The sequence below is a fragment of the Agelaius tricolor genome, unplaced genomic scaffold (genome assembly GCF_023055355.1).
Source record: "Agelaius tricolor isolate 1412-34295 unplaced genomic scaffold, bAgeTri1.0.p SCAF_2, whole genome shotgun sequence".
Taxonomy (NCBI): domain Eukaryota; kingdom Metazoa; phylum Chordata; class Aves; order Passeriformes; family Icteridae; genus Agelaius; species Agelaius tricolor.
Window position 1 is genome coordinate 57966891 of NW_027269262.1, and position 72089 is coordinate 58038979.

Here is a 72089-nt window from a genome sequence, read left to right on the forward strand (position 1 = left end):
TCTTACTGTGCTGTATGCCTTTGCAAATAGCCACAGCTAAGGACTGTCAGGAGCCCAGACTGGGGACAGCTGCTGCAGTGTTCAAAGCAGGATTTACAATCACATGCATCTCCACTAAGAAGAAATGTTGACTGCACATGACAGAGAGCATAAAGCTCCACACACCCTAAAAGGCTTAAATTAAGAATGCAAATGCTTCTTCTTTCAAAGTAGTTCCAACAGCAAGCTATGATACATTCCATGTAAATCCAACAATGACTGCAAGTTATGAGCTCTTTAATTACAGAAAAATAAGTCTTTTATTTCATATCATTTTACACAAGCAATTTCAATATGATAGTCCATGAAAAACAAATGCATACTCTATGGAAGTTAAGAGCTCTCAGTGAAGTCAACATAACATAGAAAGTTGTGGTTGAACAAAGCTTCCTATCTGGTTGAACTTCAGCAGCCATCATTGCACAGATTTAAGTTCCTTTAAAAGGTTTGGTTTAAAATTAGAGTTCATTTAAATGACTGGAGGGAAAGGCACTTAATATTGCAGTTTCCAGAACATGATTTGTTTGTCTTCCCCTCCTGTAATAACACTGTTGCACTGTTCATTCATCCACATGGACATTACAGCACCTGGGAAACAAAATCACAAACAAGTAAATCCAAATGCAAGTAAGTGTGGTACTTGAGATGACAGAACAGATCTTTCTTTGAGAGAGTTTATCATAGTCTGAGCATTGGATTACACTGACACCATATATGCTAAGAGGAATTTTAGTCAGGTCCTAGGTAGCTGCTCTTATTCATAGTAAGGATCTCATGCTCCATTGCCTCAGCTGACTTTTGGTACTAGAGGGACATCATTGCTATGTAGAATGCAGATGGCAACTATGGAAAGCATTAATGGAGAATGAGCTTTTTCACTGACATTTGGAATTTTCATGGTAAAAGTGTATTCACATCTTGTAGCATATGCTTCAGAAGCCCACTTCTGAAAAATCCCCAACTACAGAATGATCTTTCCACAGGTCAAGTTCCAGTGTAAAACTTAGAGTAGGGAAGTTTGAAACAACTGTTCTTAGTTAAATAGCCTTAAAAACTTGACTTAGTAAAACTTATGTAGTTTTTCCCCACACATCCTGGTTGCTGATATACTGAGACTATATAGATACATTTAATCTGCCTATAAATCCCCATCCAAAACAAGTTTACTAGAGAACTTTACCTAATGTTGTTAGACTCAGCCTGGACAGACTGTGGCAAAGAATACAGTACAGTCTATACTATATTTCAGGGCCAAGAGGTAGAAAAATGTTGACTTTTGCAATGTTGTGGTAATTAGAAAAATTGAAAGTAATTTCCCTTTGGCCAGTCTTCTACAAAGCAATATTCCTCCATTCTTACTTGATTTCCTAGAAGGCTTACATGGACCTACTTCTAATTCTGGTGTTTCAGGTAAAGCTGACATCAGGAACAGCAAGCTGGGCGAGCAGATGACTCTCAAACTTTTCAGTACTAGAAGAGCTGGAAAATAGGAATCTCACATTCAGTTTGAGAATAGGAATAGTTCAGGCATACCTGTATGTCCTTTGATTCTTTCAGTAACTTTTCCTCCAAGAAGGTCCCAAACCAGTAATTCACCAGATTGAGATCCTGATAAGATGGTATTTCCATCCCATTTGAAGCACCTGCAAGTAAATCTGAAATTAGTTCATGTCAGGCTTTTGCATGATGACAGCCAGACATTTCCAAACTAGGTCAAAAAAGAACTGGAAATAAATTATGAAACCAAAGGAAACTACTTTTTAACACAGTCTTTCTGGAAAGATTATTCCCAAATTATTTTAAAGATCCATGGCCCAGACTTGGTTCTGTGACTGCCCTAGACCCAGCCAGGCCTTCCCCTGGCAGAGTGTGAAACAATCCCATAACAGAAGAGGGCCCAGTCAGCTATGCACGTGTGTGATATCCCAGTGCTCTCATGAGCCACCACTTTCACTTCTGCCACTTCATATTCCTGAAACCATCACTTAAAATGCAAAGATGACTTTCAGGTAAATAACTAGTGAAAATATATGTGAACATGCATATATAATTATGTATACCCACTAAAAAAATGAAGTGTATTCCATGTATACCTGCTATATTTTTACTCCAGTAACTGAGTAAGCATTCCATCTGTTTATCTGATAAACCATAAATAACTGTATACTTTTCAGTTGGTGGAAAAAGGTGATTGGTCTTTGATTTTAAAAGCCAGTCTTTTTTTAAGACTATCAAAAAAAGAAAACATTGAAACAAAACCTCCACAACAAACCCAAAAAAATCAGTATTAGTGACAGAGATTATTTAAATAAGAAAACTCAACTCATTAGACATTTCAGTAGCTCAGCTGCTGGAAGAGCTGGTTAGCTACAGCTGTCATCATCTTTAAGGGACATGACAGTTGTTGAAAAGTTGTTTACTTCAAGAGCTGTTTGATTTTGCCCCAGTTTGGAAAGCTTGATCGGAATGCTAGAATGCTAGAATGTCAGTCTTTTCACTCTAAAAAGTGATTCAATAAAACAAAGTTCCCAGTAGTCCGGCCCTTCCCACTCTGCTGTCACCAGCCATCTCCACCCAGCTCCATAACCTGCATATTCTCAGCATTACCTCTGTGGCTCTTCAGTGGTCACAGAAGATACAAGCATTCCAGTTTGTACATCTATTACTTTAAAACAACAGTCCTCCCCTGTGCTCAGTAGATGTCTGCTGTCTGTACAAAAGAAGGAAGCAAATAAAAGAAACAACAAGAAAAATCATGTTCAGACATTCAGTTCCAGTTGTCAAAGCACTCTGTGATCAGCATCTTGGATGTGACATTACCTGACCTACGTATCTATAAATAATTTACTGGAAATTATGTCTCTAAGCAAGCAAAGATAAACAAGATTGGTTTAGAGTCTACATCGCTGGTCTACAGCCTAGCATGGCCTTGTGTACAATTAAATTCTTTACAGAGGAGATGTGTGACAATCCAAAACATCTCACCATCCCCCTTAAAGCAGTAATTCCAATCAGAAAGATATATTATATGGTATTAAGAATAAGATTCCCTCTGAAACTCCCAACAGTGCACATTAAAAACTGAAATCCAACGTACCAGGACTAAAAGCAGCATGAAATACAGTCCCAGAATGATGTGGCAACTGGTGCAACACTGTTGCTGTAGTAACATCCCAAACACTAATGGTACCCTCTTTGGTTCCAGATGCCAGGATGGTATTTGCAGCATTAAGGTCCATTGTATTTACCTAGGAAGTTAAACATCCCATGACTCCTCCTCTTCTTTCATGTGAGCCATCTTGAGACAGGTTTTAAACATACACAAAACAAGCCCATTATCCCTAAGAGGACATTTTATTTATGAAAAGCTTGGAATTTAATTCTCAACATCCTTTATTAGGTACAAGTATGAAAAATCCAAACTATAAGAGGAAAAAATAGGTCACTTTAAAGACCTTTTAAAAAGCTTTTGCTTTGCAGAATCAGAAATGCTAAGTGACATTTCAGATTGCTTTTAGTACCAATACTCTCCATCTAACTGCTAGACTCTACCCTTAAGGGTAAAATTTTTAACTTATAAAAAACTTCCTACCCATCAGCTGTTTCCAGTTCTCTTGGGTACAGTTCTTAAATGTTATCAGAATCATTTCAGTATTTGCCAACGTTGTGATCTATTAAAAAACTAACTCTTAGGAAGGTTTAGAACATAGTAATTTTAAATATCTTCACAGACTGATGTTAGAGGCCATAAACAAAGGTATGCAGTTACACATTTCTGATGCATTGCACACAATGTGTTTGTATATTTACAGTGAAATTCACTTAGATATTTACCATGACAGCATGGTAAACAATTCAGGATTTCTTTTTCATTTGCTTGCCTTACATTAAGAGGAAACTGTAACAATCAAAACACTTGAAAAAAGATTAATCTGTTTTTAAAAGCAAAGAGGCAAACATAACCACCCAATCCTTCCTGCCCCCCACAGGAATTCTGTGCATTCAAGCTGAGCAAGACAAGTTAAGAAACCTCTGTTTACACTGGTGCTTCAGTCCCAAGAAATGGACCTTTCAACCCAGGAAGCCTGGGAACACTGGTGCAGAACCATCAGACAGTGAAAACGCCAAAACAAAACAAAAAGGCCCTACACACATTTCCCAAAATACAACCCTCAGCCCCTAACCCAATCTTTGTGCTTTACCACTAGATCATGATTTAAATCATCAATTAATTTTCTTGTTCTCAGACACTGCATCAACATACTTACACTGACATCATGTTCTAAGTGTGCAAGCAGTTCAAAGTGGTGTTTTTTATTGCTCAAGGTCTCTCCAGGAACACAGTGCCACACCTACAACACAGATAGTTAAGTTTGTTCAAGGAAGCAGTAATATAACCCCAGATGAGTTCCTTCAGTGCTGAACTCTCACATTACAAGGGGGGGCTGCTTGTGTTCACTGTGGGCCTCGCCTACGTGGCAGAGTACAGCAATGGCACCTGAACTCCTTCACCCTAAGCACAGCCACATGGTGAACACAAGTCTGCTCTCTCCACATGGCCTACAGAGCCTACCTAAGAGTGGGTATATCACTGCACTAAATGTGTACTTACCAAAACAATCATACACACCAGGCTTCAGGAAAGTTTTTCCTGTCTCTAGCTTCCAAATTATCTTTCCACCTAACTGTAGGCATGCTCTTTAGATTAGCAAGTTTCTGCTTCTCTTAGCTGAAGAATGTAAACTACAAAATTATTAAAAACATTTTAGAAATCTATTCCACCCAAGAAACAGAATTGCCAAAGTCACAAAACATTCCAGTTTCTCCAACAAATACAATTTGTCTTCAGAATCCTCATTTTTTACAGTAGGTTATAATGAATGAAATTTCCTGAAAACAACACTTTAGCTTTGAAACAGTTGAGCTAAAGCTAAATGAAGAATAAGCTCTGGAAATAAACTTACTGTGATACTAGCCAGGTTATTCCTCTAGTACAACAGGTACAAACATCTCAAAGCATTTGGCAGGCTGAATATTACAAAGTGCTGGCTATAAATAGTCATGCAACTCTAACAGTCCCATCTACAAACCTTCACAGTGGAATCCCAAGATGCAGAAAATAAGCGCCCATCACGCCAACAGATCTTGCTGACTGCATCATCATGGCCCAATAGGACATCTTGCTGTCTTCCAAATGCAATTGAATAAAAATATCTAACAGAGAAAGGTTATAAAAGCATTACATTTTGTAAAACTTAAGGGTTTTTCTTTTAAATAAAGTAACTTTGTTTCTGTGGTTTCTAACAGAAATCTAGTGGGAAAAGCCAGAAATGCAGACACTGTGTTTTTAAAATGTGATGGTTTTCTGTATCATTATCTAAAACCATAAACATAGCAACCAAGGCGCTCCATGAAATTCAGTAAGGTCAACAGGAAGTAAATACACACATATGATTGTCCCATGAAGAACTTATGACAGTGGTATCTCCTGGTAAGATTAAACAAGATGATAAAGCCTGCAAGAAAGAAAAAAAAATATTCAATTTCTTACCCCAAATCCAGTTCAAGTACATTAACATGCTTTTGGAGAACAAGAAGCATTTTAATCTTCTATAAAAATAACATGCAGATGTTATATGAACACTGATCAAGAAAAACCTTAGAGGCTGGACACTGAACATCAAGAATACTTAATCTCTATTAAATAAAGGTAGCAAAAACATTCAGAAATACATGCAGAACTGATAAAACTTTTCAAATAAACTGGTATTTCAAGTACATGGTATGTAATTCCTCACTCAGAAGTAAGTGGGTCAGCTCTTCATCTTGTAAGCTGCTCTAAATTCTAGACACAAATCGCTAACAGAAACTAAAAATGCAGATTCTTCTGATGTTTGTTCTCCATCACAGGTACTTATCAGCTCAGGTCTTTCAAAGAAGAAATACAACTGTCTGATTCCTACTACTCTCAACAAGAAACATTATTTACAGGTACCTGCTCAGTTACATTACTGTCACTAGGAATGGCAAGGAAAAAACCAACAATCAGCCCAGTGCTTCTACCTGCTGTCATTACTGGTCATGTTTTAGGTCTGTTTGAAAAACAATAAGCTGCTGGACTGTAACACCACTCCTTTTAGCATTGCTTGAAGTGTTTAGGTCAGCACTAAAACTACAGGGGAAAAGAATAAGAGTATACAAAGCCTCCTCATGAAAAACAGACTTTTGGCTTAGGAGTCAAAGAGCTCCCTTTTCACAGTGCCAAGAGGCAATGTTCCCAAATTTCCCTTTGCTGAAGATTAGGAATTGATGTATCTAGATTCACCTGCTCATGTGCCCCAAGGCAGACCATAGGGTCTTGATCCTGCAACTTACTTGGGGACCAGTCAGAGCATGTTATGGCTTCTGTCTGGGCAACACATTTGCCATTCTTGTTCCCCCTAGAGATGGTGATAGAGAGAAAACTGATGTATCTTGGTGTCTTGCACCAATAAAAGACTGAATATGGCAACTGGGAGTGTATTTTTATAACCCAGGTCTGGCCTCAGTGCTCAAGCACAGAAAATCAAATTCAGAATCCCTTTCCCAGCTCTTTAAGGGGAAAGTGTTGTTCACAAGTTGCTGAGATCATTGCTCATGGAAGAAGGATGGCTCATTTTCACCCAGCATATTCCACTCCCTGTGCTTGGTTTTTCTCTGCTGGCTGACTCATAGGCTTCAAACACTTGGGTGCAGTAAGGCAATGCTGGTGTGAGCATGTGGTGGAATTTCAACTTTGAAATTCTGGTCCCAATGGCAGTTCAAGGTTGCTCAGGAAGATATCCCTGCTCATGCCAGACTGTCTACCACAAGCTCTTCCCTGGATAGCAGGGCAACTCAGAACAGAGACAGTGTAACCATTTAATGCTTCTTCCCCATATTTGCAGAATGTGCTCTGTCTCTCTGGTGGCCTGAGAGAGTCTCAATTCACTCTGCTAAATTATTCACACACAATACAACTGAGTAGGCAGGGGAAAGAAAAGATGCATTGATGGATGCTAAGAGCCATCTAACTGAGCAGCTTTCAGAAGATTCCCAATCATCTCATTCTTATTTTGACAGCAGCTTACCATGTTTGAAAAGGACACACTTCTCTGGATGGTTTTTGAGTCTCTGGAAAACATCTTCAAAGTTGAATCTGGGGATAAGGCACAAAATAGAAAATAAAAAGACTATTTTATATTCTAGAAGCTAATAATTTTGCTCCTGCTTGAATATCTTAGTATGAAAAGCAGACACAGGTTTCTCATAGTCTCTGAGAAACTCTTTATAAGGCTTTGACTTGGGCCTGGAACTACCCAGTTTTGTACCAGTTACAGATGGACTATCACATGCTCATCAAACTCTAAGAGAACTCTGGTATGTAAATGGACAAACTTCCATTATTATTATCACTGAAATTATCTCCCTAGCCTAGATAATATTGAAATGCTTGACTCAAAATCATCTAAAACTGAGCAAATTCATATAGTTAAGCTATTTAATTACATCAGATATATATTTCAGTTTCATGCCATTTTGTTAAAAAAAAACAACATTAACCTGCATTTACCCTGCAGGTTGTGGTAAATACCTGTGCAATACTTACCCTGGGATGTAGTGAAAACAGAAGACCCATTGCAAGTGACTGCTATTCCAGTAATTGCCCTGTTTAATACAAGTAAGCTTGTGGGTGACTTCATAGATTTTGAAACTGAACCACCATACTGTAAATAGACTACAGCTGAAATCTGTTATTTGAGCTCTGTAAGAGCTAAGACATTCAAGGAGATTAAAAACACTACAGTGGTGTGTTATCTACCTAGAGACAAAAATATACCTTGACATAAAATGTGAAACACCAGGACAGGATCCCTATAGTGTTCTGTAAGAACTCCATCTTCATCAGAAGGGACTTGCCCGTGTGAGAAGATAAATGGTTTCACATTTAGTTTTTCCAGTTCTGGATTAGCTACAAATAATCAGGAAGCTGCCTACAAGCAGATACTGAAAACCTCAAGTGTCGGGAATTGGAACTTGCACATTTTTTTCTCTTTTAATTTGACACTGGCAAAGTCACTATAGGAAGAAATTTAGACAAAGCTTATGTCAGGGAATTAGGAAGCACAGAGCATACTGCACAGCCAAAGTTCTGTTACACAGCTCTGCGTCTCATTATTTCTCAGCAGTCTTCAGGAAAAAAAAGTAATAAAAATAATCTGAAGCTGAAATTTGAGTCTCTTTTCAGGATCAAGATTTTTTTAATGCTAACCATCTGGTAACAGATTTCTCACTACAAATATTACCTTGTTTTAGGGACAGGATAATGTTTTCCTAGATTCGATTACAAGTCAACAAGAAAGTAGCTGGATTCAAGGTAGTAAGAAATCCTCCTAACCAGCCCAGTTACTAGGACAAGAGATGGGTGCAAAGGAAAACCTGCTCTTTAACACATAGCTGACGTTGTTCATTATTACGTATTTTCAAAGTTCACCTGAAAAGAGCCCCTAATGACCCTTGAATCCCTAGGAATCCACCAGAACAGCAGTTTGGTACCCAGATAAACTAAAAACCTATAGCTGGAGACTTGGCAAACTGCTCATGCAGCAACAGCTTGAGGTGTATAGTGGAACAACTTAAGTGTTTAACCTTTCAAATCTGATGGGATGAAGTTGTGTGCTCCTGACATTATAAAAAAAATAAATTGGAGTCTTTATCTGGCTGCTGTTATCAGTTTTAGAGAAGAGTAATCAATATCTGCTTCAGGTACTAAAATGATAATGAACTTATATAGATCTAGAGCTAAGGAAAAACAATAGCAAAAATCAAGCTGACAAATACCTTCTCTGGATTCATAACCCATCATATACTCAAGTTCATCTTGCATAATCAAATCACTAAGTCATCTCCAAAAGAAAAGTATTTACCTTAAACCCTAACCCATCATTCAGATTGACACACAGATTCCCCCCCCCCCCAATTCAGTGGAAGAATTTTGACTGGAAAGAATAGTACCTACTCTTTGTGAATTTTACACTGCGTATCTAATTTTAGTTTGGCAATATTGTTCCAGGCAAGTGTTATACTTTCTTCTGTCAAATCTTCAAATGATTCTTCATTTGGAGAAACTGCAATAAAATGCCACAATAAAGTTCCATCACAAATAGAAAATAAAAAGACATATTTCAAATACCTAGGTAGCTGACATAAATATGAAATTACAGAAATCATGCAGAGCTTCAGGAGTAAGATTGTTAGACTAATCCAAAGGAAATGGAAAACAAACAAACAAAAAATGGAAACCTAAAAACTCTGCAGCAATGTTTTGATGTCCTTTGAAATGTCAAGGCCTTTCCAGATGGAAAAAGCTAGAGAAGCCATTTGCTGCTACAATGAAGTATATGCTTTTATTATTCTATTGCATTATGTTAAGAGCGTCACAACTTCATTTCACTGTTGCAAAAGTTAAGGGATTAAAGATGCAACGAAATTGAGATAATTAGATGTCAATTATAAAATGGTCAAACTCAAGAGAAAACATTGATGAATGAAATAATGACTTAGGCAGCAAATCTATTTAATACATGACCATTACTATCACCACATACAACTCTCAAAGCTTCTCTTGCCATTGGATGCTACAGGTTGCCATGCTAAGTAGCACTCATTGTCACTCCTTTGCTTCAAAGTGAAGGCCATCAAATGGTAAGTGAATTGAAGACAATCAAATGAGAAAGATCTTTCCAAGTGATACCTGGGCTGAATCTTCAGCCCAATTTATAGTTAAATCACTATATAATTTATGAAGACAATAGCATCTTAGGTTTGGAGAAGTGGTTTAAGTCCTGCCTTGAATGGCAACTGTAATGCCTGTGAGGGCATTGCAATCCTTTTTTAGAAGAAAGTTACTCAATCAACTCCGTCCCTACAGTATAGGGGGAACATATGGGGAAAAATATGTCCTTTCAGATTTTCATTCAAGTCATGGAAAAGGAGAAAAAATTCAGATGCTTAATTTAATTTCTTAAGGTTTACTTTGATCAAGCTAATTAACTAATTACCCTCCTAAGACATTCCTGTTAAAAAACCAAACAGATCTTTGCATCATTTAGAATGCCTGCAGATATGGCCATTGAAACTGCTGTCACATCAGCTTGAATTTAAAGTGCCAGGAAAGGCCAGGGATGATCGCCCTCCCACAGCTTCAGAAGCAGAGGTGCAACAGTTCCAGAGGAGACCACTGGAACAGAAGGCAAAATAAGGGCAACAGCTGTATATTGAAATTTGAAACTGGTCTGGTTTTGTTTTTCTTTTAAGATTTAGTTCACGGATTTATCTTGAGTTGGCTTACAGGGAAAGTAGCCAAGAGAGTTGTATAATGAGATCCTGGGGGAGAAAGAAACTACTCAAAATTACAAATCCTTCACATTGTTAGTTTATCTATTAAACATTTACCTGGAGACTCAGCTATGGAAGTGCTGTGACTAGATGTTCGAGACAAGCTTTTCAGTTTCTGAATTTTCCTTTGAGGATGAGGGGTTGTAAACAACTGTTTTGGCGTCTGTCCAAACTCCAGGATTTGTGTCAGCAGAGCTACTTTTTCATTGGGGTCCATAATACTTTACAAAGCAAGATATATAATTAAGCCATGGAGGCAAGTACTTTTTTCCCCTCCCCTTCCCCAAAAGCATGGAACTGTGTGTGCAGTTACTACAGCACTACAGGCCATCACATATTCTTACAGAACTGACTTACTGAAGATTTACAATCACAACAGCTTCATAACTTTGTTTATGTAAAATAACAATATTCTCAATGACTGAAAAAGTGAAGCACTTCCAGAAAAGTCAGACTGAAGAAATGCTTAAGAAACAGTCTTTCAAATGCAAGCTAAAACTGAGAATATGGTGCTGGTTCTCTGCATATTTGGGAGTATAAAATGGAAGAGCAACACCATTCATGTACAGAGCCCTTTTACAGCTGGCAGAGAACCTGGAGAGATACTGAGAAACTTAGTTAACTGCTTTAACAAAAACATTCAGATTCTTGTTAATTACCTGTTTAAATCCACTCCTCCTTCATAAGTTAATGGATGAAACACTGGAAAAAAAAGTTTATTTGTACAATGTAGATATACAAGGCTCATTTTGTTTGTCTTCCTACAAACAGAGCTGCATTTTTACTCACAAATAAGTTATTTCAGCAGGCATTAGTTTGAGGTCTTACATTTTAATCCTGTTTTTTTACCTGAAAAAACTTAGGACTTCCAAGAGATTTTCAGAAAGTTTCAGAAAAAATTAGTACTTTCATAGAGGAAGGATTGCTTACTCAAGCTTCATTAAATACCTACCCCCAGTAAATAAATATATAAACAGATAAATAAGAAAGCAAGCACAGTTACATAACTGGATCTTTGGTTAATTTTCAGACAGGGAACAGAAAGTAATAAAGAATGATCAGAAAGATCAGTGTATTCACCTTTCCAGGTGAATTGCCGTGACGCAAATGACTTTGAGGCCTCTGCTTAAGAATATTTACTTTGACCGAAGTTCATTCATACCCAGATCCCTTCTGACTCTCTTATCTACTTAAAAGTCTGCAATTCATTATGCTAATAAAAATCCATACTGCATCAGAAGCAGCACATTATGCATAAAAAGTGCTCTCATTAGTGGTCTCTTTTGAGAGGTAAAAATATAGATGCCATAATTTATATGCTGATTTACTGTATTTAAAGTCTGTGGTACATTGTAATTGACACTTATCCTCACAGTATGACTGAATGCCAAACCCTACAGCTCTAAAATATAGCCAATCATATGTTAAGGACATGTAGAGAAAGTATATTGGAAAGAAATTAACAGCAGGAAAACAACCCAATCCGCCCCCAACCAAACAGCAAAAAAACCCCAAAACCAAACAAACCCCAGCAAAACAATCCTTGCTATCTCAACTATCTTTCCCTGGAATTAGAAACTATCTTTCCCTGGAATTAGTGCCAAGTATCAAAATGTTGCTTATTCCTACTCTCACCACTGTTGTAGGAAGGTGTTCTTTCTAAACTTATTATATCTTTAAATGCAAACTATCTCAACATTTTCTGTTGCTAGAAGTCCTTCAAAATGATCAGGGCTTTTGGAATAAACACCCTAAAAATCTGATCTGCTACTCTTGTTTTAAAGAGGGCACTTTCTTATTGGGTAGTAACATACACAGCTAAAATACCAGACTGATGAATAAGTTAATCATTGGTAATACTATTAGGTGTAAATAAACACATTTACACAGCAGTAACATAACATCCCCCTTTGTAAGGGCCCATAGTGGCTAGATACATGTTCAGAGTAAGGTTGCAAACAGTGAAATGTCTCACATGCAGTTATGTGTATGTGTACAAGGATGAACTAACACACACTTTTTCCTTCATTCTTGCCCCAAAGACCTGGAGCCCATCAGCCCATTCTTTCCCTTGCCAATTCTCTCAGGAGGAGGGGGACATTGTATTGAAATTCTCCCACTGAAATTACAGTGGAGGAAGGCTAAATACATGTTTATCTGGAGACCCTGCAGGCTTCTATTTTTAATTGGGAAACACTAATTCCATAATATATTGCCACACCATGATGTGCAAGCAATTCCCAGCAATGCTACAGAATCATCTTGTCCACCCTCTGAAGCACATCTTCAAAGATGCAAATCACCATGAAGGCAATACTGCCAGATAAGAATCAAGCATTCAAAGCACTGTTATGAACACTCAAAACAAAATAAGCATTACAGATATGTTGTGATTTACCATTCCTGCCTAATTGAAGCATCCCCTATTTTTGCTAGTTCTATAAATGTGTATTTACCATTGTGAGCTGCAACTGCTTCACTTCCTTTCTGCTTGTAGCCAAATATGATGTCAATCCATTCATGAAGATGTTCTGATACATATGGACTTTCTAAAGCCTCTTGGCACTTCTGAAGAAAGTCATCAGGACCTGACGAGATAAAGGTTAATTAAAGGAGAAAATATCCCTTTCAGTATTGGCATCCATCTCTCTTCCTCCTCATTCTTAAAAAGCCAACAAAACAAAACACCCCACACTAAATGTCAATTTTCTTATAAAAAATTAAAAGCACCTATTAATTATGTTGTGCTTTATAGAAAGAGTTCACTTAGAAGAAACCAGAATGAACATTTTTGAGGAAGAACAATGATTCCAGCAATCTTGAATTAGTTAATAATATAAGAAGTTTGACTATTATTACCTGATGCCCAGGGTGGAAGCTCTACATCTTCAACCATCTTTCCACCTTGCCTTTTTCCCAAGTCCAACTTCAAACTATTTACTAGAAAACTAGAATCATTTTCATAAAATTCTGGAATCAACTGGAATTTTAAAAAACAAACAAAAAAACTGACTAAGTTTTGATATTAGTTTAGCTTTCATCACTTAAACATATCATTCAGTGGAAAGAAAGTTATTAAAGTTCATATGTCAAGCCCTAAGGCTGGGCAGGCTTTCCAGGTTTTACCTACAAGACAGTTCTCTGAGCCAAACTGCTAAATTCAGAGTGGCACACATTTTAACAAGTAATGTGTGACATATGAATCCATAACATCTATGAGTATCTTCAGAACTCTTATTGCATAGCTACATTCTCATTTTTAAGACATCAAGTAAGAGTCAAGACTAAAATCTAGAATAAAACTAAAATTATGACAAATTTCAGAGGTTAAATCAATTACTTAAATATCACCATATCTAACCATTAACTCTAGATTATTTTTTTAAAAGCATCACTGTATTAATGTTTCTTTGATAAAGGAGTTTAACAGTATTTACTATGTGACAGTTTATTCTTCTCAACACATGCTACAAGTTAGGGTTTCTCAGGGCTCAAAACCCCAAGATACTACTTCTATAATTTCTTCCACAGTTTCTTCATTCTCTGGATGAAGCATTGCAATATAGCCAATCCTTACAACATTCCAGCAGACAATATATAAAACTGTCTTTTCAGCCTTAATCTACGCTCTGGTAATTCCCATGTATTTCCATTAACATTCACATTCATACTTCTGTTGAACTAAAAGCCAGAAATCAGGCACAGATGAGCAAACATGGAGTTGATATGGGATTAATATACAGTTAATAAAGGACTCATAAAATGCAGTCAACCAGCCTTACAAAAAAACCAAAAAACCAAACCCATACAACTGAAAAGCAGAAACAACAATGAAAAACAACCTAACACACTCCAACCAAACACTCTCAAATCAACAGTACATGAGAAAGCTAAGCACAGATGAGAACACTTGAATAATTTTCCAGCCATTTATTTACCTCTTTGAAATCTGTTGCACCATCCAAACAGTTTTTCCAGGTTTCTGCAATGCTAGATAAGACAGATCAATCACACATTTGTTAAAAAAAAAAAAAATTTAAGGCTTTGCACTCCCCATTGATGCATATTTGAAAACAAAACCAGCCTAGTTATAGACAAAATGTAAACAAACCTGTTGAACATTCTGTCAGCATGATCAAACTTTCCATTCTGCAGACAGAGCATGTATTCTGGAGCTAAGGAGAAGGAAAAACAGCATCAGCTTGCTCCAAACCTTGTCTGCTTTGGAGGTGTCTGCTCAGAGAGCATATAAAGGTGCCTTACCAACTCTAACGAGATAAAACAAAACATAACCCGGAGAAGAATAATGGCTTCCATACATGAACTTGGGCTCTGGCATTTCCTGGTAACGTTTCTGCAGCATAGAAAGAAGAAAGAAATGTCTGTTTCAAATCAGCACTGCTGCTTTGCCTCAATTCTGAATATACATATACACTGTTTCTTTTTAAAGGCACAGATTAGGACCACCCACCCTCAATTTTTCTTCCAATGATAAAATAAACATTTAAGTTCTAATATCCATGCAGCTTTAATCAGAGCAGTAAATCAATATGGCAAAATAGTTGTCATAACTGATCATCCAGAACTATAGTGTTTTTTTCCTCTCTCACTTTAGCACATAACTGCAGTGACTAAAATTCAAAGAAGTGCAAACAAAGAAGTGCTTCCTTTTTGTCTTTCACATAAAGGTTCATGAGAGTATGGAAGAACATAGTGACTTCCATCAACCTGGGAGATTCCTTCCTGTCTGAAGCTCCTATGCATTACTCTAAAATGTAACATAATACAAACAGAATGACTTTTACTGCAGTAAGCATGAAGCTAATAACAGTTTGAGGGAAGTCAGATCTTAGAAAGGAGACTTTATTTACTGTTACTGTATTTACTGTATTACTGTATTGTGTAAACACAATATTGTTCATATTCTCTTGCCTTCCACAATCTTAGGAAACTATATGATTTTGAAATATTTTTATCTTTTTTTTTATAAACATAATGGAGTTATTCTGGCAGTATTTTTTTCTAATGTTCCATAAATTATTTTGCAATAATTAACTTTCCATAGAAGACAATAATTTTACACAAATAATTAAAAGCCAAATAACTGACGACTTCTAAGTCTCTAAGTATGTGTTTGACAGCTTATGAAAGGAAAGCCTGCCTACCTTGAGAAATAGAAAAACTATTATAAGTATATAGAATTTTCAAGTTAGTGCTCTGACCTCCATGGATCCAAATTTCCTCCCTTTAAAGTTCTCTCCCTCAAATTCAGTATTTTTCTTAAATGGAAATACTTAAGATTTCTACCATTTTTTCTTATTTCTTTCAAACATGTGTTTTACATTACATACTTAAATCCATGGGTTTTGAAGTTTCATAAATTCATGTATGTTTATAGCATCTCAGTGCCACCATATATACATTAACTGGATTTTGGGATATTATTTTAAAAGTAAGGCAAAACTTTCAAAAGTATATATGTATGAAAAGGTAGTAAGAGAGAGGAAATGGATTCAAATAATTTTAAATTAGTACTGACAAAACCAGTTCTGATTAAATTAAGCTGGAAAATAAATGTGGAATGATTATAGGTATGTTTGCTTCTGATAAAGTTTATAGCTAACTTCTGATAGAATAACTCCTGAGACATAATTCCCAAAGCTTGCTGGACAAAGCTCCTTTTATTGCCAATATGTACAAGGCACAAAATGTTCAGCATATGAATACCAAGATATACATACCACAAGTCTATCCAGCCTTTCCTTATTCAGGGCACCAATTGGTTTACTAAGGTCACGAAATGTTTCAGGCTTTGTCAGATCTTAAAAAAAAAACCCAAACCAAATGCTTGGTTATAGACTCCAAGCATTCTACTAGACTTTAATGTACTCTAATCAATATTTAAAAACAAACCAAAAACCCCCCAGCCTATTCAAGCAGCAACAAAGCAAACAAAAGCCAACCCAGAACCCCTCCAGTAGTTTTTTCCCTCCCTACTAACTGCAATCCCATAAAGTCTTACTGTAAATAGCTACTCATCTTCCTTCCAAGTATGTATAATCTCAAACCTCTTGCTGAAGAACTAATAGTTAATCTATGGGGCAGTTATTACAAGTAGTATCATCTAATCAAGGTACTGCTACCAAAGGCACAAAAGCAGCTGGTACCATCTTCTTCTACTCACTAACCACTCTGTCAGGCTACAGTTAAGTCCCACCATACAATCGGATTGAAGTGTTTGAGCAGGTGCTGATGAATACCACAAGATTCCCCTATTCTGGTTCTTGCAGAGGGACACAATCTTCAAAAGGACAAAATCCCAACACAAACTGCACTAAGACCCTTAATCAAGGAGCCTATTCAGGCACAAGCCTTGTCAGCCTCTTACATTCAATCTGCAATGCTAAGAATCATAAAAGAACACCTGGATTCTACACATCTCAGTGCATCTAACTTGTTAAAAAACAAAAAAGTAATTTTACTGCTTCTTTTCTATTTATAAGAATCACAGTGTCTTTGAATGCTCAGTACTGCTGATCTGCAAAGCAAGCAAGCAGATGTTTGGTACATACTCTGTATCTGAGGAGTGCAATACTTAACAGACAAAGGTGAGGTATTTTGTCCCCTAAGCTAAAGGGGAAGGGTAAGGCCACAAGAAAACACCCAAGACCACTAATGCCAGGTTCATTTTGATGCAACATGAAGTCTATACAATGTAAATGCCTTCCCCCACATTTCAGGTTGGTCATGATGCACTAACATGCTTTTTCATATGCACATACCTAACACTGAACTAGAGTAGTCTGCTATGATCCAAGGAAATACAGGATACTGGGAGAGATCGTTGCAGCTTCTATCAGCCAGATTGTTGAGATGGAGAAGATACTGGTAATTTGATATATGTCCTCGCTGCCACTGCAACACATAACTTTCAGCTGTGTGCTCTGCAATATGATTTTCTGAAATAAAATAAAACAAAACATTAAGAGTTGGGAGGTTTGGAGTTTAGCCCCCAAGTTATACTGCCATTAACATGATGCAAGATACTGTAAAACAATTAAGGGCACAGTTTCTTAAAAGAACAAGTCAGAATTAACTGGCAACTTCGTGTTGCCATAGCTACCATACTCCACGCATTTTTTAATATCTCTGCACAGGGGTCTCAATTGCATTTGGCCAAAAAAAAAAAAGTCATAAAGAAGGAGTGCTGAAACCAAACACAGTAAGAATGGATGAATATTTACATAGGAATGGAAAAATATTTGCAGACCATGAACATCTCTCAGCAAGCTGGTAACCTTTAGGATTTCAAATTTCTAGAAGCAGTTCTGCTTGAGTCAAGAAAAAAGTTAAATATATTTTCCTACTGCAACCAAGGACACCCACTATCAGTAACTTGTGGAAAGAAGTCATGTATGTACATGAACAGGATTTAATTTCACATCCACTGAAACAGAGTAGAGGAAAAGAAAATTGGCCCAAACTCAAAAAACTAAGAATTATGCACCTGGAGTTCTCTTTGAAGTATAGGCAGGAGCTCAGTACATTCAAACTGCACTACCCTGCTTATTAGCTGTAATGTCAAGGTATGCTGCTGGAAAACTGGGTTATTTATTTACTTTTAAACTTTCTTCCATTGATTCTGTATACAGCACCTGGGCAAGTGCCTGAAATAGAACTGAAGGACTGCATCCATGGCATGATGGAAAGAAAGAAACTTGGATTAGATTATGGCAAGCCTCTATTTTAGCCTCTATTTCAGCATAGGATGGAAAGACATTTTCCCATCTTTCCTTCACTGGAAAGACATAGTCCAATCTTTCCTTCACTTTAGGACTTTAAATTCTAGTAAAGTAAAAAACATTAGCACATTCAAAGAGAGGCTCTTCTGCTGCCAGAGAGATACCGAGGTGCTAAAAACGCTTCTAGGGAAAGGGCTCACCATTTTTTATTTCTAAGCTCCAACATCACCAGCATTTTCATCTACATCTTGAAATTTCACCTTAGAAAATTATCCAGAAAAAGTCTGAAGCAGGGTAACAGCATGCAGGTATTTTAACAACAGAGAAAATTATATCAGAATCTATTTCCTTTCCAAAGAAAAATAGAAAATACTAAAACAGTTCTAAAATAAAGTTATCATTCCTTTGTGGCCTTTCCATTTTTCTTTGTGAAGCAGGAGGGAAATGTCAACTGATATTTAGGTGAATTCATTGAAACAGAACCAGAGTCCTGGTACAATAATAAAATAGCACAAAATTTACAATATTGGCAGTAAATATGTATTTCAATATTTCAAATTACAGAAAAACTCAGCCTTTTTCTCCCTTTTTTTTCCAGAACACACATGTTTTAGGAAGTTTCTGTTTACAATCTGCAAAAAAATAACCATCACTTTCTAGGAATTAATGTATACAAGATTTAATAGAAATGAGAACTGAACTGTTTCAGAACTGTAATTTTTATCAACCACTCCTAAGACTGAGAAAATTTCAGGTACTTTTGCGTAGACTGGAAATCCACCAGGAAGTTTCTCAATAAGGTCTTAACTGAGTCCTAGGGGGATCCACACACAAGCTAGTCTATATTTTTTCAGCAAAACACAATTTAGCTGAGTGGATCTTATTTATCCCTTACTTTGAAGATAGTGTTTTGTGGGTTTGTTTCATTTGTTTGATTTTTGGTTTGGTTTTTTTTTTTTTTGAAGGGGGCAAAGGGGGCTGTTAAATGACAGTGTATATCAAGTTGCAAATTAAAAAAATTAGTTTTGCCTCAATAATGCCTCCTCAGCTTTCACACTCAGCTCTTCAAACACAACCAAACTGGTGCCATTTCACAACATTCATTCTGATCTTTGCTCACTTCTATTAAAACTTGTTACAGCCTATATATCTGTATATTTTTCTCATTCTTCCCACACACCAATAGAGCAAAATCCAGGCAAATTTCCCTTCCCAAGGTACTACACACTACATTAATAAATAAATACTCCAAACCTATATATTTTGCAATAAGGCGATAGACCTCATCTCGATCCTGACAGTTGTAGAATTTCAAGTAGATGTCAGAACATAGATCATTTTCTGTGCAAAATACTTCAAGTCCCTGAAATGTTAAAGGGGGGAGAAAAAAATGAGAGCAATTATTAACAAGCTGTAGTACTTGTAGTTTTTAACAGAATGTTCTATTTACTAATAAGCCTTATGACTCTATACTGGGTAGCAATTTTGCCCACAAAATCTAACATACTAAATTTTCTATTTCCAGTCACAAGAGCATTCAGTTTACACTGAGCCAGTAGGTTGTCTCTGTCTGGATTGATTAAGCCTAGTAATAGACATTTAATTCTTTGCATTATTCCATTCACTTAGGCAAAAAAAAATGTATATTTGGTTTAAATGTGTTTTGAGACAAAAAAATTCTACAAGATTGAAATTTCAGTGCTACCACTGAAAGCACACAACTGAGGCTTCACTGCAGAGCTCTTGACATTCCTCAGTCATGTACAGCAGGAATCATCATTCCACATTAGTCTCAATATGAAGCAGTGACAAAACTTCCTCCATGAATCAATCCAGAGAAAATACACCAAGAGAGAGAAATTCATTCTGTCCCGTGATAGGTGCTTGAGATAAGTGGAATTAATTGCTCCCTAACGGTACTCCCTTCTCCTATGCTGACTGCTTATGAAAGAAGTTTTTCATCCTTGTCAGAATTCATTCTGTTTTCATCTTTTTGACAGCACAGGAAAAGGAAACACTTAAAAAAACCGGAAAGGATCATTGAGTACTGTTCACTATTTAATACAGAAATTTTAAGAACACATGGCTTTTACCTAATGATGCAGACTGCTACAGCTGGTCTGTTTAAGAAACCATATATACAGCAAGACAATAAAATAAAATAAATCCTTGAGCTTACCAGTGGCATCAGCCCATGTCTTCTTTTATAGATGCGACGCACATTTTGCAGTGTAATTTGTACAACTGGTTTCTGTGGAGGGGGAAGAAAAGATGGAGACATTCTAGTAGGTTTATGTTCTTCTACCTAACCCTCCTCAGAAAATCTGAAGTTTTTCTTGACTACAGATATTAGCAATATGAAAATAATACCCATCCATGTTATTGTAGCAGTGGAATAGTGATGCTAAGCAGTTATGTTAGAAAGAGGAAGCTTGTCTTTGCTGTTGGTTTTTGCCTGAGCAGCAGAGCAGTTTAGGAATAGGTAAGCAGCAGCGTATTATCCCGGGTCAGTCCCCCCTAGCAGTGCTCATGCACCAGAGAAGCAGAACAGGACGAACTCTATCCAAGGGAAGCCACTGGGCTGCCGGGCAAACCGTGCCAAGGGTGCCACCTGGCGGGTGGAACCAGAATGGCACCGTTATCCCCCTGAAACTCCTTTGCTTGGACTTCCAGCACAGCCGAATCACAGAGTAATTCAGGTAGGAAGGGACCTTTAAAGGCTGCCTAGTCCAACCCCACTGCATTGAGCAGGGACATCTTTAACTAGACCAGGTTACTCTGAGTGTGGTCCCACCTGACCTTGAATATTTCCAGGGATGGGGCATCCACAACCTCTCTGGACAACCTGTGCCAGTGTTTTACCACCCCCATTGTAAAAACCTTTTTTTCCTCTACCTAGTTTAAATCTAGCCTGTTCTAGTTTAAAACTATTAACCTTGGCCTATAGCAAAAGGCCCTGCTATAAAGTCTGTCCCCCAAATTCCTACTCCTTTGTCAAACATGTTTTCTCCAATCCCCTTTTCCCTTCTCTGTACTAGCTCCAAACATTCCTTCCTCTTGTCACAGACATGATCTTTCTAATTCAGTGTTCCTTTCAGAACACTCAGAGCTTTCTCTTTATTTTCCCTGTGTCTGAGTCCCCAGACTCCACTGAATCTTCTGCTTGTCTTTTCCTTGTTCTTAGGGCACTCAAATCAGGCAGATTGCTTTCTTTCCCCACAGGGTACCATCGGATGAGAGCACTAGAGGAATGCTCCAGCCCTCAGCCCTGGGGAGGGAACTGGCAGTTCAGCATTGGGATTAGAGGATGGATCTAGCTTGGTACATCACCCCTGGCCAGACTGCGCTCCACCAGCCTGCAGGACCAGTCATAGCCAGCTGGAGCAGCACCAGGGCTGCTGATGTAATCTCACATGTTGACAAGCAAATTGGAAAAAAAAAATAAAAAATCTGAGAATTAAAGTTTTCTGGTGATTGTGCTACTGCCATGTCCACACTAAAGGTATTTCACAATATCATAGCTAAGTCAGTGGCCTGCTGAGACAATCACTTCTGTTTCTATGACAAAGTTCCAAAGCAATAATCCATGTGCAACACACACTCAGTTTTCCTCCAGAGAAAGAAATGGTCAGTTTAATAGAAAACCTAGCTAAGAGCTCCCAAAGTAAACTACATATATATAAAGCTCTCACTAAGTTGGAATGGTATCAGACTAAGATTGAGAAATTTATCTTAAATGAAATGTAACAAATAGTGATCTTCAAATATTAATAGAGAATGAGCAAAGGACATTTTGTGCTTTGTCAGTAGGAGGTAAACTTTAAGCAAGTTAGCACAGAATGAAGCCTCACAGAGAGAGATACACTGAATGCAGCAGAGATCAAAGGAAAACCAATGGCCTTCTAAAAATAATTGAAAATAGTTGCCTTGGAGATGTGCTCTATGTGCATTTGAGAGAAAAAGTACAGAGAATTAAAACTGTCTGCTAGCAGGGCAGCGTGCTCACATTGTAAGCAAGACCATCTATGAGGCACTTACAGGATATCCATTAAGAGGCTGGAAGTACAAGTTAGCATCACTAACGCACACATGCCCTGGATTAGTCACCAGTGGCGTCACCATTTCTGCTTTGCATTCCATATGCAGCGTTTCAGAAATGCTTTGAAATCTACAAGTGAAGAAAAGGAGTAAGTTTACCTCCAGTTCTTACTTTGGTAGAGGTATCCTTAAATTACTTAGAAAGGTTTCAGTCAGTTTATAGCCTTGGGACATCAGAATGGGGACTTCACTAAGCCTATTTTACACAGGAATAAAGTTCTTTTTTGGGACCACCACTTTTACAGACACTCCAGAAAGGAACACTGCTACATTCTGCTCCAGTCTCAGGGCAGTAAGTCAGTCGTCTTCTCTAGAACTGTAGTTTTATTTGGCATACGCTGATGCCCAATTGCAACAAATTCACAGAGAAATGAACATTTTTGAGACAAAGTAACACATTCATCTTCTCAACACAGAATTTCCTGCTCTACATTCCAGGAGCTTCAAAATACTAAGAAGCTAACTCTCTGAATTAGAGAACTTACACTAACTCAACTAGCCATCTAACTATCAGTGCAGTAGACTAATCAACCAACAAGATGAAAATTATTTCCCAGTAGAAAGTGATTAGAAAAGTACCTGTATTTATCAAATGAAGTTCTAGCCAAGCGTGATTGTAATATAGCAGTTATCTAATGTGGAAGGAAAGAAAAGTTAATATGGTATCTGATTCAAATGCAATGAGAAGTTAATTATTAAACACTGATATCACAATTTCATTATTAAGCAGGGATATTAGAAATAATCAGATACTCACCATGGCAGCTTGATCTCCCATCTTATCTAGACAAGAAGCCCTGTAAAGCTAAACAATGAGCTTTAAGTGAAATTGCACAGAGATGTCCCACACAGCTCAGAAGTCAACAAAACAGGAGGGGCTTTAGCATTCTTGGTGATGGCATACTAAAAGATCTATCACAATTTCTTTTTAAAGTAGGAAATATTTATTCACTTCTACTGCCACGTTACTACTTTGCTTAGCACGACCCTGCATACTGAGAGCTACTAGATGCTGACAGAATCTAGTAGCTGACAGAACTAGATGCTGTGTTCAAGTCCACATTTTAAAAACAGATAATCCAAGGTTTTCACCTTGAGTACAAATAAAACTCTACACTAAAAATCAAAAGATGCTGTCATGAACTATGCAGGGATATCAAATAACCACATACCTGATGTAGAGTTTGCACAACATCTCCTACTTTCCAAGCAACATCCAGTTGGAATAAGTGTTCTGTTCTACCCTAAAATTAAAAGTACATTTACTACGAATTAATTTCAAATAGAACTCAGTGGAAAAAATAAAATTAAAGTAAACAAAATGAAAGACCCCTAAATAATAAAACTCTAAAACCCAGTAAAACTATGCTATTAAAGATTGTGTTATATGCCAAAGATTGCAAAAGCAGATGTTGATCTTTTTTCTTTACAAATATATCTTCCCTGGGCAAAGCTCTTTGTGCAGCGTTGTTTAATACAATACAGCACAATAGCTCTGAAGTGAATAAGTTAATGTAGTGCAAACATCAATAAATGAAAAGTAGTACCTGTTCTGCCTATTTTAACATCTATTTTAAACACTTGCAAATATAGAACTAGCAAATGACATGTTACATTTTAAACAGCTACTCTATTTCTTATAGATGAAAGACACCAGCCCATCAAATCTTTAAAGACTAGGCAAAAAAAAGTTAGTCACTCTCATCTACATAAGTAGTTTTGCGCTGAAAAGATCCCAAATCCAGTCAACAGTCTATTTTGAATAGTCATTCACAAAAGCCTCACTAACAACATCAACCAGCTTATGTGGCACACTCATTTTTCTCCTACGAAGTTTTCCCAGCTTTCTTAAGAGTCATTTTATAGGAGACATTCCTGCTTTTACTTAAGTATATTAAAAGTATGTGTATGGATCAACTGGCACTAGCTTTACTCACAACTCATATTTAGCAAAGGTTGTTGAATACTTTCATGACCCCTGAATGCAGTATAAAACTGTATCAACGTGTTTCTGTAGCGTTTTGTGATTTCTCAGGCTAGACTTTAAAAAAAAGCAACAAAGTGATCAGTAGGACTAAAGCAAGACATCAGTCAGTAGATACAACTGGATTAATTTTAACTGAAGGAAGGAAGACATGAAAATCTAGATGATCTTCAGTGTAATGTATGTGATCTGAGCTGAACTGACAGCAATGCAAGAGGAAAGCATGCTTCGAAAAGCAAATGGAACTGGATTATAGGGAGACATTAAATTCAGCAGCAATTTAGATAAAAGCCCTGCAACATTTCACCCAGAGCATTGTTTTTCTTCAACACGAAAAAAACACAGCTCTAAGAAATCCTAGTGAATGGTCTACAAGTATTGCTTACAGCCAACAATGTGACAGTTTATGTGAGCAGTTTCTGTAGCTCTCCAGCCATATTCAAAGACAAGAGCTCAGTATTTTGTAATTGATCTGAAACAATCAAAGAAAGACATGGAAGATAAAAAGTATTACTCAATTCCAGCACTCAGTGACATATGGAACTGGCAACAATTCAAGTAGAAGATATCTAGCAGCAACAGAAAAAAAATCAGAAAAGATTGAAGGTGAATTAGATTTCTTGTTTCAAAATGCAGAGAAAAAGCTGCACTTCAGCAGAGTAAATTGTGATGGTTAACTGTCAGAAATGTTTTAGCTGTGGATGAACCATAACTTAGAAGAAAATGAAGTGAAGAGCTTTCCAAACAACCCTTCTGATTCTTTCCTTTTCCACTGTGTTGGCAATAGGGTATTTGTGTTGGAGATAAGGTATTTGTCTGATACTTAATAAATCTTGCACATGTCTGCAAAACAGATCATAGAAGGACTACAAGACAAAATAGGTTCAACACATGAAGAATTATCAGAATAAAAAAACAAAGAAAAAAACCTTTTAAGTCCTGGTTCAGAGGCAGATCTAATCACAAAACCAACCCAAAGCCCTTGTTGAGAGAACAGAGATCCTCTCTTGTCCCTTTGCTGTCCACTACAGTAATACGGATTTATAGACTCCATCTTCTTGAAGTTTTCTACTTAAAGAAAAACATTGAGAAATATAATTCTATCTTTTTCAACTCTTGGGCAAAAAGTGAATTAACTCTGAAAAATAAAAGTTTTGTGTTTGTGTCTTAACTAATCTCACAATTTAAGCAAAGAACCTTTACTTGTATGCCTTGAATCCTCCAGGCTCAGAATTGGAGCAGACCGACCCTCTCAGCAGAAAGCAGCCAGGAGCAAGCTCCAATTTCTGCTGTGAGCAGCCTTATCCACCATTTCTTTGAACTGAGAAACACTCAGCTGGGAAATATCAATTAGCAATCTTTCATCTGAGCAGAATCTCAGCAATCTCAGTCTGAGCAGAACTGAGGAGAAGACACTTAGCCAGGATGCAGTGTTCACTGTACATGAGCACTCAGCTGACAGCTCTGACTGTTGAGCCCATAGAGCTGCACATCAAGATAAATAGCAAGTGTCAAGTCTGCAGCATGTCCTCCAAGAAGTATCAGAAAGCCATCACAGAAGAATTCAGACATGCTTTTTCAATATTTTTTTAAAAATATTTTTTTAAAAATATTTTTTAAAAGCTTCACTGTGGTATTTCTCAAATGATAATTATCTTAACTCTTTCAGAAATGACAACATAAATCCTTACAAAACTCCAATTTGCTAAAAGCGGTGAAAAAATATATACTTACTCTTACTGTTTTATAGGGTGCAATAACATTTCTTTCTTTAATGAGAAAAACCTGAAAGAATAACAGACATTACAGATTCACACCTTAAAAAATAATATAATTAATCAGAAGTACTGGTAAATACTAAGAACACTGTTTAAGCAAGCAAAACACTGAGTTGTAATATTCTGCTTTAACTACCCCAGATAAACTGCAGAAAAACAATGAGCTTTTACATCAGCTAACTGCAAGGAGGGCAAAAGTCCAATTTTGTTCAGAGGCTTACTTATGCAGTTCATTAGTGAGCTTTTATCCTAATCATATGATCTTCAAGGAGCTACATTCAGAGGGGCAGATCCTTCCCCTCTTTTAGTGGCTCAAGGTTCTGCCCAAACAGGAATTACTCCAGACTGGCAACACGCAACACACCCTGTGCAAACTTTCTCAAATGAATGCCTTTCTTCTGCTGCTAAACATTTCACTTCCAGCTCCAACCACAACGAACACCAGATTTCCTCCCTCATCCAATACCATGTTTTTGAACAGTTTTATTTCTCTGGTGCTAGCCTCATCTCTGAGAATGTCTTTCCTCTCCAAAACCCACATAAAACTACTCTCCTTCTTCAGAACATTCTCACAATTCTTATAAAAAGACCTGACTGGTAACACACTAATTTGTACGCTGTGCCTTACTATCCACCATCTAAAAGGCAACAAGCCAGAAATAAGTTATGGTTTTGCTGCCTGTACAGAAGGCTCAAATTTGCTAAATCTCAGGCCTAAACTCAGGACTGGTTCTGAACTAAACAAAATACACTGGACTGCTGTCGTGGGGTGACAACTGCATAACATACTGTGTTCTACTCCTGGCCCAAGAAACTTGGATGATCACAGGTCCCTTCCCAGTGCCTCAGTTTCCTTCCTATAGGTAGCACACCTGCGGTTCTACACTCCCAGATTCATTCAGAATCCTTCTGGCTGCTACAGACAGCCTTCCCCATTCCCATCAGCTGACAACAGAGCCAACCTTCAGCCCATGACCGCTCCAAGAAACATCCAGCTAGAACAAAGCAAGTGGCAGGCTTGGAAGCCCATAGGTTCAGCATGCCTCTATAAGTGCTACATTAAAAACAATGGCAATTAGTGCCTTTCATCTGACATCATCATGTACAGACCTGAATCAGACCATGGGAGAATCAGAATGAGAAATCTGCTTCACATTCATTGCTCTTCTGCAGGATAACTATACTGAGTACTCTACATTACATAAGAAGTAGACATAATGGTTTGGTTTTCTTTACTTGTAAGCTGAGCAAAAACCTAAGCATACTGTATTAATTTCCTATCTCTGGAGGATTTCCCTCAGTTTTATCTCAAGAAAAAAATACTGAAATAATACCAAATTATTATTCCTGTTTACTATATTTTAAAGCCATTAGTTCTAAGTTGTCTGCTACATAAGGAAAAGCTGCTTATCCAGCTGTGTACTACCAATTTTTTCTGATTCTAAAAGGCAAAGATGTTTAAGATTTGCCAAGTACTCCCTATGTGTGGTTTCCTACAAGGCCAAAATTCTACTTAAAAACCCCATATTTTTAATTACATCATGATCCGTCATAATTACAACTAGTGACTACTTGACACTTGGAAGTCCATATGCCTTTTATACAAAATACCAGTATTTATGATGCCATTCAAATATTTCAGAACATTTCCTCAGAGACAGGAAGATGACCGGCAAGCTACAAATGGAGGAGTGGAGGGTGCTAACCACACTTGCCATCTTAAAACTTAATTCCTCTTTCCTATAAGATGTTTTTTATAATCCCTTGCTCTTCAAAACATAGAGTAATGATGTATGGTGGAAGCATTGCCTAGAGGAGTTAGAAATATGTTTTTAAAAATCACTCAGTACATAGAAATCTGCCAACTCAAAAAATAGATTACACAGTATTTTTCACAGAAGCAATTTCAAAATGAAATTAAATATACTGATTACTACAACACAAACCACAAGCTTCTCTGGCATAGACAGTATTAAATGCTTGAGTTTGTTTTTGACTGCAACAGCACATAACATAGCAAGGCTATCAATTTTGGGCATTGGTAAAGACAGATTTTAGAAATAAACAAGGATATTTAAAATTGTATTTCCTGCCTCAAGTCTGTTCTATCCTGAAAGAACACATGAACTTTTTTTTTTTTTCCTTTAACTTTTGCAGCTTTGGAACACTTATCAACTGAAATTTACCAAAATTTAAAGTGTATCCCCTTGCTTAACTCTAAGAATGAATACATCCACAACCACAACTCTTGACTTAAACTTTAAGACAATATTTCAGGACACCTTCTGAAAACTATTTGGTGGACTCACAGCACAGTCCAGAGTTTTCACAAAGCTGAACTGCGGGGACCGAGATGGCTTTGCCATTACCCCAAAATGCTGCAGAAAGTAGATGAAAGCAGTGCAAGAAAATCAAACTAAAGATGATCAATAAAGTTTTATTACAGTCTATTCTCCTTTTTCATTCAATTCCAAGGTTTCCCTAAGCTCCATTATAAAATGCACAGGGCAAAAATGTTCAGTTTATTGAATTAATGACTAAATTAAGTCATTAGAGTTTGCAATTTCCAGCATCAACAGTTTCACATTAATGCTAAGTTTTTGACACTAATTAGTTTTGTTTTCAGTTAACTTCCCACTCTTAGATTATAGCTTTGAGGAAAAATACCATTAAGGAACATAAGCTTGCTCATTTATGTAACCTCACCCATTTATACATCAAGAATCTATTATATGCATGTCTTACCTGGCTACATACAACAGAAATCCCTCCAGGTGTATTCCTGAAATGTAAATAAGATATTTGAAATTATGGGAATTTGGGCTTTAAAGGAAGTTAAATACATAGAGTATTCCAGATTTACCTACCTTGTGAAAGGGTTATTTGCTTCATTATCTTCTGGGGCTTTTATACTACTGCAATCCCGCAATGGTATCTGCAGCAAGTCATAAAAATACATGGCCTTTCTTAAAAGCTTTTTAAAGAGAATCTTTAGTTACCAAGAAATTTAAGTTTGCACTGCTTACCTTGATAATAGGCTGGATATTGTCATCTGGTTCAAAAATAATTGACTTAGAACAGATTTTTAGGGAGCCTCTGAATTTTCTAAAAGGAACAACAAAAACAAAAAAAAAGTTGTGCATATGTTCAAGATACATGAGCCTAGAATGACTCCAAAAGGTGAAAGTATGCAAGAGTTTTGTACCTTTCATCTTTGCAATCTTTATTTATAATATGATTAGCTGTGTGCTGCTCAAAGTAATATTCTTCCAGGTTCAGAAGAAGCAGCGAAAACCTACAAATTAAAAATAAAAATATTTTATTCTAAGAGAAAATACCATAACAGTTAGTACTCTTAATAAAACATTTCGGGTGTTCGGAAAGTTTTCTCTGATCTCTTTGCTGCACCCCACACCCCAATAATGAATTAATTTAACTTTTTAAAATAACAACCTATATGGAAATTTGTGTACATGTGAAGAAGATCAACAAATTCTCTTCCAACACATATAAGGTTAGATATTTGATTCTGATGTCTTAGCTGGAAACTATTCTAATATAACCAGGCTTTCTGCTTTAGCCCTGATCAATGTATGCCAGGCAAAATATGCAATGACACAAAAAGGAAGGGCAGGAATTAATCACTTAGAACAGATGGAATTAGATTGTTTTGAAGCAAAGCCAAATTAAACTGGTCTAAAATGTTAAGTGAAAACACTGGCACAGATTTTACAACACGAGTGCGTCACTCAATGGATGCCCTCTGAGGAAGCATTACCCTCCTCACCAACCACATTTTGTACTTCCTCCACACCTCTGTTCAGCCCCCAGGAAGCCTTTTTATGGACTAATGTGATTAACAACAAACCTCAACAACAAAAAAACAAAAATAGGAAACTGAAGTCTTTGAAAATATTTAATTGCAGGATCATAGTAATGCCAGCGTTGGTACCAAGCAAATGCAAATAGGCCAGATTAGGGGGAACATGGAAATGCTTTCTCTACCAACTTAAGTAAAACCACTGCAAGTGATCAAAACTCAATTTTCTAACAGGGTGAACACTCAGTCACTGAGTGTTTCAGCTGTAGAGAATGCCAGGGGATACTGGCACAGCAGGAGAAGCAAAACAACCTCAGTTGGAAGTACAACTTGTTTGTGTGCAGTGCTGATCTGATCTGCACAAGTACTTAGTATTTATTTACACCCATATTTTGAGCTTTTTGTACTTCATTCATGATGTGCTTCACTAGAAATGCCTGTGAAGACACTAATAAACACCAAGTATCCCCAGAGTAGTATTCAAACAGCAGTAAATATGTCAGGAGTTCACAAAATGAACTGAGTGAATCAAACAGCCTGTTCATTAAAAAAGCATATTTCACAATGGAAAAAATAACATTATTCAAAATATATCTTGTACACTTAAAGATTGTGTTGTGGTTGTTATCTTAAACAGAACATAACAATACAGGTTTTACTGCAACTACAAGTAACAGTGGCTCTATATACTCAAAACTGTGTTTCCAAGATACCTTGTCTTACTGCTCTGCTGCTTTTGTAAAATGGCCTTATCTTAACTTTCCTTTCTTGAAAACAGTTTTTTTATTATCCCATTTTGCTGGTCTTGGCTTGGTTTTCTTTGCAGCATCTACTATGGGGCTTTGTTTTGGATTTGTGCTGAAAACTGTTGATAATTCAATGATTTAAGCACTGAGTGTGCTTAAACAGAGTCAAGGCCTTTTCTGCTTCATCCCACTCTGCCAGCGAGGAAGGTGAAGGTGCACAAGGAGTTGGCAGGGGACACAGCCAGGACAGCTGACCCCAACTGACCAAGGGTTATTCTCTGCCATATGGAATTATACTCAGTAACTGTGGGGAAGCTACTATGTTTCATATCCTATTATATCCCATTTTCCAACATATTATCCAGTTGAAATCATCCAGGAGAAACTTAGAACTTCTAATTTTACAAACGCAGATCTTGCAAGTTCTATCACAGATGGATGTATAAAGAGCAATTCACCAGTAAAATGCTCTTCTTTCTAGTATGTATAAGCACACTACATATACTATACATGTAAGTATTATTATTATTTAAGTAATAAAAATATAAAAGTCAAGAATAAAGTTAGCACCCAGGTTTGTTTGAAAAAATCTATTCTCTTTCATCAGGAAACAGCCACTATTGACATAGAGAACATGAGCTTCAGAGAAATGGCATTTATGGTCCCACAATTAATTTTTTTACAAGAAAACAATAATGTCTGCTCAATAGAATTAATTTCTGAAATTATTCATGCTTGGGCTCTTTCTTTTATCTCCACCAATTCTTTTAACAAACTCCTCACATGTTTATATTCTTTCCAAATTCACCTGATGACAGCACTGGTATTTACTAGATTTTTAAGATTTTAGGTAATGCAGGCATCCCTCATGTATTCAAGACAAGCTATGTTTTTGTATCAAAACATTGGCTATTATTCACAGTAACGATAATATACTCAACATAAGCCAAAATACATAAAACAAGAGTTCTCTTTGAAATTTTTCATTATAACCACCTCTATGAAACTATTGTATCTTTGTGTGCTTGTCACTTTATAAATCAATTCACCTTTCCAAAACCAGAAGCTGTAGGCAAAGATTTGAGGTATTCTTTCCCCAGTATAACACTTACTGCTGCTGAACCAGATGGTGTCATGAAGGAAAAAAAAAAAGAAAAAGTAAATATATGCACAAAAACTCAAACTCTTTATATAGGCTAAATAGGTAGTGTGGGGAAACTGTAGGTTTACTCCTTTTTAAATACCATGTTTGCTAGCAGTATCCAGTTTATCCTTCTGCTATTCTGTGTCTCTTCCACATGAGTACTCATTCTCCAGGCTTACAGAGACAGCAGTGCTGTAGAGCTTCTTGCTAGAGACCAGCGACCTCCTGTGCAATGATCTCCTGCTCCCTGACCTCAGCTTTGCTGTCTGGAAAATGGCTTGTAAGGCTGTGATGGAACCTGTTAAAGCATTTTTCCTCAAACACTGTCCATCATATAGGATAAGTGCATTTTGCTTATTTATCTTCCCCTCCCACTCTCTGCAGAGCCTTCCATGTATTCTGAAGCCTCTTCCTAGCATTTCTACGCTTGTTGCTACTCTACTTGCAAGTTCACTTACTCCAACTGCATTTTCCTGTATTTTCAGGCTGCAACAAGTCACTTCTGCAGGCAGACAGAGCCCAGATATCAAATCTCCACAAATGTCACAAAAACTGCTCCTTTTAAAATTAATATGATCCCGTAAGTGAAAGCAAAATTTTCAGACTTGCATCTCACTACTGGCTAACAAATCTAGACCAGTTCAAGTTACTGCTAATAATGAACTCTGAAGATTATGATGCGTGATCTCTGGAATAACCTTCTGGAATTTCTCAACTCATCTTAGTCTTTATTGCTCAAGTATTTAAATTTAATTTGCCTGTGTTAATGATCCATAGAGTTGTCAAAGAAAAGTCAAATTTCATCACGTGTTACTAGAGTGCAGCCAGCTTTTTATCTTCACAGAAGTAGTATCTTTCACATAAATAAACAGAGCCTCTGATAGTTACTGTATTAACAGGGTCCCTCTGGAGAACCATCACTGCACATAATGATGCTTCAGGCTTGCCGGGAGGTTTAACAAGTATCTACAGAGAGCAAGGGCACAGATCAGCCTCTGGCATGCTGCATAAGTAGGCAAACAGTACTGTGAAGGCCTGAAAAAACCAGGATATCAATCATAATAGCTATAAAATTACAGCAATGGGGATCTTCAAAGTGCAACTAAGCAGTTGGGCTTTGGGCTGACTGCCTTCCAAAGAGCTAAAGGAAGTATGCCAAAGACACTTGTGATATCAAGATGACCGGCACATCTATATACATCATTTATATACTATCAAAACTGCTGTATGGTTCTACAACAAGAATTTGTATGCATACATTTAAAATTAAAATTTAGCATACTTTTAAAATAGTAACTTAATTCTGCACATGACAGGAAGACTTCAAAAAAAACCAACAAGCAACAGTAGGCAGAGAATGCATGAGGTACCCTGTATAAGAAACTGGTTAAACCTGTAAGAGTTGAAAACTATATTTTGGTTTTCAGCCACTGAGCAGCTGTACTGTTCCCAGTGCTATGTAATTAACAGCACACACTGTAAGCATATGACTTTATCACACTGACCTGCAATAGCAACATGGATCAAAAAAATCAATGTCAACACAAGTAACAATAAGTAAGTCTGTCCCCAGTCTACCCTTCCTTGCCTTCAAGTCTGATCCTAAGATGTAAAAACCCCTCAATCTAAGCAGTTAGTCAGGCAAATCAAAAGTTTTAACTGGTAAGGTACAAAAATGCTTTGGTATCTAAAATGAAAAAGGGTTTTGATTTTTTTTTTCCATTTTTAAATTATCTGCAAGAAGCAGCATCTAAAAAAACCCCCACCAAATAAATCAATAAACAATCAAAGCTCAGTTCTGGTTCTTACATATTCATAGGAGATCCCTTCAAGTTTCTATTAAACACTTTTGCCTGGTGCTCTAAAACTTTGTATTCCTGTAATACAGTAACAAACAAATATCACAAACAGAAAAGGATCCAGTTTGAGACATTTTTCTTATTACCAGCAAGTGGTAATTTTGATTCATTTTCAAAATTAATAGCCCACTTGTTAATCAAAACTTCCCAAGTATAAATAATTAATGAGTTTTTATTAAAAATCTACTTAGAGAAAGGTAATGCTACAGCTTGGAAAGCAACTCAAATACCTGTTGACAAAAAATCCTTTGAAATCCAGCAATAAAACTCACACCTCTAAGTTCATTACAGGATGTTTTTATGCTTACGCCCTAATAAAGGCAGGTTTATGCCCACAAATGTTGTTGCCACTATGCTATTCAATGGTTTGTGACACACTGATTAAGTCAGTAAGCCACAGGCATGGCTTCAGGGATCATTGACCATTTTTGTTCTTCTACAATGAACTCGACATACTAGGCTATCCAAAAAAAAAAAAAAAAAGCCAACATGTTCTGAAAATGACACAGAATGACACAGAGACAAATTAGACAAGATTTTCAAAAAAGTTCAAACCCCATGAAGGTAGCTGTAAGGGTTGAGACTCTGCAAGATGCTCAATGCCTTATACTATAGCTTCTTAACAGTCCAGCCTTTATCCTCAATGTCTCACCAACAGCAAACAAAGCTTCAGAGAGCTTCCAAGATGACTATATTTTCTTACTACATGTAATATTTGAAAAATGGAAATTGAAGGAAAAAAAAAAAGCGGCTTCAGTAGCTTTGCTGGTCCCACACACTTGTAATGCTTTAAAAACTACTTCCAGTTGTGGAGACCAGCCAATTTTGACTTAAAAAGTTATCACACTAGCAGACAGGCCATAATGCAAGCTTCTATTCAGAGCTGTGGAGTTTTCCCAGGATAGTTTTGTACATGGAAGGGTACATGGAACACCAGAAACAGTATCAGGAGAATGGGTCACGCACAAGAACAAGGTGGTCAGGAAGAAGACTTTACCCTTTGGAATGCAGCAAACCCACACAGCCTATCTTCTTGCTATCAAGAGATGCTAGGAAAGAGGCAGTTTCACTTTCCAGTGTAAAATAAATCAGTAGCCACCACTACACTATGGCAAAGCCTTGAGCTTTAGAGTGGGTGGAAAGGCGCTTGCATTAAACCTGAGGTGTAACAGTGTAAGTTCTGCGTCCAAAAATCAACAGCAGCAGCATCTTGGAGAGGGAAGAAAGAAGAACATGCTAGATAAGGGAATATCTTTTATTATAACAACTCACACAGCTGGAAAAACCAACACCACCAACTTAAATAACACAAGGAGTCTCCCAGATCCAAAATGGAAAAAAGATTTTCAGCCATAGTTGTGCCTGTCTGTCCGAGGGTGTATGTTGGGGCAGTGGGAGCTACAGCAAGGGATGATCACACATCACACACATCTCTACATCCCCCCCAGGTAACTTTAATGGAGGCTTTAAGAGCTTTTGTGCTGGAACACCTTCAATCCCCACACAGTGTTAAAAGTATACAGAATTTGGTAAAGAGTTAATCTTTTAACAGTCTATAAGGAGCTGTTTGAGCTTAAAAGATAAGCACCTATACTTAAGGGGAGAGGCAAATTAAAGCATGCCAACATAATTTAGCTTGAAGACCTATTTCAAATTCCTGTCTTTGTATAGTCCCAGAAAGATTATATTAAGAATAACTGAAAAATTCATATGCCAGTCAGTGGGAAGGTATTTTCTTATGAAGGGAATCAGTATTCCTTTGAGAAGCAGCTCCAGGTAAAAAAAAAGAAAAAGGTAACCATCTTGCCAAGAAAAACAGAACTCACTTCCTTTTTCAAAGAACTGGCATATAATTGTCATTCAGAAAAGGTCTGAGGAATATGAGTCAAGAACACACCCAAGATGCATAAGAAAACTCGGCACTAAGTAGCAAGAAAACACTTGCAAGACTTCAGCTTGTATGATGTCATTCCCAATACACAAGGTTTGGGAACCCAAAGGCACCCACACATTCCTAGCATTGTTCTGAGTATGCAGCCAAGAAGCCAATCACCCTTTACAAACTACAACCTGGGGTTTGTAACTCCTGCCAAGATGCTACAAAATATCCTCCAAACAAAAGTGTGCTGCATCAGGCTTAGTCTACTTGAGAATTTTACTGTTCCTCTGCTTGATGTGTATGTCCCTCTATACTTCAGTCTGCAAAAGACTCAGACATTCGACAACATCTGGGGGAAAAAAAAAAGAAAACAAAACAAGTCCACAGTTTTTTCATATACCAGTTTCACCTACCAGCTGAAGCACTGGACTTACTCAAACTGGATACAGGAATGAACATGCAGGGACCAGTGCCTTGGCAAAATCCTGTTTATACCACCCAGGAAAGGTATCCATTGATTATGCTTTAAATTCATAATCTGTGATTGAAGCCTTACTATTTTTGTCCTTTCATCAGAAAAGCACATGCTGGAAATCTACTTGGACATGGGTTTCAAGTGGCTGATCCAACACACCTTGCACAATCACTTAACCTGAAACTAGAAGTACAGCCCTGATAACAGAAGGAAATTGTCAGGGATGAAAAAGCAGTGCAGCCCAATCTAGCAGCAGCACACAGCTATGCAAAACCAACTCTAAAATTAAACCTCCTCCCAACAAGAACAAATTATCTGTAAGCCAGCTGTAGGACTCATTTGCTGATCTTTGGATAAAAGCCTTCATTATACATATTTTGTCTCAAGAGAGTAAGATAAGGCTACTGACTAAAAAAAAATTGGATTTATATATATATATATATAAATCCAATGACCAAGCAACCATCACACCAAAGATCCATCTGCAGCACCTACATGCTGCCAGGAGGTTGCTTCATGTGAGTGATGTTTCCAGCAAAGAGATGAACCCCTCACAAAGGAAGCCAAGCAGGGTGCAAGACAAACCATCAGCACTGCATAGAGAGTCCCCATACCAAGTGTTTACACTTGTCTGCATTTGGGCATACTGCCAGCAGAAGTGAGAAATCAATTTATAAAGAAAGCAACAACCTGAGCAAAACACCACATCATCTAATTTGATGTTTTGTAACTAAATTGCTTGAAAAAAAGGATTGCTGTTCATGAAGGATGAATATTTGGGGGATTAAATAAACTGTCCTGGACAGAGGACATTTCAGCATTTTCTTGTTTTCTTCTAGAAAATGGCATATAGACAGAAAAGAAGGTTTATGTAACTAGATATTAAAGTGGACTAATTAGTTAAGAAGAAATATTTTTTTCAGATCACTTAAAACTAATCTGATCTTCCTTCCCTCCAAAGCAACTGGATAAGAAGATTAACTTCTTACTTACCAAGTTTCACACTACTCTTAACTGGAACTTTTACAGCATAAAGTTTTGTAGAAAGCAACGTTCAAGTAACAAAAAAACCAAAAAAAATCCCAACAAACCCCAAACCAAAACACACATCAAATGCAGTTGCCACAAAATTTTAGAAGTCCTGTTCATTTCACTAGGAAATATCTTCCCCAAGGATACAAAGATCAAGCAAAGCTTTCAAGCAGAAGTTGGTGTCTCTAACAGCTACCCAGTTCCTAGGGAAAAAATTCTCAGACCCTGTCCCTTCAATTAAGTCATAACACACTGTTTTTTTTCTGTTTTAAGATGGAACTATAAGGACAACACACAACAAAAATACAGTGTTTCTGATAATTCTAAGCTCAAAATATTTTAAATCGCTTAAATGCTTTTAAGATTTCCTACTTGAGAAAAGCACAGGAAAATAGGGAGAGGGAGGGACCTGATATAGGGTACAAAACATGTAAATTTACTTAGATTTTGCACTAATATCAATTGTTAGGTAAGGGGAAGAAGCAGAGAAATGGGTTTGCAGATACAGGAAAAGCTGCCAGTGCAAATGAGAATAAGACTGACCTTTCATAAACTGCTCAAATTACAAGCTCAAATAATAAGATCCTGATATGCTTTCAAGTAGGAGCAAAGAAAAAAGTTCTCATCAACAACAGTAGATCAGTAATACTGACATTGATATGCTGAGTTTGTTCTCAGGGCTTTTTAGAAGAGATTTGGACCCTATTTAGGTTCTCTGGGACAAGTCTGATTTTTGGCCATTTTTTAGCTTTCAAAAAAAAAAAAGGCTATTTACATTAAATCCAAAATACAGCTCACACAGTCATTTTACTTGGTTTTCCTACAATTACAATAAAAAATATTTATCTTTTCCTTCGATACTGGAAGTTTGTCCTTTCTGCCTGCAATCCCTTACACACACCTGATACCACAGCAGACCCCCAAAGCAACAAGATATACAAGAAGACAAAACGTGATCCAGAACACATCTGTACTTTAAAAAAAAAAACAAACCAAAAACAAAACCCAAAACACTTCAGAGGATGTGGTAGCTTCATAGGCTGCATAGCTATGAATCAGAATTTATATGGACAGAGTGAGTCCAGCTCTCCCATCATGTGGTTTTCTCATCAACAATAAACAGTGCTGTGTAACCAGCAGAGACTTGCAGCAGGAATTTGCGCAGGGCTCACACGGGACCAGCCTGCTGTTTCCCTGGTTCCCGCAGCAGGAGACACCTGGGGATCCCTGTTCCCCCCAGAGAAGGGGTGTCCTACTGTGTAACCCATGCCGACCTACTGCTCCCACAGAGATCTCCTATGTGGAAATGTTAGGCTTGCAAAAGATTTTGAAACTTTTTGACAAGACAGATACAGTGAAGCCAGGCAAAAGGAAGTGGGACACTACCTAAAAATAAGAGAGTAAATTCAGGATACACTCATGCATGTATGATAAGCCTTTGTTGTACGTTCAGAAACAAAAAAGATTACAGTCAGCAAACAGGAGCGCGTAAATTGAATTTAACGCTTTAAAGAGACAACACAGAGTCTGTAATTTAAGGGCTGACAGTACACTGACTATAGTGTTCAGGAAAAAAAAAAGGAAAAAATATCACAACAAACTACAACGAACAACAGTGAAGCACAGCTCCATGCCACAAGCGCAACTGAGAACAAACTAATAAACAAAAATTTACAAGACGCTATTTTTCATGCAATTTATGCAAGGCAAGCAGCACTCCTGTTTTTCCAGGTCCTTTCTACACCCTTTTCAGCCTTAACTCAGGGGACCCATGAGCCACCTGACGTCCCCAGTGACAACAGCGAGGGCAGCACAGCGCCCGTGCTCTCCTCCCTGCGCCGCGGCCTCTCCGGAGGCCCCGCCGCCCGCAGCTCCGCCGGGCCCTCCGAGGGGCCGGGGCCGAGCGGGAGCGGCCGGGGCCGGTGGGGCAGTGCCGCTCACCTCTCCTTGGAGTACAGCTCCCGCTCCAGCCGCCGCCTGCGGATGAAAGCCATGGAGCCGAGCCGCCGGTGCCGCCGCCACAGCAGGCCGGGCCGGGCCAGGCCGCGCCTCAGGGAGGCGGGGAGAGCGGGCCGGCCGCGGCCGCAGCCGGGCTGGGGAGCCCGGCCCGCCCCATTTGTGCCTCCGGAGAGGCGGGGGGAGGCGGCACAGAGAAAAGGCCGGGGAAACGGAGACAGTCGGCGCCGAGGGTTCTGCGCCCTCGCCCGGGCTGCGGTGTCTCTGCGGGCCTTCGGGGCCTCCGCGGCGCACACGGAGGGAAGGGCACGCTGTATTACATTGCGAAACAACTGCCTTACGTGGACTAAAATAAAAGTTTTGAATGTAGTGCCACTGCAGTGAGATCATTGTGCCCGCAATGCGTGTGACAGAAGCTGTCCGGGCAGGAGGTGTGTTCAAAGCCTGGAATCACAGAACGCGCGGAGCTGGAAGGGATCCAACTCCCTGCCCTGCACGGGGCATCCCCAGGAGTCACAGCCTGCACTGAGAGCATTGTCCGAACGCCTCTGGAACTCTGTCAGGCTTGGGACTGTGACCGCTTCCTTGGGGAGCCTGTTCCAGTGCCCAACCACCCCCTGGCTAAACAACCTTTTCCTCATACTCAACCTAAACCTCCCCTGACTCAGCTTCATGCCGTTTGCTCAAGTCCTATCACTGTCAAGAAAGACCTCTATGGAAAGAGGAGTGTGAAAAACTCCAATCACTTGTGTTTAAAATTTTAAAAATTTAATAGTAATAAAATGGTTATAAAAATAGTAATACAATTAGAGTAATAATAATTTGGACAATTTGAATTAGGACAATATGAGACAATAGAAACAAAGAGTTATGGACATCCTGGTACCTTTTTCTGGGCAGCACAAGCCCAAAAAAGACACCTGTTAACAAAGGATTAACCCTTAAAAACAATAGCTTGTTGCATATTCATACACCTCATACATGAGGTATAAATTCTATCCAAACACAGGATTCTGTCTGGTCATTGTCAACTTCTTCCTCTGAATCCTAACAGTGCCTTCGAGGCGGGAAAAAGTTCATTTCTTCTGATAAGAGGGCAATAAATTCTTTTTCTCTGAAAGATTTAGGTGTCCTGTGGCTATCTCGCTGCGAGTCCTTTCTTAAAAAAATATCGTACATAGCATAGTTTCTATTTTAACATTTCTTATAACCTAAAACTATATTTAACACACTACTTAAGAGAATTAATACAGCATTACTTTCTAACACAACACATATAATATTCATTTCAATATTTGCAAACAGCCAATCATAAAATACACATTTTTCACAGGGAGTTAAGTAAAATCTCTTAGTTAATGTAAAACCCCTTCAATTGATAAAACTGCCACTGTATCTGAACAATTTATTATGCATTTACAGACGCGATATCTTATGCAGTAGAAAAATCTTGCTTTTTGCCTAAGTTAGAAAGAATGGATTCATGGAGAGGATATAATTTTTCACATAGGAATTAAAAGAATTATTGGCTTCTAGACCTCAAGAGATTGTCTGATGTACTCTCTGCACTCAGATGGATTCAGGTATATGTTGATCAGTGTTACTCAAATATTTTCAATTTGTGGGCATAAATATGAGAACTGTTGTATTTACAGAAGGCAGGTTTACTTTGGCTAATTGTCTTTCAGGGTTCTCTTCAGGAGTACTTCACAGAATCTAAGGAGGCAACAGATCACAGTTTGAAAACCACTTCTATCATCTGCATGAACTCTGATCAATTTGTAAAAGCACCTGTTTGAAGAAAATCTGCAACATTTGTGTGTAGCCTCTACAAACTTCCAAAGGCATCTGTGTATATATATTTGTCCAACGTGATTTTTCTTTGCTGCATTCCTTGTCATATTTCCAGTGGAAATCATGGAATCACAGAATCATGGAGGGGCTTGGGTTGAGAAAGGGTTGAAAGGGACCTTAAAAATCATCTAGTTCCACCCCCCCACCATGGACATGAACATCTTCCGCTAGACCAGATGGCTCAGGGCCCCACCCAGTCTGGCCTTGAACACTTCCAGGGATGGGGTATCTACCACTTCTCTGGGAAACCTGTTCCAGTGCCTCACCACCCTCACAGTAAAGAATTTCTTCCTCACATCTAATCTAAACTTTTTCTCTTTTAGTTTGACATCATTACCCCTTGTCCTTGTTGCTACATACTCTTGTAAATAGTCTCTGTCTTTCTTGTAGGCTTCATTCGGGTACTGGAAGGACACAATTAGGTCACCCTGAAGCCTTCTCTTTTCCAGACTGAAGAATCCCAGTTCTCTCAGCCTTTCTTCAGAGCAGAGGTGCTCAATTCCCACAATAATCTTGGTGGCCTCCTCTGGACTAGCTCCAGAGGCTGATATCCTTCCTGTGTTGAGGACCCCAGAGCTGAATGCAGTACTTGAAGGTCAAAGGTATTTATGCGCCTCACATATGTTTTAATAAATATTTTTGGATAAATGTATACTTATTCATATAATTGTTTATATGTGAAGATATGTATATCATCCTCTCATAGACTAAACATTTTTTTTTCACTTTTATAGACTACACTCATAAATGATTTATTCTTCCAGCTTTATTCTTCCAAAAAGTCACATTCCAGTATGACTTTTGCCTTTATCTTAGGATATAAGGCATCAACACCAACTGGGGTGCAGTAATTATGCCCCATGTTACATATAAGAGGAACATTCATAAATACATCCCAGTAAGAACTTGCTTGTCTTATTGTGACAGAAATTTCTGCTCAAAACTGATTCTAACATAATGACATCTAGTTCTCCGCTTTTTCTCCTATATATATAAGTTCTTCTCAGGTATAATATTTTGCCTTAGCCATGAGGATTTAATCTTGCTAACTTTAGACATTTGTCCTAGTAAAGAAACTAGTTTTGAAATTTGATACTGTCTTCTAGCTCACAGTGGTGAGAAGGAGGTTTTTTTACATTTTGTTGCATCTTGCAAATCACTAATGAAAATACTGAATAGAACTGAAATGACAGCAAATCCTTATGGGTTCTCATTACAGGTCCTCTCCAAGTCTGATTTTTGTAAACAGCATGCCAATTGCTTGATGCTTTCATGAAAATTATGTTTCTTTTGCTTTTTGTTTTAATGGAGCTGTCATGGGACAGTGTCTAAATGATACTAAACTCAAGACCGATGATGTACTGTTTCTCTTTTTCTACAGAATCAGTGAAATTGATTGTAAAAAAGGGCATTAGAGCAATGTGAGAGCATCTGTTCCTGACAACCTTATGGTAACTTCTTAATTGTGAAATTCTAGATTATTCCTTGACATGAAAATAAATCTGGATTGCTTTAGACCAGCTTTCCTTAGACAGATGAATTTTAACCTTTTCTTGTCTCTTTAAACCTATATAGTCTTTTAGTAATTCAGAGATTGTTTTTGTTAAGTAAATTTCTTTAGGCCCTATTAACTTGATTACATAAAATTTATATAGTTTTTAGCTCATTCCTTCTTTAAGCTGTGTGGTAAGATAAATTAAACTAAGTATCTGGGCACTTCTAATGTATTTCCAGAATATTTTCTTGTTGCATTTTATACTCCTTTTTACCTGTCACTCATTTTGTACTGTAGGCTTTGTAATTTTATTCTTTTATTCATATTCTTTTATGTTACCCTTCAGTTATGTCCCCTTATTGTGACTTCTTTCTTCAAATCTTTGAAGAGCTTTTAATGTGATGTTAATACAGTCACTTAAGCTTCCTTTCCTTCCTTTTGTTCACATCAAGATAGCTTGCTATTGTACGTTTAATTAAAAATGAGTCTATTGTTCTCTGTAGAAAATCTAGGTTAGCTTTAAATGACTGAGCTCAGGCCTAGACTGCACAGAAAGGAGGTTAATTAACTCATATGGAATGGCATGCTGTTATGATGAGCCTGCTTTTAGTACCTAGACTAGCTTGATTAAAGCTAGCTTAACTATTTCTACATAACAATGCAATCCATAGTTGGCAGTGCTGACATGCTTTTTCTTCCTCTTTTTCGCAGAGCAGGGAAGTCTATTTTGGTCAAATGTGTCATGATCACTTTCACTCAGTTTACTTTCTGCCTTTAAAATCAAAGTGAGCTCCTCTCTACTTGTCATGCAGTTCCAGTTGGTAATGCCTCCTGTAACTTCCTCTGTACTGTGAAGCAAAAATTCATCCCTACAATACTACAAGAACTTGATGAACATTTTGTGTCCTGCCATATTGTTCTTCAAACTGATATTCAAGTGATTGAAATCCATTGTTATCTCATGGGCAAGCTTCTTGAATACCTTCATTAGTTGCTCAGAATACATCAGAAAAAACCACCAACTTCCTCCTTTTGCGTACAGCTGTAGTCTATTATGGAAAATAGACCTGAATCATAATGTAATTTTGCTTCCTCCTTTTAATTTTCAGCAGGAAAGGTATCTTTTTGTCTCTTCCTGAATTCAATACACATTGAATCATCATCCCCTGATTTACTGTGCCCTTTTTCCCTAGCATTCCTATATACAGCTATCACTCATGATATGCTACCATATCTCTGGGGTACTACTAAACCTTTATTTTTTCTATAGTCTCACTGGATCCATGGCATTTGACTTCAAATTTTCCATGTTGTTTTTAATTTTTTTTTTCATTTTTGGTTTCTGGCAGGTATTTCCCATGGTATTTAACCACTAAAGCTTTGTCTTTCAGGTATCTAAAGAGCTTCATTAAATACAATCTTCAAGTGTTTCTTGTCAATCCATTCCATTCTATTGGGCATTTTTAAACATGTTCAGAGTAGGCTTAAACTCAGCTGTTGAAGTCAGTGGTGAAGTTCCTGTTGGGAGTGTATAAAACACTCCTGAGTGTAGTTCAAGGATTCATCCAGTAATATATTTATTCTGAAAGATATGTCAGTAGCCAACCTATGACACATTAATCAAAGACAAAACTATTAAAGAGTACTTTAGCTTATTGTTAGTAGAACTAGTCAGAAAAGAGAAACACATTTTTTTCATGGCTAAAAAAACAACCTTGTTACCTCTCATTGCAATGACATTTAAACTATTTAATATAAGTTTGCACTTTTGTAAAGAAAGCATTTTTTGAACGATATGAATGAATAGTTTTGCTTTCAGGAGAAGTTTAGGACAGAATAACTTCTGCAAGAGGAACACTGGCCCTAGTTTTCTGTAACACACAAAGTCTTTTCTCTGTGTGTGCACTCAGAGCCTAGAATAATACATAAATCCTTATCTGGTACATCTTGCTTCTACTACAGTAACGATAATAAAATCAACAGCAATTAGACGTGTCATGGTTTACTTTTTGCCCTGATCTGAGTGACATCCTGGAGGTACATGCAGAAACTTCACTAGATTAAAAACAATCATGTAAAGTTTACCCTCATGATGGAATTGCCAGCTCCATTCTGAACACATTTAAACTAGTTTGTAATCATCTTTCTTGTACTAAATTCTGCTAAGATTTTTTGAGCAAGTTGTAAGTCAATTTATATGTGTACACAATATGTGTTGGATTTAAAATCAATTTTAGTTAAACCAATTTTTATCAATAAACAAATGTGTAATTCACCATTTTCCACGGAGAAAAAAATAATCCTAGAGGCAGATTTAAAGTGTCAACATTTAAAGATGTTGTATAAGTCAAATTGGAAAGGCAAGGATGATAGAAACTTGTACAATTATTTTACATGTCAATTTAAATTTAAGATTTTATGTAAAATAAATGTTTCTAGTGAAATCTTTCATTTTGTACTGTAGGCTTTGTTCACATCCATTCTGAAATACAGTACTTGATTATAAATTGGTTTGGTTTTAGTACTCCTTGAAGGATTACATCTCCTTTAGGTCTCTGTACTCCTTTGCTAACATTACTAAGCTCGTTTTCATACGTTAATCTCTCTAGAATTTGAGGGCTGGGTTTTCAGCCACTGGTTTGGTACACACTGTGTATACAGATCCCTGCATTTCATTTTGGAAGCATCCTGAAGAGGACTCATAAAATAAGGCAGAGTGCATGGTAATCCAGAAATAATCTGGTACACTTTTATATATCTGCACTGCCGAGAAAGAAAATAATACTAATTTAGTCTCTTTAAAAGCATGTAAATTTTAAAGATCAGAGACAAATTTGTAACAGAAAAGAATATATTTACTTTATTAAAACAGATTTGGAACACATGTGAACGACATGGAAAAAACAGCCGAATGTGTTCATCGAGTAAGATACTCCCACACCTCTTCAGAGTTCCAGCTACTTTATGGAGCTGATGACTTGGCTTCCCTCCAACACCCATACATACTTCAAGTCATTAGATGCATGAGTCACTCTGCTCTGCTGTAGAGCTGCTAAATGTGGTGCCACAAATGTTCATTTGAAAAATGGATGAGCCCTTGAGTCATATTTCAGTATAGCTGGTGTTTTAAGGAAAGGCCTTTTAGTAAACTTGTTACATATAGTCCACAGGACAATGGAGCTGTAATTTATATCATAGTAATGAAAATAAACATGGATGGTGGTGGTGAGAGAAAACCTGAAAAGTCTTAGGGAAGGAGGAAGCATCTATTAAGGATAGATATTCTCTGCAAAAGAAGTATTCAAAAAACCTTACAGAATAAACAGCAGTTTCCATTTTATCCACCACTACAACATGTCTTTTAAATGTAAATTTAAAAAGTGACTTGTAATGTCATTGGGTTTTCCCTCACTTTGAATGGGCACAGTTAAGTTGTTGGCAGAACATTAGTTAGCTGATGAATACATGGTTTCATTCCTTTGCTCATGAGCAAGGGCATGTGACTAGATGTCGATGAGTATATGTGTATAAAACTCAAAGGGATGTTTAAATCCTACTTGATAAATGGTAAAACCACAAGTTTCATTTTTTGTGGTCTATGGGTTCAGAGAGTGCTTTTCTTGGATATAAGGAAGGGAAAATAAAGCAGAAGAATTGAGATGCAGAACTAAACTGTTTAATTTGCTGACGTAGTTGGCCTTTAAAACACTTAAAATGTTTCAGCTAAGAATATTTAAAATGCCTGTACTTTTTGCATAGGTAAGAGTCCCAGATGTGTTAGGACATTTATGTAGTAGATACTTCAACTCCATGTCCAACAGCATTCTTGCTGCAAAGAAGAACTAAAGAATAATATTCATGCTTCCATTTTAAATCAGTAAAACAAATGCATAATTTAGATTAATTTTCAGACATGCATACAAATGAATTATTTTTTTGACATATCTTCTTGTGTATTGGTTGACTTTATCCTGCTTTCCCTAAACCTAAAAAGATAAAGAGCAAACCTATGTTATCATAAATCCTGTCTAAAAGCTAAGACTTGTGATCAACAGGGGATGTACAAGATCAGCACAGCTAAGACCTGCATAAACAAATTAGACTGTTTTTCATACATTGGAGAACATACAACAAATATATAAAGGCCTTTCCTTCTTCTTTCCCATCTAGAAAACTTGGCATGCTTTGTATGATGTATAGTAGAGAAGTCCTATGACTATATTTCTGAATATAAGACTAGATTTTTTTCTAGAGTGGAAAATGCTTTCTCCCTTTCTCCTCTGTCACCAATCAATAGAGTTATATATATATATATATATATATATATATATATATGTTTATAGCAGCTGGATAAGTGACAAATGAATACAAACAACACTTCTTCTCAGAGCAGTTGTTTAGAACAGAACTTCTTCAGGAAATAATTGCACTTAAAGCACTAAGGATGAGTTTTTCTCATCTAAATTTAGCCAATATGCAAGTTAAACCTTTAGTCTAAGGTAGTGTCCCATGCTTCTGCTGTGCATCATGGAGAGAGATGAGTGATTCACTGTTCTTACCTTGGACATCACACCTAAAGGGAATGGATTGCTTCCTATAGGATCTCTGCTCACTCTGGGGAGAGTCGAGATGACTGTCTTAGGTTAGACATTCAGTTTTAAGGTACTACAGCTGAGTGAAATGAACCATCTGCATTATTTGCTAACAGCAACCCCAAAATTGCCCTGAATATTAAACTTATCCATTGCCATATTCACACATATGCAAGAGCAACTTTAGCACATTTTCAGCATTTCAAAATCTCTATGACCATGTCGATCTAATAGTAATCAGACATGCCTGGACAGGCTGGACACCGGGCAGCATTGTGGAGGAAAAGTTCCCTGGACATGAGGCGCACTGCTCATATAGCTGTTTTGTAAGTTGTGCTTTTAATTGTGGTGGAAACATATCTGCTATCAGCTGACTGGTTGGAAGGAGAGAGGAAAAGCAGTCTTTTGCATTTTAAGAGGAGCAGAGGTGAAATTTTGGGGTTTTGTGTGTTCTGAAAAATTTCCAAAACCAAGGCTTCAAGCTTCTGTTCAGTACTCATAAGCATATGGTAGTTTTTACAGGATCACATTTAGAATTCCTACTTGGTATGATATGAAAGAGAAAAATTCAGTATTTGATATTGCTGCCTCATTATAATAGCTTGACTTCAATAGCCTTTTGTTCAAAGAATTGGAACAGAAAAGGGTGTGAGAAACTACTTAGGACTGCATCACTCAGCAATATGCAGAAAATAAATTGAACAGCTCCTCATGCTGTATGCCTTCTGATACTTACATTTTTTTGAAACTCCTAAAGCAAAAGACCATTAATGAAAGAAGTTCAAGTTACCTGATCTCTTCTTTTAAAAGGATATTGGAAAGATGGTTTAGACAATGAAGGAGTATTTGGCTTGTCACTTTAATGGATGGACATTAAAGAGGTTAAAGACATTAAAGAGTCCACCTGCTGCAAAGACATACTTCAAGTACCCAAGAATTTTTAGAAATCTAAAGCAAAAGGCACCTACTCTTCCTCTGAGATTTTGAACCTGAAATCCATGCTCCAAGCATGTATGCTCAGCATCTATAATGGTCAGGCATTAAAGGATACAGCGCTCTGGTTGACAGCTTAAGCAATGAGCTTGGTGGTTTGGGAAGACAGGAACAGAAGGAAAAAGACAGAAGTATGGTTTTTTATCAGTGTATGGATCACCATATCTATATCCTACACATGGCTGCATTCTTTTAGCCAGTTGTACCTGTGTGTTGGATGGTTTTGACTCTGGTTATTTTCCTTCATCTGACTGTAAGGATTTTTTAACTCTTTATGTAAGAAAAAAGTTATTTCTTTGGGAGAAGGAGCATCTCTTGGTTGTATTTGTATAATATGCGACAGGATATTGTGGCCCATGACACTAAACCAATTACAGCAGTAGAGCTACATTAGTCACTGGTGATGGCACCTGGATGATAAGAAAGTCAAGGAAACCAGCAAGACTCCAGAAGTCTAAATTAAGTGATGAGAGCATAAGCAAATGCCATTACCAAAAGGAAATGTTATGATGGATAGGGTAAGATTCTACTTGTCAATTACTGACAGAATTTGATTGACATTCAAGTTTTCCTCTACTCTGACCAGTGTTTTTCAATCAATCACAGTACCAAAACTTTTCCACAGTTTGAAAGTTTATCATTTAGGAGTGATGTTTTAAGGAATTATATTTAAAAAAATATATTTCAATTTTTTTCACCAGAAAATGCATATATCTTTACAGCAGGTGTTTCTTTGGTCTGTACTGTTATCTGTGCTCTTGTCATGTGTCTCCAGACACTGGACAACTTTTTTCTCCCCCACCTTTTTCTCAAGATATTTAGAAAGTCTTAACTTATAAATTAGTTTAGTTATAACTTAGTTTTTAACTTATAAATTTTTATAATTTGATAGGAAAGTCAGAAACAAACCCTGAGGAAGTACAATGAATAGATAGGAAGTTATCACATATTTAAATATGCTGCAGTGTCTAAATATATCAATACTGATTACACAGCTCTCCTGCACTTAGGACACTGCCACCCAACACATGAAATACTCTAGAGCTTTCAATTTTTGCAGGTTATTTCTAACTGTAAACCACAAGCTCTTGTGAAATAGCAACACCACAAAGGTTTGTTCTTGCTTATATTTCACCAGAAGCTGTAACCACAAGTGCCAACTGTCTACAGACGATACAGGAATTAATTTGTAAAGGAGGAGATGCAACAAACTATCAAGAAAATACTTTTACAAAATCACCTGTGGTGCTATTTCTGCTATTGGGACTACAAATAACAAATATGATTTGTAGTGATATTTTGCTCTGCTCTCAACCACCGCAAGCCCTGACAGGCCAGTAACCTTGAAGCTTGTTTATTGCACACCAAGGCATGAGCTGGGACTTTTAAAACACTTCTATTTACTGTCGTGTCTGTGGAAACTCTGCCAACTTCTCCCTTCACTCTCTAGTGTGTTTAGTAAAGTGTTTGCATTTCTTTTCTTCCAGTTCTAGGCCTTAAGTTTATCTGGTGGCTGATACACATCTCTGTCTTCTGGTGGGAAATCAGTGTGATAAGACAAGATAAAACAAACTCACTCCACCTTAAATTGATGCTTCTAAGATTGTTTCCATCCTAATAAATCAGAAATGTACTATGTATTCATCTTCTACATTGATGAGTGTTTGAAATTTATTTACATTTATTTTAGACAGACAAAATCGGGAAAAATAATTTCCAGAAATATTTTCTTAGAAGTTTACATTACCTGTGCTTGTTTGTGCAAAGTTTGATCACACAATAAGTGGACATATTAAAACCTAAACATTTTCCTTGGTCCATCCATTTCAATCCATTTAAGATTCTTGTTTCTGACAGAGATAGCTACTGCATTTCAGAAAACAAAATAAAGATTGATACACACAGTTTATGACGTCCTTCATTAAAAAACCCTCTATCCAAGCCTTTGGATACCACCGTACAATAAAAAACTGTTATGAGTTTTCACCTTAGAGAGATCTTCTATTGAGTTCTATACAGCAAAGATTTCAGCCAGAGGTGAGTCAAGTGCTTCAAACCTCATAAACCTCATAAACAGAGGAGACCTTGAGGTATCAATGTGTGGAGGAAATTTTGAAACTAACTTTAGAATTTTTACTTGAAAATTTCATTCTTGAAATGCCCTAAATGTAGATGATAAACTGCTTGTGTATCTATCTGCATGTGTTTATATCAAAAGGATAACCTCTTAGCTTTCTTTAGATTAAAAATAAAACAAAACAAAAAACCTGGAAAAAATAGGAGTGCTGTTTCATATTTTTGGTCACTTGATGGCACTAAACTAACACTGTATACATATTAATCACCAACAGCATAAGAATATTTCTGTGCCGTTTTGTTTTCTTTTTTTAAGACTTGGCCCGATCAAAGTGCTTTGTTTTGTTGAGGGCAGATTTCAGACACAATGAAGATTAAAATAAACAAACATAAACCCAAGAAGCAGTAGTGAAATCTGGCTGGCTGTGTTCCGTCTGTCTTGTTAAAGTTCATGACATACTACAAATACCATGATGGAATGAAATATGTAGCATTTCCAAGAGAAAAAAAAAAGTCAGTTTTTCAAAGTAGTACACCAAAGACCAAACCAAGCTTTCCAATGTAAAATCTGAGAGAAGTATGTGCAAACTTTGGACAGTGACATTTACACCAAAGTCTGTGGCCATCAGGTGGCCACCCACATGAGACAGAACATGTGGGCACCCTGGACTTTTTCATATCTCAGTGTCTTTGGGGAAACTGCAAATATTTCAAGGCTAAATGTTGGGTTTATTGTGTGAATTGGAAGTGAAGCAGAGAGAACTTTGCTTGGATGGTCACAGTCATGTAATACAAAGCCTCTGCTGTGATACATGTGTGAAGAAGGGATTGCAGGACCACTCTGTCTCCTAACAAAGGCATGTCCTCACAGACTGTCCAGCAAACTGTCTGTATTGTATTTATTTGTACTGAAATCTGAGAAATCCTCAGTTAAATGGATACTTTTGGGGGGACTTTTCAGGATCTAATAGAGTAGCAAGGGAGCCTTTTTATTTAATTGTTGAAAGTTTTGCTCTTTCAACATATTTTCCTGTTCTACAAAGGAAACAAACCCACATTTTTCAACAATCTTCACAGATCAGCAACCAGAAATGCTTTTTTTGGCTCAAGGAACATATTTCCTCTTCATAATGCTTTTTCTCTGGATGTTTTTAACTTCTTTTTCAACACAAAGTTACTTGCATTTCAAAATCCAACTTCAGTCCTACCTGGACTTTGGCCCTTCTAATTTTCTCCCTGCAGAACCTCATAATATCCTTGTAGTTCTCCTGAGTTGCCTCCCCTTCTTCCAAAGATCATAAAGCCTAATTTTTTTCCTCAGTTCCAGCCAAAGCTCTCTGTTCAGTCAGGCTGATCTTTTTCCCCACCATCTTGTCTTTTGCCCTGTGGGGACAGCCTGCTCCCTTGATTTCCTTCTTGAAGAATTGATCCCTAGATTTCCTTCTTGAAGAATGTCTAGCCTTCCTGAGCTTCTTCTTCAGGATTGCCCTTCAACCTCAAGTCTCTTATACAGGCCAAAATCTGCCTGCTGGAAGTCCAAGGTGGCAGTTCTGCTGGCCACTTTCCTTATTTTGAGAACTGAAAACTTAATCATTTTGTGATAGCTGTGCCCCAGATGGCCTCCAACCATCACATCACCCAGCAGTCCTTCTGTGTTCACAACCATAGGTTCAGTGAGTGTGTTCCCTAGTTGGCTCCCTCAGCAGCTCTGCCAGGAACTTTTCTTCCACCCACTCCAGGACATTCTGGACTGTTTCATCTCTGCTGTTTTTTATTTCCATCTGGTAAGTTGAATTTGCCTATGAGAACAAGGCCTAGCGATTGTGAGACTTCTCCCAGCTGCTTATAGAATATTTATTCTGCCTCTTCATCCTGATTAGCTTGTCTGTAACACAGTCCCACGAGGATATCTGCCTTGTTGGTCTTCCCTCTGGTTCTTATCCACAAACACTCAACCCTGTCAGCACCATCATTAAGCTCTAGACAATCAAAACCTGTGCTATGTGTTTCCATTCTTATTACCTATTACATTTTCATCTATGTGCAGTATGGGAAACTTGGATGGAACTCATTCTGAAAGGGAAAGTATCCATGATTTCACCACTTCTGGAACAGTGAAGCATTTATCTGCAGGGTTTTTTTCACTGTGTTGTGGTTTAACTGCTGAAGAGATAAGGCCATGATGGGCTTCACTTTCTCATGTTCTCATAAGCTCCTATCTTCAATTATTCTGCAACTACGGAGAAATAGATCACAAATCAAAGAATATTCTGAGTTGAATGAGGACCCACAGGGATCAAGTCCAACTGTGAAGGGGCTGAACCAACAACCTTTGTGCTATTGGCACCCTGCTCTAGCCAACTGAGCTAAATAAATATGGTATTTTCTGGGAGTTTTTTGACCTTACAAAGAGTTCAATTAAATTGAAGATTTTCAATTTAATTGAACTCTTTGTAATGAATCCATTTGTGAATGAAATTTAATGGATTCTAGCCAATGAATCCAGTGTCAAAATTTTGGTTGCATTTGTCATCTCATATGGTCTAAACCATGATAAGCTTAAAGAAAGGAGTTGCAAAGCATTGAAGCGATTTCCACAGTATGCAAAGCCAATTTCAGCTCTCCTTTCTACTCATGAAAGTTAATGGCTTTCCACAGGAGGTAAATGAGGACAAATTTGGCTATCTTGGTTTAAAAAATACCTTGTTTTCATGGCTATCTGCGCTAAATTTAATCCAACTACAACAAATGAATCTGTTCACAAAGTTGGATAAATGTGAGCTAAGCTAATATAAGCCATGTGAAAAGTCACCCTGTTCTATGCAGTATCAGTCAAATAGTATTTTAACTTCATAGGAAAGTATAGAAATATACATTAAAATCTTCTCAAAAATAGTAGATGAAAGTGTAGTTTTTAGATGCATGTCTATTTTTACATGATAAATAAAATCATAAGATCTCAAATTTGAATTTGCAAGCTTGCTGCCAGAAAAGCAAAGAAGAGAAATGAGGAAAAGCTCAAGAAAATGTCCTTTCAATATCACACTCTGTCATATAAGTTTTTCATTGTTGCATTTCTTAGTCTCTTGTGCTTCATATACATGTGCTGGAATCACATAGAATAGGGATTGGGATGTGGAATCACAAATCCAAATTTTTTATATGGCAAAAAATCATCATAATTTTAATTGCATGTGAAGGTTTGATTATAGTTGTAAGTATGCAGCTCAGAAACTGCCCTCTCCTTATGTTGTTTTCAAATCATCTTTTGTTCATGCAGCATACAGTTGGTTCTACATCTATAAATTTCTAAAGGGTTTTAAAAACATTGCAAATTTAATCAGTCTGTAAAAATTTTAATCAAAAATCTAGCATTCAATGGAAGAGCTGCTAGAGGGACTTTCGAAGACAGACACAGGGAAACTGAGTAGCTCTGCCTGGTGGAGGGGTGAGTGTGCTGCCTGAATGGCATGAGCACTGCTGCCTTGCCTCTCCGTGTCTTCATGGAACCTTCTGATCCCTATTCAAACAATTTGGATACCATTTCTACCTGAATAAAAAGGGATAAAATGCAGAAATGACTGTGGCTCAACCAGAAACATTCCTGGAAGCTCCTAGGAAGACTTCCCATGTCCACTAACTCCATTGCTTATCCCTTTTAGCCCTGATCAGCCATTAGCTGCCTAACAGGGCAGGCCCACGGTTCTGCTGCATTCAGTTCTGTCTTCTATCTTATAATTATGTACACACAGATACACTAGGATACATGCATCTGATAGATCTATAGATAGATCTATCAGATAGCCTGACTAACTCTTTAGGTATAGGCCATCCTTTTTGGACAATGTCCAAATGAAAAGATAAACCTTCCTTTCACAGAGCCTACTAATTTCCAAAAATTCACAAGTCATATTTTAAATTATAAAAATTTTTTTAAAAGGTATCAAGTTACAGACTACAGACAAATTATTAGTTCGTGAATACTGAAGGCTGAGTTGAGTACAAAGAGAAGAAAATATTGGGAAGCCAGATGCTAAGCTAATGCAACTTGACATAGTTCCCTTAACATCAGTGGAGTTCTTCTGATTTACACTAAATGAGAATCTGGCCCATTAAAATATAAAAATAAATATACAAGTACCTACTAAATTTGAGCTTTGTACTTTGAAATATAAAGCAGAATTTTTATCCACAGGTCTGTGCTGTCCTTGGTTAAAATCCACTGAGATTAAGACATATAATTTTTGGGCACTGGAAAGTGCTAATATTGTTCACTGAAATAAACAGAAATATGTTGTGAATTCAAAAGAAAAATTAATAGAATTTTAAAAAGTCATTATAATAACGAAGCCTAGGGAGTTCAAATGAATCACATTTCTTCAACCCAAATTAATAGTTGTGTGCATGAAGATCTGCTCAAGAAATCAGACTTAATTTATCTGGCTTCCCTTCGCACTTAAATCTGGTAGAAGGAGCAAAGATTTTCTTTCCCCTCATTGGTAACTGCTCATGCCTCTCTTAGTCTCTCAATTCCAGTCCTGAATAAAGTGTGAAATTTTGGAAAGACTTAGTCTTTGACAAAGAACTGCAATTGTAGTTGGGTGCATTGCTGGTGCAGTACCTCGATGATGGCCACCCTCTCTCCAAAGGAAGCCTTTGCAGCTTCTGTGCCTGCCTGTGTCCTGCAGCCCCTCCTACAAACTGCCTGGGAGGCTGGGGGGTCCTAGAGGACACCATGGCAGAGGGCAGGGGGCAGGGGGCAGACAGGGCAGACAGGCACAAAGCCTCTCTAAAGAATAGAATCATTTGGGTTGGAACAGACTCTTCAGATTGTTGAGTGCAATCATGTAACCCACTTCTATCAAGCCCACCACCACTGAACCATGTCCTTGAGAGTCCTACCTTGAGTGTCCTGTCTACCTTCAAGTCTTTTAAATAACTCCAGGGATGGAAACTCAAGTATATCCTAGCAAATGTTATACAGACCAAAAGAACTGACTTTCCAGATCAATGATGACAGATTGGCCATGTTTATGAAACCAAGTATAGCCCCAGAATTCAGAGCTGAAAATAGGTGTGGCTTTCCAATTATCGTGGGTTAAACTTGACAAAATGGAAGTTTTGACTTTCAGTCACCAGTGGAAATCAGGAATAATTAGATCGAAATCAAAAATCAAAATTAATGGCCTCATTTGGAAAACTGATCAGAGGATGTTCTCACCCAAATAAATGCACGCACCCGAACTCTGCACTCTTGAATCACTGGAAGCCAGGGAAGTGTGTAACACACACCTACCCAGCTACATAGCAGGAGTCATAGAGAAACTCACAGAAACTCTGCTCAGCCAGTAATCTGCATGATTACTCAGTAGCCTGCTGGCATGATTTTTTCCTGTGCCAACTGGCATGCTCTACCATAAGATCAGAGTCATATTTGGGGTTTGGAGTCATTAAAGACCATTCCCAAAAGGGCAGTGTCAACAAGAGTGATGCAACTTGGCTCCCTCCACCCTCACCCTCCTCCCTCAACAGTTCTCCCAAACTGTGCTAGCAGCTAGCAGCTTTTAAACTTCAAACATATCAGCATATCAAATCCAAATTGTGTAACCCTAATTTTATTTTTATGCAGCAAAAGCATTGTTTTGGTAAGTTGCAGTGCCTTCTGTATTACAGTGAACAGTGTGAGCACTCACAAATACGATGATAATTGTATGTTAGAGCCTCAGAGGTACCACACTGGCCTGAAGGAGACCTGAAGGACAGGAGATACCTGGTGCAGACAGGATTAGGCCAGGAGATACCTGGTGTAGATAGGACCAGGCCAGGCCATCTCACTTCAGAGCTAGAGAATGGTCCCTGAACAGGTGTTGCTTGGCAGTTCATCCACAGTCACAACCACTGCAGTATCAGGGACAAATAATGGATGTTGGTGTTGCCAAGTAACATCCCTGTGAACTGAAATGCCACCTGACAGAACACAGCAGGTACAAATATAGGAAAGCCCTTTTTCCTACTCATGGTTTAGGTAACCACATAATGTAAAGACATAAAAATAAGCCATGATATCAAAGTATAGATCTGGCATGTACTTTTCATTACAGTAATTCTTAAAAAAAATATCCCTTTTAAAATAAAATCCTAAATATTTAACAAGCACATCTCATTGGTATGCTGTATTATGCCTAGCAAACCAGAGCCCAACAGTAATAAAACCCAATGTTTTATGTGACAGAATGCATAATGCAAACTTTTCCATCTAGAGAGGTTCCTTTTTTTCTCACTGGGATGAAGTAAGTATATGAATAATAAACTAGGTGGTATCTGTAAGAGACCAGTGTTCTTTCTTTCTTATATAAGTTAAAAAGGCAGAAAAAGAAAACAACAAACAAACCAGGAAAAGCATCTACTAACCAAGAGATGGCTATTTTTTGAAAACATTAGGTAGGAGCACATTTAAGTCCAGGTAGTCATTACTCAGCTATGCTCACACAATTCTTATTGCCTTAAATGTGTATTTAGTGCTGATCTGTGCACTACAACTCCTAAATATTTATGTTCAGTTATCGAGAGTAAATATTCTTGAGACAGAAAGCTCAAGGCCCACTGTAGAAAATTCACTTCAAGCATAGCTGGAAAAAAAATTACAAATCCTGGGTCTGGAGAGACAGAAAACATCTCAGCAATGAAGAAATCTATATTCAGAATGGCCTTTAAATTAGTATCCATTGTGATGGACATTCACAAAAAGGATCAGATTTTCTTAGGAATTTGGAATCAATCTGACTATGGGCCTGATCCTCGTGGGACAATTTAGTTGAAGTGGTGTTGACATCAATACACAGTGAAACTCACATTTTGTCAGTGTAAGGACCAAAGCAAAGACTCACTAAATCTATTAGATGACTGGTTTGGGCAATAGTTTGGCTACTTGCTACATGTATATGTGTAAATGTGCTTAGAAAATAATGAAATTCTGTTTGACATTTTATTTAAGATCTTCTGCCATATTGCACAAAAACTTTCTTAGGACTTCTGTCTACTGTCTCTATCTGCAACATGCAAACAGCATGGAATGTACACAGAAAAGTGCATAGGGAAATTAAACTTCCTGATACACTTTTTCCTCTCAGGGATAGATAAATAGGTAAATTTTTTAAAAATATTAGCTCCTAAATTTATGCACCTGAGTCGTCTACTTTTAAGATTCTTAGTCCTGGTCTCCCCAGTGAATTTGAGAAGAATCAGTGATACTGTCTAAGGATTAGATGACTGGTCCTTTATTTACTGGGTTTTAAAAAATGCAGACATGTTTCTTCACTGCAAGATGGCTCACTGTTTTGCAGATTAAGTATTCATAGCAGATTGTGCATTCCTAGCAGATTGCATTTGGCCTTCAGTTATCGATTACAAAAGCATGAAAGCAAGTAAGTTTACATATATAGGTTTAGCTAAAATAACAACAACAACAAAAAATCTTTCTTAATCCTGTATAAGGCAGTAAATGTTAACTTAAATAATTTCCATTTGCCATATGGTCTTCAGGTGATTTGATGTAATTCAAAACAGGCATTCAGTAGCCTAATGGTTTTAGTGTACCACAGATGTGTCATTCCCTTGAAATGTATTTTTAGTTTGCTTCTCAGGCCTTGATTCTGCTGGCATTAGAAGTCCAATTACAGAAGCAAAGCAAATTCCAAATTCAGTCCACAAGGCTACATTATCAAAACTCTCTCCACTGGAAAAATATTCATGTCAGGCTTGAAATACCTTAATCATATTTCTCTTCATTACCCAACACAGTATATGAGGATATGATGTAGAAGAGCTAGAATCTACTCAGGAAAAACTCTTCCCTGTTTTGTCCAAGTCATTTCAGAGAGCTGTGATTTGAGCCTTAGCTTAGGCTCATGGGGTCGCAGTTTTAACATGATTATGCACATGCATGACTAGCACCCATACTTGAGTGCACATACTGCAGATTTTAAGTCAGTGGTTCCAAACACATCTTAGTTTGTTTTGTTGCTGTGTCTAAAGCAGTAATGATAGCTCTGCTATCATTAAAAAACTGCTTTCTGTGAGAGGCTTTCGGGAAGAGGTGTTTTTTCCCTTTGCTGTTTTTATTTCTTACAATAAAAGAAGTATTAGAAACATTTGAGCTCAGATGGGAAAATTCTTAAACCGAATTGTAAACTTCATCATAGATACCTGTGAAATATGTGCATGAACCCTTGGGTGAGTAAGTCCACTTCACTTTGTTCTCATTCAACCATATGGATCAAAGGTTGGTGTAGCAGACATCATAGATGGCAATCCCCTTAGAAAGCATGTATTTTCATTCAGTTGCTTTTCTCAGCATTATATCTATTACATCTAGTATATACTTCAGGTGATTTTGTTTTAAATTACTGGGATTACTTCAAATGACTGGAGTGATGATGGAGTCACTGGCTCTAAAAGATTTTCAGATTCCTTCTCAAAAATTTCCAGATCTACCATTAGGAAAGTGGGACTTCACACACGCATCTCACCAGTGGCAGCAGTATATACTAAAGCAACTGCAATGAAACTGAACACTGTTTCTAACCTTTCATTAATAAGATCACAGTTGCTAGTTCAAAGAAGGTGAAACAATAAATATGTAGTTTGAACAGAGAAAGTTAAATGGTACACAGAACTACTTATTACATAAAAAGCAAAAAATTGTATCGCAGACATGTTGCTTCTTGCCAAGCTCTTGTTGGTGTTCCAAGAAAATTAATAACTGACCTACTATAAAATGCTATTCTCTTATTACTTTCTTGAAGCTTTCATCAAAAATAGATATCTCGAGTGTCTTGGATATTTCTGGTTCTTTTGAGGATTTGCTGCAATGTTAATCTTCACAGTGCGGTTGTGTTAACACCTTCCTGCTGTTAAACCAAATTTCACCTTCAGACACAGGGGGACTGAATTTTTAGACAGGGATAATCCAGGACTCAGCAGCAGTGGGTTTTGGAAAAGAGAGTGAAATATAACCCAAGCTGGGCTGACTCGGTTGGCAGGCTGAAGCTGAGACAGCTTAACAAGAAATGAGTCTTTAAAGATCCTGTGTGTTGATACTTCAGGAGTATGTTACTTTTTCTGAAACTTCCAAGGGGCTTTATGAGGACTAGAAAATGTTATTTCATAGCTGCAGAGTAACAGGTTTTTTTCCTTACAAACAAGGGATGTCCATCGCAATCAATTATGCCTCATCAGCTGCTTTGACAGGAATAATCATTGGACGTATTAAAATGTCTGCAGATTCCTCTTTCTTCATGAGTACATAGAAACTAGAGTTGAATGTTTGCTCATGTATTACAAGTTACAGACATTACAGTGCTATGCACTGTATAAGATTGATAGATTGATAGGCAGGCTGATAAACTAGTGGAAATGTTCTCAAAAGTTGATGCCATCAATATGTGTATGACATCAATTAGATGCAGGTGAACCTCTCCTCAGGCTGCAGTCTGGGTAAGGGATTGCTTGGATGACGCCCGACTATCAGAGCTGCAGGTTGTTCACTAGATAAGAGCAATTCCTGAAGGACACAATGGAGGTGAAATCAGAATTCAGGTATTTCTACAGCTATTGCAAATGAGGGGGGAATTTTGTCCAGTTACTGGTACCTCAGCTCTGGTTACAGGAATAAACTGCTATGGTGGTCCATTGGCATGGGAGTGTAACTTTTCCATTCAGCTCTTAGAACAGCTCATTATGCTCATACACAGAATCACAGAATCACAGAATCACAGAATCACAGAATCAAAGAATCACAGAATCACAGAACAAGCTGAGTTGAAAGGTACCCACAAGGACCATCAAGTCCAACTCCTGGCCCTGCACAGGACCATATATTTATATACACATATATACATATACATAATACATAGCAATGTGTTCTGTGTCAGCCTCTGCTTGGCAAAAAAGTCTAAGCAGAAACTCCAACTACCAAGTTTATTTTGTGTACCTTGTTTGTGCAAAAGGAGTTCTTCCATTCATTTAGTTTTTGAAATAACAGATTGTCATTTAACTTGAAAAGCTCTTTGGCTATGCCTACCTTAGCAAATATGCAGATGAATCCAGCAGTGGCTCTGCAGACATTTTAATTATATACATTTCAGGAGGTGTTACTTTGGGCTTATTCTATTCTGGTCATATAGGCTGAATGCCTGTCAGTGACTGAAGTGCACTAGGTGTGCTGTGGGAGGGGGTCTCTTTGGTTTTTTGTTTGCTTGTTTTGGTTTTTTGTTGTTATTGTTGTTTTAATAAATTTGAGAAGTATCCACAGTTCTCAGTGTCTAACCATTATCCTTTGAACATTTGATGGGTGGATCTCAAGCAGCTTTGTAAATCTTTGCAGCTTCAGAGTGGTTAAGTGCTGTTATCACATTACAGCCAGGGAAAGCAACATACAGAACTATTGCATAACTTGCCACCACAGAAAGTCTTTGTTTGAACCAGGTGTACATGCCATGTCTGTTGACTACCAGCTAATTTTTAAACCTCTCCTCAGTTTTTAAGTACAGCTTCTTTCAGAGCAACAAGCCACTATAGATTTGTACTTCAGCCTGTGCAAAACACTACTGCTCATCACCTAATGAACAAAATGGGCAAGAAATAGCTAAGCTGTATATCAGATTTGTTCTTTGTGATGATATGATGTGAAAGCAAACGCCAAACAGAGCCAAAATAGAATGGTATTTCAGTCAAACCACATTTACCTTGTGTACTTTGAATATCTATGCAATGGGCAGGGTTATATAAATCAGGCATGCAACTTGAAAGCAAAGCTATTCACCAGCAAAATGTAGCAAGTGTCATATCTAAAATGAATAAATAAAAAAGAACCAGGCTGGGCAATAAAATAACACAGATTTTCAACCTCAAAAGCAGCAGTGATGTACCTCTGATTTGCACTTTTTTATAAAGAAAAAAAAAACCCTTTTAAATCTTGTCAATGTTAAAACTATACATGCAGTAACTTTTTGTCTTCTGCCAAAAGCCTGCCCTCTATTAGATCAATGACATTTCCTTTGAAAAGCACCTGGCTTCTGAGACTACAGTGTCCATCAATGAAATTCCTGGTTGTGAAAAAGCAACAAGGAGGTGATATAGCAGGTAAGGTTACTGACATATCTCCAAATAGGATTTCCTCTGCAGCAAATCTGAATAGTCAATTTTGAACATTTGTAAAGACTTTCACAAATAGACAGTGAAACTTCATTATCTTCAACTGGTGAGGAGATAGAGTATTTTAGAGTAAAATAGATGGCTACCCCATTCAATCTATCATCCTGCCTACATATGTGTTTATTGTCTGATTCTGAAATTGTAAAAAAAAGGTCTGCACAACAAAACCAAAATACACCTGGTCAGTTGTGAAATGCTGATTTCCTAAAACGTATTGCTTTCTGACTTATATAAGTAATGTGTTTATATCAAGAAGCATGATGTTTCATTACACTTAATTATCTTAGCATAATTATAAATGCTAATGGTCACATAATTATCTAGATCTTTTTAAAATCCAATCACTCAACTCACTATTTCACTCGAAAAGTCTCTTGGGGCTGTAAATCCCATGCTTTGCATGAAATAATATTTCCCTTAATTCGTTCTTCATTTAACTGCCATTAATTACATCATATAACATCTTCTCATATTTTGGAGCACAGAAAGACTGGGTGCTTATCATAGTTTTATATTAATAACACTATATTTCAGTGCTTGTTTTATAAGTTAGAACCATAAAAGAATACATAAAAACCTAGTGAATGAGATGATGACAATAACAGAAAATAACAAACTTTATGAGCTCTGTTACAACCACTACCTTAAATCATCCTACAAGCATTCCTGTTCAAAAATATGTCAGGTCTGCAGTCAGCCCAAAGTCGAAGTGTATAGGTGAATACTGAAGAGATGAGTCCAGACTTCAGGAATGTATGACAAGCTTGTTCTGCAAAAGGCACTATAGAGAGGTCCTGCATAGTCTGAAACTGCCAGGTCTCACAGACCCCAAGACCCCAGACCATCATAATCACAAGTTGATAGTTAGGAAGTTTTACTCACTCCTCCATTTTAATGTCTCAGCTCTGACAGTCCTCCTCTGGTACCATTGCAGATAACAGTGTTGCCCTTCCTTCCGCCCCTGTGGCTCCATGACACCACTGCTGTCACCACACAAACTGGGTCATCCTCACAGGTCATTGAAATCATGACTTTTTTTCACTTCAGAAATCTGACCCTTACCTTACAGCCCACTATAGGGTCTCTTTTTTTAAATTAGCAGTACAGGGGCCTGCGCCAAGCAGAGCAGGGAAGTCTGCATGCTGTCCTGAGATTGTTTTTGCAGCCTGTGAATGCCATCCCTGCTCTCCACTCATAATAACTACATCACCTCGCCTCTTCTTTCCTGCATTTGTACATGTCAGCAGGCAGAATCCTTGTCATCTCATCCTTCAGTGAGGCAGGGCTCTCAGAAGGCACTTCTGAAGACTGTCAAGGCTGAACTCCCATGTTCAAGTAGTCTTGGCTAGAATAGACTGCCTAAGACCATGCCCAGATGGGTTTTATATGTCTTCTCTCTGCTCTGCTCTCCTATCTTCTAGAAAGAGAGATCCCATTCAGAAGTTGATAGTCTATGAGGCATCTGGATGCAAAATCTAAGCGTGAATGCAACAGACAAAATATGTTAGCACAGATTTCATTTATGATGGTTTATTGTTATTTTAAATATGATAAAATGTTTGTGAATGGTTGTGGAATCCATGATGTCAGCTGTAGATCTTTAAGCTTCTGTTTTAAGAAGAATTTGCTTATTTTTTTCTTTGTTTTCATGTAAAGTTGTAACAGAGGAATAAGGAATGTGTTAATAAACACATTATACAATAATGTGTTTATTATTATATATGTGGGAATAACATCTTCCCTCTGTGTTCCCAATGTGTTTATATGTGTATACACATATCCATATCCACATGCACATTTGTATATACACACACATATATGAATATAAAAGGCATTTGCTTTGTGTACATGTGAAAAATATTGTTAAAACCAATTTTACTGCTTTCTCCCTTTCATCAGAAAAAAAATTAAAATTGTTGCTCTGTACACAAAAGCACAGAAAAAAACACAAACATATGCCCAAGCTGCAAATGTTGAACCAGATACTTTGAAATAAATTTCATTGCTGTGCTTTGAATAGCACAAAGAAAAAAGTAACCTTCTCCTGATGTCAAGGAGATTTCAGAAGAGGTATGTAAGCTAAAAATGCAGGTTATGTGGTTAAAATGGGACTAAACAAAATCATATAAACAGCATGAGAAGAGCTATTAAACATGTTGTTGATACAATGTCAATATTGTCTCACTCATAAGTACTTCCTTTTGCATTTCTATATTCTGTAGGTTGATCACTGCAAATGTTGATAATCTTAATGCCTTCTCTACAGTAAGCAAATTTTTGACATTAATGGTGTGATCATGTATTATCTGTGACCTCTTCCCAGAGAAAATCTTGGTACTGAGTTGTAAGTTATTTTAAAGAGTTTTGCTGAAGATCATTTTCAGTTCTGAAGAAGCATTCAGCTTTATTCAGAAGTTATGACCCTGAAGCTAATTCTGATTAAGAAATAGCTAGTCAGAATGCAAGAACTGCTTTCAGATTTATATTCTTTCAAATATACTCATCTCTCACATAGCTGCACTGGCTCCACTTTTGTTTATTATGTTGAACATAAGATACTTGCATTTGCCTTCATGACTCTCCAAATTCTCTTGATTTTTAGGCCATTAATAATAAACTGATACAAATACTTTATTATATTGCACATTTCCTCTTTATTATATTATGCAGCTGTGTAAATGTACAGTTTGGGAAAGCCAGACATACAGAACTAAGTAACTTCCAAATATTTGCAAAAAAGCTGGTAATAAGTAATTGATGTGAATTATTAATTGCAAATGATTATGGATATTGTATCCAGTAGTCTGGAAACCATATTTTCCAACTGAAAAAGAAAATCCTAAATCAGTTAAACTTACTTAAAGAAAAGATTAAAATTATCCCTCTATATTTTGTGAAAAAGGAGATATTGCTAGTAATAAATATTATTCATAAATGTTGATTTCTGAAATGATCAAAAATTAAAGAATGTGTTTCTTTCTGAAACTTACTAATGCAAAAATGTCAAGTTATGACAGTACTATAGCACTGTAAACAAAGGGAAACATTTCTATTTATATGTATGTACAGTATATAGTGTAGAATGTATCAATGTCTAATATATACTCTCCAATTGTAACTGACGAATATGTCTGAGAACAGCTGTGGAAGAAGGGGGAAGAGGGTGGTTTCAAATCAGCAGTTTGGTCATCCTGTACACATGAGTTTAAAAGAGCTGGCAAAGGTAGTCAATGAACACGAATGCTGAAATTTAGTCAGTATTGAAGCACTAAAAAAATTCCATTAGACACTTATAACAGTTCCCATTGTATTTTAATAGGCAAGAGGTAACAGTCTAGGCAATTATGGACCTATCAGCCCTTTCCTGTTCAAATAATAAGCACAGAATAAGTAAACCTGAGTGCTAATACTATTCTGTGCTATAGTTCCTTTAAAGTGTTAATATGGTACTAATGAATTTAACATCAAGTCACATGCACAGCTGGAAAATAGATCTGGTCTGATCAGCCTGATAGGTTTTTTCAGGGAAGCTGGGTGTAAGTGTAGTGGTGCTTGACTTTTAGAAGTTTTTGACAGAGGTCAGAGTAACCTTAGGGGTGAAAGCTGGAATGATAGAAAGTAACATGGCACATATAACTGAATAGAAAATTTCCTAACTAGTCCTTGCAAATGTGGGAAACATGTTGGGAAGAGTTACTTCCCACTGGGAGCAGATCTGGAACCTTTCCTATGTCTCTCATTGCTGATTGGGTTTGCAGAAGTAAAGGGTGTTGTGGGAAAAGGTGAGTGATGAAGAGAAAGGGATGAGCTGCTCATTGTAAACAAGTTTTATTTTTCTGACAGTCACATATGACGTCTCTCAAATTAACCCTCTTTGTGCAAATGAAATCACCAAGTAGTGAAGAAATAGGTCAGCTCAATAGAAGTGCTTATTGTATGGCAGTAGGCTGCAGTGCTGATGTGATCCTTGGACTGCAAACAGAGTGATCTTAAGAGCTGGAAAAATATATTCCCTCTTCATTTGGCATGCATCTGACTGTTACTGCAACCCTGTGTTAATGTTTTCTTTGCAGCCTGAGGAAAATGTTTGCAATTTGGAGAGCATTCCGGGAAGAGTCATGACAGATACAGAAGGACAAGTAAACATACCTTAGAGAGAGAGAGAGAGAGAGAGAGAGGGAATGCAAGAGTTCTGTCTATTTAGCTCAACAAGAAGCAGTTAGGAGGATGCCTTTGGTCACAGTCTACAGCTGACTGCAGGAGGAAAATAGGTTAGAATAGAGGGTTCTTTGGTTTGGATGTAGATGCATGAAAACATCCAGCTTTGAGAAGTTGAGGACACAAACAGCCCATGGTAGTTGGAGACTTTAATTGTTTACCAAAATCCATGGTGAAGTAATTTGGAAATATCTAAGTTGAGATCACATGCTCTTTAAAGTGTTTTTCATTACAGGCAGGAACCAGCTGTGTGAAGCCCAGTGGTCAATATCTGAATGCTGATCTCTGAGTCAGATCCTACCCCAAGACTCTTCTAATCAAGCATATTTAGTTCACTGCTTGGGAGAAGAGGAATACCAGCCATTTCAGTACTTCTCCTGCACCCAGAGAGTCTCTCAGAGCCAGGAGCTGTTATATTTGTATGGGATAAGCAGTCAGTACTGGAGTCATCTCCTGTGCCATCTGCTGATGGCTCAGCACTCAGGACTGTGCCTGCATTGGAGTGTAGGTCAAACAGGCTTGTACCACACAGGCAGGACAGCAGGTTAAGTGATCATAGTGCTCTCTTCTCCTTACATAATTTTTCAATCTAGTTAAATGAGACTGTGTGGCTTTCTTTAGTGTAACTCTTTAGCAGGACTGTGAATAGCAAGTTAAGGTCCATCAGATCAGTAGCACCAGAGGCAGCCTTATTTGGACAGTCTAACAGAAAAATAACCTTACACACAACAAAACACTTCATATTTATCTGAGTGCACCAGTGGGTTTTAGGTGCCCTTGCTAGACTTAGTGACTTGAAAACATTTTTCCTGATAACTTTTCCCTAACCTGACCATATCTTGGGACATGATTTAGAGCCAGTGGGCAAACCATTTCTGGGAAAAAATAACCCCTGCTTTTAAATCTTTTCACTTTTATCTTTATACTTCCATTGTATTTTTTTTTTTTTCATTTACTAGTTCCAGAAAGTGTTTTATGTAAGCTTTCCTCTCTCACTGTCTGAGTCCAGTTATCATCACATATGATCTTTGTACAGCACATGCATAATAGTGTTTTGGGCATTTAGATTAAGAATTGCTGCTAGTTATCTAGTCCCATCAAATACGAATTTCAGGGAAACACTTAACTGTTGGAATAAAAGGAGATTTATAAAAAATTCCTGCTCTCTGAATATTGAGTTCATAGTATTACAGAAGCCTGAATTCTCATCAACTATTTGTCTGTACTGTTGTAAAGCCCAGCTGTTCAAAAGACACTAGAAAATAACATAATGTTGCTTCTCCAAATCACTCAGATACAGCCACAAAGGATGGCAAACACACCTCATTGCTTTAGTAAAGGCTTTAATCTCAGAAAGTTGGAAAGGGATCTCTTGAGAAGTTCTGCTCTTTGGCCAAAGCTGTAAAAAGCATTCAGACTGAAAATCAAAAAGGAAGATTACACTGAATTTTGCACAGTTTGGGAAGGAAGATTAGAGGTAGGTAGAAAATTATGTAAGATTCACAGTCCAGCCTAATTTCCAAGTAAAACTCAGCTGTCAGTTATTGTGAAAATGCTGTCTAATCCCAGAGGTACCTGCACACCTTACCACAAGTATTTCTTAGAACTTTCCTTTCTCCACTGAAGGAAATCTTTCAGTCCTGTGTTCGGGACATTGTACAACAATGGGTTGGTGTCCTCTTTGTCAACAGCAGGAAATGAACTCAGGTGTTCTGCTCTCTGGACAGAAGGTTGTTGCTGCTGCTGTCACCTGAGAACAGGAATTTGTCCCTCCTGAATGCTTTTAGAAAGCTGTTTGGAGAAAACCCAGGAAAATCAGTGAGTGCCTCCGGGCAGCACAGAACCAGTTGCCATGGGGCAGGAGATGGGAAGATGTACCACAGGTCCTCAACTTCTCCCAGTAACTGCCTGAACTGTCTCAGGTTGCTGGCTGCTGTGGAAGCTGTTCTGAGACACAAAGCTTGCCCTGTGATCACACTGAGTGCTTACTGCTAACTCCACTTGAAGGCTTTTATTGCAGGAGTCTAGACACATAAAAAGTGGGAACCTTCTTTTGCAAACTGCTGAGCTTTGTAGTCTCAGTCTTCTCATTAAAAGCACTGTAGCAGAAATTGTGCTTGCTTGATATATCAGCATGTAGTTCTTGTACTGTTCAGGTGAATAAAGTGAAGATGATAATCTGGACAACATTTGTTCATACTCTGCAAGGGAATGACCACAGCACTAAAATAAATGGCCATGACATTTCCTCAAATATATGGAAGTGTGTGAAATCCTTACAGCTCTTGTAGAACACAAAACCTTTCCCTACTGTTTTTCAGCTGGGTAGATTCTTTGCTCCAATTCTGCTTTTTTGTTCCAGCCATTTTCTGAAGCTTTCTAAGTTCTTCAACCTCCATGCTCTCTTCCTTTTTATGGACAAAACGTAGGTGTCCACATGACATCTCACCTGCTACTCATGTTGCTTCTTTCTCATGTTCCTATCAAATTTCCACATCATAGTACAAATATGTAATAAAATCTGTTTTGTGTGATTTTTTTTCTACACTGTGGGTGGGATACTCAGTGTGAGAAATCCTTGCTGCAACCTTTCAGGATGATATAGAGCTCCTTCAAGAAGGCCATAGAATAGATAATGACCAACTTTGCCAGCCCACACTTTTTAGACTACTGTCTACCTCCTAAGATTAGTTTTTATGTTCTATGATGACTAATGATTCACAAACACACAAATTTTTACGTTAATTCTTTACCCTTGCTGCAGCACCAAAGCGTGTGCTGTGTACAGACCCTTGAGCACAGACATGGTGCAGCACTGTCTCTCAGTAACAAAGCCATTAGTGCATGTGGTGATGTTCCCACTGCACAGCCAGGGAGTTAATTTTTCATTGAAAACTACAAATCTCTTTATTTGGATCAGACTTGGATTAATTTGTCAAACTAGACTCACAGGGCTGCTATTATCCTTTCCAGAGGATGGTGATTAGATCTGTACATACGTTGGGGGTCTAATCACTGTCTTATATAGTAATAATAAATATTATAACCTTCTTTGCTTTATGTTTTTTCTCGCTGTGCAATCTGTCAACCAGTTTATCTTCTCCACTAATTAGGCTGGGGGCTTTGGGGGAATTATACTGTAACTCCTAAATCTCCTTTCTGATTATCTCCATGTTTACCTTTTTGATTTGATAATTCTTACTATTATTTTAATACAGAGGAATATAATTATTAATATCTTAGGAGAGAGGGCATTGGTACCTTGACTGGGTAACAGTGGTGTAAATAGCTAAACCCTTGCTAAGCTTTCCTAGTGTTGAAAGTGGCTCTAAATATCAGTAGGAGAACAGCTTCCCTGTGCTTCCAGTGTTTATAAGTAGCTGTCAAGGACAGGGACTGGTTTTTCACTTGCATTACATTTTGGAAGAGAGTAGAGAAACAGGTTTGTGTGGTAGATGTGTGGATTTATCCTCCAAAGCATTAGCAATGGGGAGTAAAAGTCTACTCTGCCAGGAGACAAGTTTTCAGAGGGAGTGAAGGTGCTGCCCACCAGACTGCACAGTCCTGATATAAATGACATCCATCATTTAGCTGACCAGCAGTTGGTGATAATGGGAATTTCCCTTTGAAGGGAAGTACAAGAAAAGTTTCCCAAGCATAATTCTTGCCTTCTTTCTTTGGGAACTGAGAACTGTAAGCAAGGGACCACATGTTCAAGAAAAAGTAGAAGGTAGAAAAAGCACTCTGAAAATGCATTCTAAGTTTAAATTCTGGGTTTATGACTGAAAATGTCAGACCACACATAAAAAAACCCAAAAACTAGCAAGAAAGTGCTTTCTATTTTTCAAGGGCAGTGTTTTAATGAGGTAAGGAAAGTATGGGTGTGATAAATAGGGCCAGGAGACCAGCTCCTTTAAAAAGCCTTTGTCAAAGACAGCTCCAGGTGGGGAACCTGGGGAGTTGCGCACACCGCCGCTGCGATGATGATGAGGAGGTTGTCTCTTGGCAGAGCAGGGGCTTCTGTCCTCAGGAGAGTCCTTAAAAAGGCATTATTGGCTCGTAGCCCAGGGATATCCTCCAAGCTGGGTCCTATCAAAATTTTGGTGATGGGACAGAATCTGGCTCTGGTCAAGAGTGGGTGACTTAGTGTGGTTCTGGTGGGTTATAGTCAAAGTTTATTGTGCTGGTTTGTTGTTTTGAGAGGGTTCATATAGTTCCCACAGCCTCTCATTTGAATTCAGTCCGGGTGCAAGGCCTCTTGGGAGCAGGGGAGCAGGGGAAGTGGTTTCCAACGGGAATGGATACAAATCCGGGGTGAGACGGAAAGGGGTACAAATGCAGAGTATGATGGGAAGAGATACAAATACAAGGTAAAATAGTAACATCTAACAGCGGCAACTAAAGGCAAGTCTTAGAATTCTAACATTCAATGTTTAACAACAGACTAACACAGGGTACAAATACAGAGTATGATGAGGAGAGATACAAATACAGGGTAAAATTGTAACATTTAACAACGGCAACTAAAGGCAAGTCTTAGAATTCTAACATTCAATGTCTAACAACAGACCAACACTTCAAATTAAGACTTTATCAACTTCACTAACATCAACTACCAATTACTACACTGGAAAAGAGCTCTCATCTCCAGGATTTCATTCCTCACATGGGCACCATAAAAATGCCCCTTAACTTAGGAGTTCATGTCCAAAGAATCAATAGTTTAAGAAATCCAACCCAAATCAGGAAATAAAATACAAACCTACAAAATCTGCAGAGGAAAAACTTAAAAACTTGAACGGAGTGAAAATTACATTTCTCACAGAAGCAATGCCTTGGCTGCAGAAGACATATACAAACTCTTCTGTGTGCTCTTTTTCCAGTGGTATCTTGATATGCTGTGTTGCAGTGTGAAGCAATATCCTGTTTTAGCTATCCCAGTTTCCCAGGTGTGCCAACCTCTCCCTTCCCCTCCCCCTTGCCCCCTTGCTAAGTGCTGTCCATCAATGTTAACATTCCAGCAAGGGCGTCCTCTGGTTGGTGCAGTTCAAAAGATGCTTCTCAGCCCTGGGGTCATTGGCCAGTCCAGGTGTCATTGTCCCCTGAGACCCCCCCCTCCCACCTGGTTGGTGGCACACCTACCCCTTCCCCTCCCCTTTCCCCAGGCTTAAAAAGACACGGGACCATGTGGTCGGGATTCTGTTGGAGCTGTTACCAAGGTTCGGAGATCTGTGACCATGGAATAAAACTCTGGATTAACCCTCTGGCAGAATCCGTCTCCTTTTCCTCTTCACCTCGCCTAAAGCCTTTCCCTTAGAGGTAAAAACTGAATTCCTGCTTGCCTGGACTTGTTCCAAGTGCCAGCTGCAACATCCAGCCAGCCAGGGGTGTCTCTGAGGTTAAAACACCACAGTTACTGCCTCTGGTCAAGCAGCAAGGGCCAGAAGAGCCCAGGCACATTCCACCTGGTAATATTGGGATCATATTCCAATAATGCTGTACTGTTTTTGTGTGGTCAACAGCTATAGGAAACATAATTCAATTATATTTGAATATGAATGGTGGAAAGCTACCACAATATTACTTAAAATGCTTGGATTTAATAAAGACCTGAAATGACACAGAATCAGATGAATTGTGACAAAGCCTTTTGAGTGGTGCTAATCTAGTTTACAGACAAAGGAAATGTGAAAAAGTTGAGGAGCGCAAGATCTGAAAATCCTAATTTGGGGAATTTAGATTAATTTTGAACTCAAAAGTGTGACTAGGGTCAGGTCCACCAGCTGAATGAAGGGTTTGCTCTATCCTAAAGGATACTCTGCTACTTCCAGCAGGAAGTAATTTTGGTTGGCAGAGCTGCAGGCATGGGGCTCTATGGTAGAGCCGGTGTCAGCATATGCAGGACACTTAGTGCTGCTTTACTCAAAGGGCAGAGAAAAGAGAAAAAGAAAGGCAGTACCTCAACAAAAGAGTGTTGAGTACCGTGCATGCTCAGTAGATTTTAGAGAATTTCTTCTTTGGCTTCAAATTCTAAAGGATTTGCAGTAATTTCAGTTGTGGCAGCTTAAAAAGTGATCAACAGAGCAAGCTTGGGTGTGGATCGATCCTGGAAAGGAAAGATGAGAAAAGGTTCCCAAGACCAGCTTGAGTGTACTCTGCTCAGCTCACTGCCTGTGAAGGTGGGGAGCCAGAGGCAGTGCCTTCCTGCAGGGCAGCAAAAAAAGCACCCTGGGACCAGTCAGGAGCAACAGGACTCTGAGCACAGCAAAGGCACCAGAGGGGGTGCAAGCCAAAAGGACCTGAACATTCAAAACTCTCTGTTTTACTGCCTTGACCCCAGCCAAATCTAGGGATTTCCAGTTAAAAAAAAAAAAAAAAGAAATGGGGAAAAAAAAAAAAAAGAGAGGTTGAACCACCTAAATCTCAGTGTCTGTGATAATAAGATTTTGGATAAACAAACAGTTTTGAGAACTTAAGCTTAGGGCATTAGGGAGATGAAATCCTCAGATTTCATCATAATATGTTTGCTCTTTTTAAATTTTTAATATTATATATCATGTAATTGCAGTGTGTGGCTACTCTTGAATGCACTTCAATAGACTGGCATGCTGAGATGGCCATATGTGGGGATATAAACATCTTGGTAAACTCCTTGGCATGTGACCAGTATTGAGTATAA

The 72089-nt window shown here is 37.7% G+C and overlaps 1 protein-coding gene across 3 annotated transcripts; it reads right to left on the reverse strand.

The window, feature by feature from the left end:
* Window positions 1–275: 275 nt before the first annotated feature.
* NSMAF (neutral sphingomyelinase activation associated factor) lies at window positions 276–39293 on the reverse strand. Of its 3 annotated transcripts, XM_071419827.1 has the most exons (31): window positions 38954–39293; window positions 29263–29352; window positions 29084–29162; window positions 28925–28992; window positions 28803–28839; window positions 26014–26064; window positions 23468–23539; window positions 23053–23100; window positions 22875–22927; window positions 22236–22365; window positions 20377–20448; window positions 19452–19560; window positions 17238–17414; window positions 16197–16276; window positions 14719–14809; window positions 14567–14630; window positions 14394–14445; window positions 13315–13435; window positions 12912–13043; window positions 11115–11157; window positions 10513–10676; window positions 9077–9185; window positions 7667–7725; window positions 7149–7216; window positions 5488–5555; window positions 5130–5253; window positions 4308–4391; window positions 3137–3287; window positions 2647–2749; window positions 1573–1682; window positions 276–627 (listed from the first exon to the last, which is right to left on the reverse strand). In XM_071419827.1, the coding sequence occupies exons 1-31, from the start codon at window positions 39004–39006 to the stop codon at window positions 533–535; spliced, it is 2757 nt and encodes a 918-aa protein (XP_071275928.1). In that variant the 5' UTR covers window positions 39007–39293; the 3' UTR covers window positions 276–532. The 3 variants fall into 3 exon arrangements, with proteins under 3 accessions (XP_071275928.1, XP_071275937.1, XP_071275948.1); XM_071419836.1 differs by lacking the exons at window positions 22236–22365; window positions 23053–23100; window positions 23468–23539; ... (4 more) ...; window positions 29263–29352; window positions 38954–39293 and having other exon boundaries at window positions 22875–22906; XM_071419847.1 differs by lacking the exons at window positions 10513–10676; window positions 11115–11157; window positions 12912–13043; ... (16 more) ...; window positions 29263–29352; window positions 38954–39293 and having other exon boundaries at window positions 9073–9091.
* Between the last annotated feature and the right edge of the window lie 32796 nt (window positions 39294–72089).

Bases quoted from the DNA above. Each gene is read 5' to 3' on its own strand.
- NSMAF (XM_071419827.1), bottom strand. From the start codon at position 39,006: ATGGCTTTCATCCGCAGGCGGCGGCTGGAGCGGGAGCTGTACTCCAAG. The intron at 5,556-7,148 runs GTAAGCTGCTGT...TCTTTCTTGCAG, and splicing joins GTGTGTCCTTTTCAAACATG to GCTTTATCATCTTGTTTAAT. The intron at 3,288-4,307 runs GTAAGTATGTTG...TTAACTTCCTAG, and splicing joins ACTTAGAACATGATGTCAGT to GTAAATACAATGGACCTTAA.